Source organism: Temnothorax nylanderi, unplaced genomic scaffold, assembly GCF_030848795.1.
Source record: "Temnothorax nylanderi isolate EJ_2023f unplaced genomic scaffold, tnyl_v1.0 TNYL_tig0606_pilon, whole genome shotgun sequence".
Taxonomy (NCBI): domain Eukaryota; kingdom Metazoa; phylum Arthropoda; class Insecta; order Hymenoptera; family Formicidae; genus Temnothorax; species Temnothorax nylanderi.
The window spans coordinates 713-72,801 of record NW_027249668.1 but is presented as its reverse complement, the minus strand read 5'-3'; the positions used below and the strand labels follow the sequence as shown (position 1 = coordinate 72,801).

At 33.2% G+C, this 72,089-nt stretch overlaps 2 protein-coding genes and 2 long non-coding RNA genes across 6 annotated transcripts; 2 read left to right on the top strand and 2 right to left on the bottom strand.

The window, feature by feature from the left end:
- Positions 1-12,127: 12,127 nt before the first annotated feature.
- LOC139784288 (uncharacterized) lies at positions 12,128-13,051 on the bottom strand. The gene is made up of 3 exons (XR_011721530.1): positions 12,953-13,051; positions 12,484-12,652; positions 12,128-12,368 (listed from the first exon to the last, which is right to left on the bottom strand). It is a non-coding gene; the product is annotated as an uncharacterized lncRNA (long non-coding RNA).
- A 24,251-nt stretch (positions 13,052-37,302) lies between these two features.
- Positions 37,303-45,426, bottom strand: LOC139784286 (uncharacterized). The gene is made up of 4 exons (XR_011721529.1): positions 45,072-45,426; positions 44,859-44,955; positions 38,830-39,047; positions 37,303-37,687 (listed from the first exon to the last, which is right to left on the bottom strand). It is a non-coding gene; the product is annotated as an uncharacterized lncRNA (long non-coding RNA).
- An 11,532-nt stretch (positions 45,427-56,958) lies between these two features.
- On the top strand, positions 56,959-59,035 carry LOC139784285 (maspardin). Its single transcript, XM_071723451.1, has 7 exons — positions 56,959-57,113; positions 57,300-57,434; positions 57,557-57,662; positions 57,740-57,860; positions 57,982-58,090; positions 58,393-58,641; positions 58,714-59,035. The coding sequence occupies exons 1-7, from the start codon at positions 57,015-57,017 to the stop codon at positions 58,771-58,773; spliced, it is 879 nt and encodes a 292-aa protein (XP_071579552.1). The 5' UTR covers positions 56,959-57,014; the 3' UTR covers positions 58,774-59,035.
- Positions 59,036-60,940: 1,905 nt separating this feature from the next.
- LOC139784284 (major facilitator superfamily domain-containing protein 12) lies at positions 60,941-65,717 on the top strand. 3 transcript variants are annotated; one of them, XM_071723449.1, is made up of 7 exons: positions 60,941-61,394; positions 62,516-62,773; positions 62,854-63,136; positions 63,591-63,705; positions 64,452-64,820; positions 65,045-65,298; positions 65,493-65,717. In XM_071723449.1, the coding sequence occupies exons 2-7, from the start codon at positions 62,590-62,592 to the stop codon at positions 65,611-65,613; spliced, it is 1,326 nt and encodes a 441-aa protein (XP_071579550.1). In that variant the 5' UTR covers positions 60,941-61,394; positions 62,516-62,589; the 3' UTR covers positions 65,614-65,717. The 3 variants fall into 3 exon arrangements, with proteins under 3 accessions (XP_071579550.1, XP_071579549.1, XP_071579551.1); XM_071723448.1 differs by having other exon boundaries at positions 60,941-61,400; XM_071723450.1 differs by lacking the exon at positions 60,941-61,394 and adding an exon at positions 61,413-61,707.
- The last annotated feature ends 6,372 nt before the right edge of the window (positions 65,718-72,089 follow it).

The window sequence follows — 72,089 nt, the reverse complement described above, 5'->3', positions numbered from 1 at the left end:
CTTTTATACAAAAAAGCATACCAATGTACGGTATTAGGAAATTGTCCTTCCGAGAAATACGAACAATACGGACGAAATGGAAGCTTCTATTCATGATGAGAATAATGAAGATTAAATTTGGCGGGTGATGGACGAACCCTTGCATCATCCAATCATAGACTCAAGAGACTCTTGACAAGAGTGTCAGAATCAAAATTAAAGAAAATCTTTAATTCTTTCAAATATTTGTTTTTTTTTTAATACGACAAAGTCAATATTGCTGTTATTGTTATTATTGTAATTATTATTGATAAATTTTTTCTATTAAGGAAAATTTTTAACTAAAAAATGTATTTACACGAAGAAATTAAAAATTTTTGGTCCAACTGTCAATGACGTCATTAATTTTTAAACGGAATAATCGTTATTTTTTAAATAATAAAATTTAACATTTTAAAGGCCGTAGCCGGATAAGAAGGGTCAATGTGCCCCCACACGGATCATGCTCATTTTTTTTTGCTTTGATTGCTGTCAGTGTCACTTACAATTTAGTCAAATATTAGCCCTTAATATTGAACCGTTTTGCTGTAAAAAATAAAAATAAAAATTTCGAAAATAATTCATATCTTTTGATCGGCTTAACCGATTTTGATGAAATTTTAATATGTTGTAGATATCATTGAGACACATTTGTGGAAAATTCGGGAAAGGTTTCTGATGACAGAAACATTGATAAAAAAAATAAATAAATGTTCTTGATTTTTTTTAGTCTCGATATCTTTCTTGTACAATTACGAAAAAATTTTTCTAGAATCTTGGAGTAGTTTCCTATCGGACATAATTTTTTGGAAGCGATAAAATGGGTAGGCGGTACTTTTAAAAAATAAAATATTTTTATTTATTTTTTTAAAATATGATATGCTTTTGGTACGATCGCCATATATTTTATGTAGAATTTTGGGATAGTATTCTACAACAAGTAATTTTTTCGAACCAATAAAATAGGTAGGCGGAAGTTAAAAAAAAAAAATATTGTTTTTTATTTTTCTAAATTATGATATGCTCTTCGTACCATTGCCATATTTTTTTTGTTAACTTTTGAGACGGTATTCTATAACAAGTAATTTTTTCGAACCAATAAAATAGGTAGAAGGTACTTTAAAAAGCAAAATATTTTTTTTCAAAATTATTATAGTTTTTTGGTACCATCGCCATATTTTTGTTTAGAATTTGGAATGGAATCCTACAACAAGTAATTTTCCGGAATCAATTAAATAAATAGATGCAGGTACTAAAAAAATAATAAAATAAAGTAAAATGAAATAATTATGAAAGGATAAACTATAATCGTATTAAATCAAATGTTTATTAATGAAGTACACATACACATTCGTTCACATAATCACTCTCATACTATTATTTACACTATTTATAGTTATATTTATATGGATGGACTAATCTTCAGCATTATCTTCATTGATAATAGGCGTGATGCCGTCTGTTTTAAATATATTTAAATATAAAAAAATATTTAAATATATTTAAAACAGACGGCATCACGCTTACTATCAATGAAGATAGTGATGAAGATTAGTCCATCCATATGACTATAAATAGTGTAAATAATAGTATGAGAGTGATTATGTGAACGAATGTGTATGTGTACGTCATTATTTTTAGTGTATGTGTACGTGTATGTGTATGTGTACTTCATTAAAATAAACATTTGATTTAATACGATTATAGTTTATCCTTTCATAATTATTTCAATTTACTTTATTTTATTATTTTTTTAGTACCTGCATCTATTTATTTAATCGATTCCGGAAAATTACTTGTTGTAGGATTCCATTCCAAGATTCTAAACAAAAATATGGCTATGGTACGAAAAAACTATGATAATTTTGAAAAAAAATATTTTGTTTTTTAAAGTACCTTCTACCCATTTTATTAGTTCGAAAAAATTACTTGTTATAAAATACCGTCTCAAAAGTTTACAAAAAAAATATGGCAATGGTACGAAGAGCATATCATAATTTAGAAAATAAAAAACAATATTTTATTTTTTTTAACTTCCGCCTATTTTATTGGTTCGAAAAAATTACTTGTTGTAGAATACTATTCCAAAATTCTACATAAAATATATGACGATCGTACCAAAAGCATATCATATTTAAAAAAAATAAATAAGAATATTTTATTTTTTAAAAGTACCGCCTACCCATTTTATCGCTTCCAAAAAATTATGTCCGATAGGAAACTACTCCAAGATTCTAGAAAAATTTTTTCGTAATTGTACAAGAAAGATATCGGACTAAAAAAATCAAGAACATTTATTTATTTTTTTTTATCAATGTTTCTGTCATCAAAAACCTTTCCCGAATTTTCCACAAATGTGTCTCAATGATATCTACAACATATTAAAATTTTATCAAAATCGGTTAAGCCGATCAAAAGATATGAATTATTTTCGAAATTTTTACTTTTATTTTTTACAGCAAAACGGTTCAATATTAAGGGCTAATATTTGACTAAATTGTAAGTGACACTGATAGCAATCAAAGCAAAAAAAATGAGCATGATCCGTGTGGGGGCACATTGACCCTTCTTATCCGGCTACGGCCTTTAACGTAATTTCTTCGCCTCCATTTTCTCGCCAACATCGCCACTACCACGGTAACAAAGACTTTAGTATTTTCCATGGGCTGCAATTACCTGCAATTTATACTACAAGCAACATGTACACTAAGTGTGCTATCTGTGTATGTGTGTGACGCGCATGCAGATATATAACCGTGTAGAAGAATCGGTTGCAAAATACAAAAGAGAACAAAGAAGTCATACGAGGGAAAAAAACAAAAAAAGCGAGTGGGAAAGTAAAAAATAATGAAACTTGATTTTTCAAGTACAGTGCATGTTTAAGCAAGTTTGAATATCGGTCGCGTGATGATAATTGCGGAATTTAAAAAATTCAATTAATCAATTACATCTAATCAAGATATTATAAATGTATAATTGTGAATATACGCGATATAACGGGTATTGATTAATGATCGAGAAAAATGTAATTAATCTTAATGGAACGATAGAATCGAATTGGTATGCTGCATAAGGAGACTTTTAGTGCCGAGAAGAGCGGGAAAGAGGTAGAAGGATAGTTGAGGAAGGCGAAAAAGAGGAAAACGAGAAGTACGAAACGAAGAGGATGCTATCTCGCGAAACAACTCGAGATGGGCCTTATTACTGGCGGGATCAAACAGCCGTCGGGGTGTTAACTGCCCGCGCAGTCGAGAGGAGAGAAAGAGTTGAAGCGGCGAGAGAAGGAGTTGAAGTTTAAAGCTGTTGGTCGACCGGGTGGGGGAACCGTCTTAGTCTTCCTTTTCTTTTCCTCTTTGTCTTTTTTTCTAGGCGACGTTTCACATCGATTACATCGCAATTATCCCAAAATTTTTCAATTAATTAGAGAAGATGCCATTTTCGGTCGGGCTGGATCTTGGTAATCTAATAATAATATTTCTGTGTAAATTTTGTATCCTTTTTCCAACTCATTGTCAGTAAACGGCCGATTATCTATAGGTCTTTAAACAAAGCTTTTTGTTGAAACAGTAAATCCATATATTTAAATCAATAATCGATTTAACTTTTGATCCTAATAAACATTTTTTTAAATTATTAAGATAAGAAAGAATTTATTGTGCGAAAAATGCCTTAGCCAGAGTTTGAGAACCTTCTCTATTGAGAAGCCAAAGTTTGAGAACCCCTATTCTCTATCCAGGAATTTCTAGTAATTCGACCATTATAAGGCTACAAATTTCCATTATTCCTGGCATTTTTTCCCCCTTTGAGAGAACTAAATATAATCTGGACTGTAGAATACAACGTATTTTTAGGGACTCGTGAGGCTGCAAAAAATCGATATTTAAAACAGGGCCGTGACATAAGTTTCATGCAAAGGGGTTTTTGACACTTCTCTTAATATTATTTATCAATTTTTTTAAATAAAAGAACAACAGAGTAGTTAAGCGGAGTAATCAGAAAGTTTAAAATAATATGAAAGTTTAAAATAATAATACTGAAAGTTTAAAATAATATCTAATTATTTTTCTTACGTACAGTTTTAATAAACAATAATTAAAATTATATCACAAATACATTGATGTAATTAAGAAAATAAATTAAAAACAAATTTAAAAAACGAATAGATCACGAATACAGTCATGTACTTGTTTTTTAAATTTTTCTTTTGAAAACAAAAAGAACACTTGATAATCTTAATCCCGGTAGAGTTTACTGTCAATACCATCGAGTATAAACACTCTACCTTTACAACTTTAAATTTAATTTTGTTATGCAATTAAATTATTGTAATTGTATTATATTTTTATCTTTGATTTTAATTTGTGTTATACTTATTTAAAAACTAAAATGGTAAAGGTGTCCAGACATAGATCTTACAAGGGGAGGGCTAACCTTTCGGGTCACCGATTTTGCCAAACTTTTGCAGAAATGCAGTATAGAAGTAACACAGATGCTATACAGCTATACGGAGACGATGCGACTCTTAAGCGTTTACGAGAAATCGTGGTGTAAATTTTAACAATTTTAAAAAATATGTTGTATATAATGTATAATAATATAGAAAGTACTAAAAAAAAAACAAGAAAAACGATGGGGCGCGATCTTCACATTTGTATTTCGACGCCTAGTCCGCTATACCACGCTTGAACCTTGAAGATGCTTCACTGCAGTAGTATTAAAGGAGCGTGCTAAAAGCTAAACGCTTGAGAGTCGCATCGTCTCCGTATAGCATTTGTTACTTCTATACGAATTCTACATTCCTGCAAAAATTCAACAAAATCGGTGACCTAAGGAGTTAGCCAGCCCTCCCCTTGTTAAGTATTTCGACATTTAAAAGGAAACATAGAAATACCACAGGTATACGTCTATGTTACCCTTACCATATATAGAAAACGGAATTGTAGTCCGCCAGTGTTCTTAACTTGCATACCTGCTTGTGATTCTGTATCATACGAATTGTGGAAACGTTTTATTATTATAATAATAATAAAGTCTGCTCTTTTTAGTTAAATTTTTCTGAACTTTTTAATGTGGAAAGAAAAAAAGAAAAAATGAACAGTGTAAAACAGGTCCGTGACTGCATTTTTCCGCTTCGGAAATATCCCCTCTCTCGTTTCGTAGCATGTAGGCTGCTCACAGAGATTCACTGCGCACTTATAGATCTCCCACTAACAATAAGACTCTCCGAATTCGGAGAAATGGTGTGGATGCTTTGAAACGAGAGAAGATTTATTCTTACAGGAAGTCCAACTTGAAAGTAGAATATAGTTACTAGTTAGATCCTTTTGTCTGCATTGTTCTCTATAATTTTATGATGATGGATTTCGAAACGATTTATCATTCAGCAGCGATAGTCAAATATAATAAACATAATAACATATGATTTTAAATATAAATTTATATCTTATAATTCTTGCAAAGGATAAAATGCGAAGAGTAAAAACCGTTGTGTTTAATGAAAAACTCCACGTAGATTTGCGGCACCGTACGCATAAACACTCGTTAGGAAATGCAGAAAAGAGCCTCCTATATGTCTGTCAATAGCGCGTACGTGTGAATAATCGTCGAACATCCTCTGCTAACAACAGTTTGAAGCCTCCAATCACATGTAATCTCCTACCGTAATTTTATGTCGAAAATATGGAAAATAACGGACATTCAAACATTATTCTTCAAATTTCTATTGTTATCCTTACCGGCATTTGAGTGGAAATACACGGTAGACGTGGGTGCAGGTGAGTAAACATAGAAAATTGTTTACCGGCGATTTTAACTGTGCATCCCAAGGTGCATCCACAAGATAATATAGATACGCTGCGCAATCTTTAAAGATAATTTTACACAGTAAAAAATTTTGTGTCAATGGAAGTCCACTCTCAATTTTGTGTTAAAATAACTCATTCATCGTGTTAGTTTTGACATTTAGAAATGTTATATCGACATTTATAACATTTCTAAATGTCAAAAATAACACGACGTATGAGTTATTTTAACACAAAATTGAGAGTGGACTTCCATTGACACAAAATTTTTTGCTGTGTATGCACGGAATTTTGACGAAAAAAATAGAGAAGGGTTGCCAAAATCATACTATTTAAGGAGGTTCGCCCATTAGTCGAAAGTCAACTTAGAGTCTTAATTTTTTTATATGATTTACACAAACACTTTACACAAATAATCCCAAAAGTTGAGCAATATTGACCGTATAGTTTTTTTGTAATATTATTCAGAAATTGACCACTTTGAGCCTATCGCCTCATGAGGAACGGTCGCTCTGAGGTAAATGATCATTGATTTAGTACACACTTAGCCAACTTAGGACTTTGAAAAACTAGCATTTGACAGATAAAACATCAAGGATTGCATAAAAACTTTAAAAATAGGATTTTACCGTGTGGATTTAAAGCTTTATTGTCACAAAGTTTACTTTTACCTCGTGGATCGAAATACCATTGGCAACGCAACGCTGATGCGAACCCAACTTCACAAACAGTGTTTAACCACTAATCATGTATCCACAACACGCAATCATCAATGTATTAATCATTTTAAGTCTTTAGTATTCTCTGACAATTGTTCATATAGGTTTTTATAAATTATTTGTGATTTTTTCTTTTACTTTATAATGTTAGATAATAAGTACCTGACAACGATTCCCGAGTCGTTGACGCTCTCATTCGGCATATATTTATTAATATTCTATATACTAATAATTTACGAAGAATATAGCACATAACTAGCATCCACAATTCATTATACTAATATTGCATATAATTCGGGATTGCTGTAATGACATTATTATTCAATCGCATTTTTGACTCCAAAGTAGTAGGCGAACCTGTATTGCGCTACTATTTATTACTATTTATTTTTTATTGGCCAATCATTTGAGCGCAGGTAAGAGTCGTCCAGCTCTTGCGTTTCTGGATGGGATCAATCGATTTGTTGGTGTTAAATTATATGATAAAAACTATGCCTTTACTTTTGCTCTATATATGTTCTTTAAGCTGAGATACTTCAGTTCAAAGTACAAAGTCTATGCCGGACCGTATAAATGACATTTTTCTTTTTTTCTCTGTAATTGATTGTATATCATAACGATCGTGTTTCTCTCTCACTTATTATTACATAAATAATTATATTTATTTATGTAGGATGGGGCGTACTTTTAGATGTTCTCTGCAAACGGACACGAGTTTCTCTATCTCCATGTGATGTTATTTAGGGGAGAGTTGGATATTACCGCGCGGTTGACAATTCCGCGCCACTGTTTAACTCAATAACTATTTGTATTACGCGCCTACAATGATCTTAATATCATAGACTAACACGGAATACCCCCCGCGAATGCGCTGTCAGTTCGTTCCGGCCGTCCATGTGAAGACACTGCGCTCTGCAAGATTTTCTGCTTATTCACTGTAATTTTACTGGTAGTTTTGATAAGAGGTGAGTAATATAATATTTACATTACAGAATTAAATTTGACGCATTTGATAGGCTAAAACACTATAAAATTAGGTTGCAAAATGATTTTAGAAACACGCGTTTCTTTTCTATATATTTTAAGGTTGTAAAGTGAAATGATTGAGTTTGATAATTTCGCGCCCAAAGTTGAAATTTTGAGACTGATTGAATTTTGGAGACTGATAAGATTTTAAAGTTGTTTTTGTAATTCATAGACAATAGGTATAACGATAACTGTGTGTTAAAAGTTACCAAGACTGTTTAGTTTACAATGTAAGGTGCTTACAGAAAAGATCGTTGCTTAAGTTTTGATTTGAATTTATAATGATCGTTATTTGTTAACACATTCACTTATTTTTATATGTAGGTACCTACTAGACGATATTAATGCATAAATATAAAAAAAACATTTTGTTATTGTGTTCTACTTCATGTCACTCGCTGAAGCCAGAGTAATTTTTATAGGCACGATATTATCAGACCAGTTCGGTAATACCGCGTTTTCTCATTTTTTGGAAAATTGTTAATATTTTAGTTTGTGTTTAACTTTGAAGATTATTACTATTATATATGGATAGCCAAATAAATTACCTATCTAAAACTGCACATTTTGTTTTTTCGAAACATTTCTAAACTTAGATATACGCTTCAATTCTTAGGGGCTCGGTAATATCCAACTCTCCCCTATAGTGCAATTGTAAAATATTTTCAAATAAGCTTGTATTTACTTGCTATACCATTTATTTGTAACGAAATTGTAACTAATGATTCAGTTCTAGTTCTAGGAAGTGTAAATCTTACACTGGGCACGTTCAGCAGAACAATTCGCTTAGTAGCAATCGAACGTGACTCTTACTTTTAGACTAAATACTAATAAATCAACGTAAAGAGTTGCTAAGACGTATTCTGTTGAATGCGAACAATCGCATAGACGTCGCAACGGGTGGCGCTTCAGCATGGCTCGCCTAATATAAGAGGATATCAAGGCTGCCTTTTGCTGAAAACGCCTATGTATTAGGGCTGCGTTTCCACTGGACGCTTTCGTGCTGAATATTCTATCTTTATTGCACATTATATATGTTAAAGAAAGATAGAATACGCTTTCAGCACGAAAGCGTTCCAAGGGAACGCAGCCCTAATACATTAGACGTCCACCGTCTTCAACAAAAGGCAAGACGGGGAATTTGCCCCCCCCCCCTCCCCTGGAATCAGCAAGAAATTATAAGCATTTGCTCTCTTTTTGAGTAAAGGAAGAGTAAAGTTGTGCCAATCTTGCCGATCTCTACCCTAATCTATAGGAAAATACTTTTTTTTTTCATTTTAATAGAATTTTAGTTTTTCAATGTCTGCCTTGTTCGAATTTAATTCATTTCGACTGCTATTAAAAAAATCAAGTAAGATCTCAGTTTTATTTATTATTTAATCAACGCCTGCGCCTTTGCTTTCTACAAATAAGATTGCAATAAATTGAGCGAATAAAAAAAGTGTTCCAGGGAAGTTGCTGAAACTAAACGTGTCTCCACGACTTACAAAGGAACGTTTGAACTGTCCCTCACCGATTTTGATGGGCTTTGAATATATTGTAGAATAGCGAAAAATAACAGACACGTATTTTTTTTATCGGCTTCGAAACATGTTTAGCGATTGAAACAACCCTTCGAAAGAAATTCTATGTATTTGATTACAAGTGAATATCTCTGAAACCGTGAGGTATATGAAAAAATATTTTAGACAAAAAAATAACGGTATTAAGTGATCTCACAAGGGAACGTTTGGAACAGTTTCTCATCAATTTTCATGGACTTCGGATATGTTTTAGAGCAAAAAATAACAGATACGTATTATTTTAATCGGCTTCGAAGCATGTTTAAGGGTCGCAACAACCTTTCGAAGAAATTCCATATATTTAATTATGAGTGAATATCTCTGAAACCGTGAGGTATATAGAAAAATGTTTTAGACAAAAAGGTTACGGTATTAAGTGATCTCTGTAATCGTGTATTTAGATTTTTTAATGTCATATTTATTAATATACCCCCACTCTTGAATGTTATTTTTGAAAATTAAATGTGACTCATGACTCGCGGCTTATCGTTACCGCACATTGTCAGTAGATGATCGCAAGTTAAAAGACTCGTGCCTTGACTGGATTATACAATGAACCATATCGCGCGTCGTTGGGTCGTCGAATTACGTTTCTTTAGCATTTTTAAAATCTGCCCATTAAAAAAAACATTGCTAAACAAACAGCTATCTTTATTCGCTTTCCTTTTCAAACTGCAGAAAAATCTATACGATTTCTTGCAAGTATTGACGAGTCGGACGGTCTAATGTCGCTGATCCATAGACGCGGCAACGCCGTGCGGCAGAGTGCGTTGACCAATCAGAAGGCTGCCGCAAGTCGCAACGCACTATGCCGCACGGCGTTGCCGCGTCTATGGAGTCTTAGCATAACGGCGCAAATAGATGGCTTGTCGATTCGTTCGGCACTCACATCTTTTTGACTCGCAGCCTCACCGACAATCTTCGAAAACAAAGCTCCATGAGCCGCGAGCAGTACTATAAACCATCCTGGTTCCACGACATGTAAAAGCTCACTAAGCTTGTCACTAAGTCATGACGAATCTTGACGAGTCAAGGCGCGCCACGCGTGAGACCTCAATTTTAAGGGGTTACAGGACCCTGACAAAAGTAAAAATTTGGGGAATTGTAAAAAATTGTAAATTAATAGGAGTATGAATTTTTTTTGTTATGTATGTCTATTAAGTATAGTCAGACAGCAGATTGGCAGTAGAAGTCGCGCAGAGCCTGAACGGTTCCAGCAGGATCTGCTTGATTTCTGCCACCAATCTGTTGTCTGATTATGTTAACGGATTCTATTACACTTCTGTTGGTGTTCTGTCGACATCATGTGATATATCAGAACCGGCATTAAATCTGTAGTCTTTCTGCCGACAAACTTTGTAGCAGATATTGCATCTGCTTTTGACAGACTTGGCTGTCTGGATGGGTAGGGAAATACAAAAGATTTTTCAGCATCTTTCTGGCAAAGCTAATTACTTCTTATGTTCTTAAATATATATGTACACTGTCATATAATAAAAATTTATTTATCTTAAAAGTATTTAAAAAAGGATAAGTAAAATTATTATTAAAACTTGACAACTCTCACGACTCACGCTGTTATTATCAGTAATGATCGCAATAATTTTAAAATCACAATTAAGCTGTAATCAACTTACATACTTTTATATAAGATGTTAATTCATTACCATTCACATTAATAATAAACTGGTATCAATGACATAATTTCTTTAAATGATGAACAAATGTTGAACATGAATGCTCTAACAGTTTTAGCTGCAGATGTTACCTATATTTTATTATGAGCAAATCCCCCTGAGAGAACCATTTTTATATTCTATTTTGTTTTATATAGATTTTATCAATTTGTAGAATTACACCAGAAAACCTGTGTTTTACGCTGCTACTCTTAAAAGTGATATTATAGAACATATGTGTGCAATGTATGGTGGTAATACGTCCTGTCGTCTGCAACGGAGTAAATGTTTATTATTTTCGACAACAATTCGCAAACGAGTGTAATGACAAATCACTTTACGACGTTTCGACCCTCAGATTTGGGTCCTTATCAACTAATCTAATAATTGCTTGTTTATCATGTGAAAGTATCCTTCATGGTTAGGAGACATCATTTTGTAGGTCGATGATGTGTAATAAATAGATATAATTGTTTGTTCCGCCCATATTGATTAACCATATTGTAGAATTACATATAGGTATGTTTCTCTTTCATTCAATTTACTGGCTAAAGATCTTAGAAAATGTTTATTTTTATTAGGTTTGTCAATAACAATTTGCATTTTGAAGAAGACAATTGTTGAAGAGTTCTAGGATGGAGTAACGTAAAAATTGCATTTTATCGTAAAGCAGAATAACAACTACGAGATTGTGTATAGGTACTTTAAGAGATAACACAAAGTCATGTGAATTGAATATTACAGAGCGCGTGTTTTTCCATAAATAATAATTTAAATTGGTCAATAATAATTTACGAACTTTTTTATTATCATTTTCTTCTTCATTATCATTATTGCTAAGAAATGATTGAAGTCTTTGCAAATGAATATTAATAGCAGCTACTAATGAAGATAAATACGCATTATCTATTATTTCTCTCATTTCCATATCTTGACAAAATATTCTCTACTTGTGACCACTTGTTTAATTTTTCACCATTATCCACACAGAATCCAATTCAAATCTTTAGCATCCATAAAACTATCTTTTAAACACTTTAACCGATAAATCATTATTAACTTCAATACATGCTTGAACTTTAGGTAAATCAATGATGAACTCAACCTCATATAATACAATTTTGTGACTATAAATTTTATGCTTTCAGTTTATTTTATTAGTTTTGTTCTTAAATAGTTGTCAAAATATATAAGATTAAAGCTCTCTAAGTATACAAAACAAATCTAATAAAAGGCAAATGATAGCCAGCGCCATATTGGTCAAGCGATGATTACAATGTAACATGTAATGGTCTTAATTATGCATAAGGTAACATATAAATTGATTTTATATAATATGTATATATATTTATTTGCCCAAAGTATAGCATGGTATAATAGTAATTAAGTGTAATAAATAGAACATGAAAACCATTACGATCAATCAACTCGTTGCTTCAAGGTAACGTGGCAGAAATTGATAACAGAGTAATATCTGTAACACTTACTACTCGAAAATTTACTACTCAAATGAACGTGGATTTGTTATGTAGTCATTCTTGATCTGACGGTTCTCCATACGCTTATCTGTAATTGAACAGTTTACATTCAAGCGAATTCGTACTAATATCGGTACATTGATTTTTTAAAGCTGAAGTTACACGACTTTCAAGATAAGCGGTGCATTCTATGAAATATTTACCAGTAGTATTAGTAGGCTCATGTTCTGGAAGTAACGAGTCGATGGTTGTAGGATGCTTGGCGTCAGTTAAGGGCGACTTCGCGGCCACATCATTGTCATGTGCAACGACCTCAGATTTACTCGATTTAGTGCTTGCAGGATCCGATCTTTTCCTTCGGTTGTGTACCATCTGGAGAAATATCATTCTTATGAAATATTCAGTAACTTACATGATCAATTCCTGTACAAAAACACGACAAATATTAGCGTTTGTGTTATATAATTAACTCCAAGAAAAGCTGTTTGTCAATAATACAGTGACGTACATATTTGTCGCATAAGCAAATTGCTAGGTGTTACATACAGGTGTTTTGAATTAAATATTACACTTAAAAATATCAAATTAAATAAAATTTGAACTTTCAATGAAATGATAGTAATATAAATAAAATATTGCGAATGTTAAGTTAATGAAACATTATACTTATACCATTTTCTCAGATCAAGTAATTCCTATTATGTGCATTTCGCAAGAATAGGTCATGGATATGTACGGCCCTCGGTGTATGTCGGCCATTCTCAATCTTTGGTAAGTGCTCATTATCCTTAATGAGCACTTACCAAAGATTGAGAATGGCCGACATACACCGAGGGCCGTACATATCCATGATCCTCCTATTCTTGCGAAATGCACATGGTGTGGCCTCGGTAAATAATGGTAGTACGGTGGACGATGTGGATAGCTTAACACATGCGAACGAGCATCGGCTTGGTTCGATTCATATAGGGATACACCGTCTGAACTTCCGAAAGATATCGCGTCGATTCCTGGTTCGGTAATTGTTCCGCGCGATATTGTTCAGTCGGAGATTGTATCCAGTGCTGCGAAACAGACTAATGTTGCAAATAGCGTGGATTGCTATCGTATTGATGTTCATACCCGGGTTGAACGAGGACGTTGGCAAGTGCGATACTTGCTAACGAGATTGTCACTGCTATAAGAACTGAAAAAGAATGATTAAGGAAATTTTATGCAGATTGTTCTTGAATAGATATTCGATATGGCAGAAATTTGTTCCCTAAATTATTTATTTACTTAATAATTTAAAATTATTGGGAGAGGGATTACATATTTATGGATTTACTATGGAATATTATTTTATTAGTATAAAAATCGAATTAGAGAAAAGTAAAATGTAGAAAAGAAATAAACGTTTTATTACGTATTGATTTTTACAAAATTTCTGTCTAACGGTGATGACATATTACTTTATTATTAAAAAGTTCTAATTCCAGAAGTTAAAAACTCATAAAAATATTAAATAAATGTAAAACATATATCAGAAAGGTTTACTCACTAATCCTCGGTGCGAAAACATCGTGTTGCTCTTGCAGTTTCACTTGATGAGACTAACGCGATTCCTCAGTGTCACTATAAGTAACCCGAAAAATCGCTGACGTTATGTTGAATTTGCGCATTCCATAATTTCTTCAGTTTGCACATTGTGAAATCGTTTCGAGGCAAAAATACGGACGTCATTACATTTTTAAGAAAGTATGTTGTTCATGTACGCATTAACAATCGTTGCTGCAAATTGCTAATTGACTAAAAAACTGGCCTAAACTTTTTAAAATTTTATTCAGTTTATAATTCAAGAATTTTCCAATCTTATAAAATAAATAATTTGCTAAATATGTATTTATATTAATTGGCAGTATGTGAAGTGATAATGTATCATGTTATATATTTTGACAGACAATTAGGTTTCCTCGTTGACTTAATTAATGCTTAATTGTAATGAAATTAATTCACCTGTTACGTGCGTATTCTTGTAGTCGTTATTACAGTAAGCATTATGGAACGACTGGCCAACAATTCGTACTCTCAAAATCTGAATTACTGAATAGTCACTGATATCAGTGTAAAGTATGCCACTTTTCATGAATCGGTGGCATCCTTTACACTGATATCAGTGACTATTCACTGATTCACAGTACTATTCACTGATTCAGATTTAGAGAGTAACTTCCGTTTAATAAACTAGACACCACAGACGCGCGCTTCGCGCGCGCTATTTAGCTTTAACATTATGCTATTACTATTACACTATTAACTCCTTGATACACACAACTGTCAAAATATATGATGACAGCTGCAAATGAAGTAAACGCAGTGAGAGAACCAATCAGCATCGCGGAAAAGCGACAACAATAAACTTCGATAGATTCGAGTATCGAAAAATTTTTTTTCCACCATCACAAAGCTTCCTCTATGAGGAAACCAAATTAATAAATATCTACTAATAATTATACATAAAAAAATGCTTCCTCATAAGAGGAAGCTTTATGACCGAAATAAAATGTTGATTAAGCAACGTGCAAATTTATAATTTGCATACTTGAAAATTGTGAGAAAGTAATGTTCAAATTTATAATTTGTACACTTAAAAATTATAAGGAAGCAATGTGCAAGTTTCTACTTGCACACTTAAAAACTATGAGGAAGCAATGTGCAAGTTTCTACTTGCACACTTTTTTAGATATAATGATATAAAAATAAAAAACTGAGTATTTGAAACATTGGCACATGATTCTATATTCTTTTATGGTTATCTAAAAAAAATAATTAAAAAATATTAATAATAACAGGAGTTATATTGATAATGAAGGGAAGCATTTCAGTAGCTGGTGGTGGACATGAAATTTTGAAAACAGCTTCAAAGATTTCTTTCAAAAATTTTTTATAATTCATTAAAAACTATATGTAAAATGTGTCGAAAACAGAATTTCGAAAAAATAAAAAAATAAAAAATATTTTCGTTGCAAAAAAGTATAAAATTGCATTTTTTAAAATAAAATTAAAAATAAATTTTTTTCAAATTTTACTTTTACATTTTACAAGGGGACACTACGCGCTGCTCTCCGCCGATTTTGATGAAACTTGCAGGAGTTGTAGGAGATACTATGTAGTGAAATACCTGTAAATCCGTTTTTCTGGGCCCTAGGAGCCGAGTTATAAACGATCATAGGCGAATCTTTCCGCTGTGTATCCATATTAAGCCGTTTACCTTCTACCTTCGCTATTGAAATGACACTTTGGGAAATGATTTAGGCATGCTTCAGGATTATTTAAAGCTAGTCAGATTTTTGCTGCAAAATTCCGAGGAGCATCAGAATTCAGAATCATTATTGGTGATTTGGTGGAGTCTGCCGTCTAAACTAATAATTGCATTTGCATGTATTTCTATTAGGTAATGTTTTTGAGTGTTTCCACAAAATTGCACCTGTTTGCAACTAGCAGCGGCTGAGTGCAGTTGTGCTACCTTTTCACTTATTTATTAACTATAAATTAATTTATTCGTAATTTTACTTTATTACTGATTAGATAACAATTATAAATAACAAATTAATTTTTATAAACAATTTATACATAGTTTATATGCAATGTTTCAAGCAAACAGTGCTTAGCTTTAAGTAATTCTGAGGCATGCTTATAAATCATTTTCCAAAGTTTCATTTCAATCGCAATAATAGAAGGATTAAGCTTAATAGAGGCAGCGGAAAGATCCATCTATGATTGTTTATAACTCGGCTCCTAGACCCATTAAAAAAACAGCTTCATAGGTATTTACTGCATAGTATCTCCTACAACTCCTGCAAGTTTCATCAAAATCGGTGAAAAGAATGTCCGTGAACAGAAGAAAATGTTCGTTCAAAGTGTTTTTCGCAAACCACAGCTCGTTTACCTGTTATCCAATTTTCACAAAAAAATATTTTTTAATCAACTTTTTTATAACTTTTCTTTTAGAAACTTAAAAACAGACACATTTTTCTTTTCTAATTCATAATTATTTTTACAGCCTGGAATGCAGTAATTTATCAGGCATATTTTATACCTACACGAAATAACATAAACATATAAAATAATGATTTTTATAGTGTTATTTAAAATTGAGATTAAGACAATCATATAAAAAAATACTCACTTTTCTGATAATCTCTTCTACTTGGAAAATTAGATATATATCACATGATAACTTTCATTAGAACTTTACATCTATAATATATACTTATAATGTATACTCATCATTAATATTATTACTCTTGAGAGAAAGAAACAATAGAATATAAAATGCTTATAAAAAGTAGAATATAAAATACTTATAAAAAGTATTATGCAAATTTGTTCGCACAAATAAGAATAAACACTAATTTAAGAAACTTATTTTAGCAATTTTTATCACACTTCTTGTTACAGTTACACGAACATACTTTTCCCAGCCGGCACACAACATTGTCAAATTTATGTTGCCGTGGTCTGGGAATAAAAATAGCCGATAGATGCTCCAGCGATTTATTTGTTTATTGTAGAAAGTTGTAAATGTGCTCCCGCAGCAATAAGGAATGTGTTTTTCCTTGACGATGTGCGTGCCAAGAATACATATCCAATGTTCGCATCGAGGGTACATTGTTATCAAATTTGCGCAGAACGTGCATAATTTATGCTAATAACGTGCATAATACAAGAACACGCACGTCCACGTGCTTCCTGCTCATCCGCCCGTATGTACCCGGTTACTTGTTCCGATCGAAAAATCGGACACGAAAGTTGCGGCCACCGTGAGGGCGCCGACTTTCAATGTATTATGAAATTCGCACGTTGTCGAATTAATTCGATGGATTTAACGGTGCTTGTATTTAATCGATCGGTGAAATTAAGATTTATATTGCGTTGAATTTCTCTCAATGGCATTCTCTATTATATATGTATTTGTCTACAACTTACAATCCACAATTCTTACTATATTCTTTCAACGAGCGTTACATCCTTAGAAATAAACTTGTAAAAGCTAACGTGATAAAGGTGTCACGATGTACATAGAGAGAGACGTAGCTAATAGTTTGCGGAGTACATCAGCGCGCGAATAACTAAGGATTTATCGAATGTAGATATTCATACGCTCGGCGTACTATGTCCAAACACGTATAATCAGGCATACTCATAATTATACGAGAGTCCGCGCGGCCACATCCAAAGGAAGGATGTTTGAGAAGCCGCGCCTCGAAACGTTCTCTTATTTCTTGGCACCTTCGATTGACAATTCTCAGGCTAACCGCGAGCGAGCGGTACTGGATTATTTGCTCTCTATCTTCGTCGACGAGATCTCTCGTCACCTTCTTTTCGCCGTGGAAACTCTGCGCCACGCGGTTCTCTCCTTCTTCGTCTCTCTCCTTCTCCGTGCCGATGGCACACGCAGCCGCATAAGGATGTACACCGGGAATGTACGTTGACTATTACGGCCCCTCATGCTTTTATAGCCCGTCTGGGTGGCGCACATACCATCGCCATCTTGTTAGCCGCGATTAAATATTGATGCAAGAACCGATATCCAGCCTCAAGTGGTTTTCTCGACGGTCTTCGCGGAACGGCTCGCGAGAATCTAGGGCGGTAATTTCCAATTATACGCGTATCGCTTGCCAACGCTTTTTCTACGCGTTAATCCGCGAGATTCCGTGCATTCGAACGGTACGGACAGGAGAATGATTCACTACCACGGGACAAACCGTTGCGTATAGTATTTATAAATAACACCGTGTCTCTCTCGAAGAGAGACGCTGGTAAACCGCGATTCCTAACGGCCATGGTGTTAATTTGTTCCTCGCCGATGCGTGTCCATTATTGTGCAAATTGTCGACGAGGCAGATTGCGCAAACGCCTGACAATGGGGGATCGCGCGCGAGTCTGCGTGACTGTCCCCGCGGGGTGTGTTAAACTACCCCATCGTTAGTGTGCCGAATCAACCGGAAATTCCAGCTTTCGTCGCTTCCGTATTCACTCGACGCGAGAGATGCGAGATGCGATGAAAAAAAAAGAGAGAAAGAGAACCAAGTCGTTTCCGAAGGAATTAGCCAAGGTGAGATAATGCCGAGCGTGTAGACGTGCCAGGCCCCTCTTGAGTCGGCTCGATTGTCATGAAAATATTTATTATCAGAAAAGAGAGAGAGAAAGAGAGAGAGAGGGAGAGGAAGGGGAGAGAGGGGAGACACGACAGAACGGTAACCACTGTCAGAGCCTACATGTTTTCAGATAATTAGAGATCGACGGCTGTCAAGATTCTATGAAGACGCTGCGACAGCTGAAACCGCTATGCAAATCTTTGAAGGTCTATCTATTCATCTACCGAGCTCTATCGATGCTTCCTACGTCGTTGTCTTATTCTTTCGCAGTAGGCAATTTATGGCGTTGGTTGTAGTTCAGATGGAATAACTATAATAAATTGACTTTTAAAATACGTTTTACGTAAGAATGTAGATACATAGGTGAAAAATTTCTTAATCTTTTAAAATTACTTTTATTAGTAGATCTGGTTGTAGGTATATAAAATAAGATACAGTAATTTAACGTGGCAGAGAAAGAGAGAGAGAGAGTCGAGGGAGAAGAGAGAGAAGAGAGAGAAAAAGAATTAAAAACATGGCCTGCCTTTTCTGTCATCACGGCATTTAAAAAATAGCTTTATAGTATTTTTTCCACACTTTCTTTTCACTTTTCTATTATCTCTGCTACGATATTTGGTGCATTCGTGGCGTATATCGAGGGAAAATGATTATCTAACTCGAAAAAAGAATTGGCTGGAGAAGGAGGTGAAGGCGGAGGTAACGAGACTGGAGCGAGACGGGGAAAGATTACCCCGAGACAACCGTGAGGAGATCGCTTTCGGGATCATTAATTATCCTAGAAAGTGCGAGAACGGGCAAGATATATAGGGGGAGGTTGGTGGTAGCAAGGAGGGAGGGGGAGCTGAACGAGCGACGGATAGAAAAGAGAGCGAAGGAGACGGCAAATGTCGCCACTGCAAACCGAAATTACTGTCGAAGATTAATGGTGCTTTACGCTTTATTACAAGTATTTATAGACCGATCCTCGAAATTTCTCGTAAAGTTAACTTTGCACCGTGCAGTGCGGCAACATCATCAAGATATTCAAGGTCTTTGCCTGAATTATGTCTCGCTTGACTAATACCATCTGGGTAAACAAAAGGTCCGAGAAAATCTTATGATAACAAAGGAATTCATTTTTCAGGATTTCGGTTTTACTTGCAACACTATTTCCTGAATGCCGACTTTTATAAACTACATAAAATTATTTCTAAAGAAAATCGCATTTTCTATTATATCTCGCTTGAGTATATATATACGCATCTACCTGGATAGAGAACAAAAGCCCGAGAAAATCATATAAACACAAAAGAATTTATTCTTCAAGATTTCAGTTTTATTTGTAATACTCTACAATATTTTCTGATTCTTCACGCTTTCGAAAAATCCTCATTTATTTCAAATTTCAGTATTCAAATTCGACATTGAATAGATTTTTGTCTAAATAGCGACTTTTTCTCTCGAAAATCAATTATAAATTGTTTGTATAAAAGACGATATTTGTCTTAATACTACAAATTCCGTTAACTGCATACAATATAGATTTGGAAATACATAAAATATATATTTTAAATACATAGAATATATTTTTTATTTATTTGAATATATTATTTCATTTCATTTTTTTCAACTTATTTTATTATAATTAATAAAGCTAAATTGTTTCTAAGTTAGATTCGATGTTTTTTTCTTTACGGTATTCTATACGAAAAGAGAAATATTCGATCTCGAAGAAATGTGATTTTATTGATTATGATTTGTCGATCAATATACTGAAAGTGTCTGATATTACCTAACATTACGAATTTAAGAAGAAAACAAGACTTGGCGAATATCTCACGATACACTGGGATATTCGTCAGGATCGAAAAATACGCAAAACTACGTACGTCGTACCGATATATTATCGTATCGTACCCGCATACCAATGGTACTCATCGCATTAATTAACTTTGGTCCGAACGTTTGCTCTACGTACGATGAAAAAGACTGGCGGAATGAAAAAAAAAGAACAACGTGCCTTCTTTAAATAAATCGCTGGGAGTGACGGTTGCGGGAAGGAAGATTAACGAGCGCGGTGTGTCGTTCGATTCGATACGTCGAATTAACGCGGGACAGAAACGAAGCTGCGTGTATCGGTTATTAATGACTTACGGGGGTCTGCCAATGTAAATGTTAGCGATGCCGCGCGTACTTGGCGTAATGGTCGCTTTGAATCGCTTAGAGACGAGTCCGACGTGAATACCTCGGCCGACGTGGTGACCGTGAATCGAACGATAATAGGTAGAAGCGACGATTAATTGGCCGTAATTGGGTGTAGCGACGACAATTATGCGTTTAAGCGCGCGTTATTAATTACACGCGCGCGGCTCACAAAAGCTCACCGCCGAAGGAATCGTTCCGCATTTTTGCAACCTCCGCGTAAAATCAGATTCCAGCACGTGGTAAAAAAAAAAAAGAATGAGAGGTCACGTAGTGGGGAATCTCATTTTAAATACATTCAACAATTTACGCAGCGAACTTCGTTTTCAGGAAACTAAATCATTATTGCTCGTCTCTCTGCGGAGGCTAAAACGAATTCCAGTCGTTGCGCGTATACGCGCGTACGTGGGAAGGCGTGTGGGGGACGAAAAAATCAACCACCGCCCTCCGTTCCCTGAGTGGCAGGTTTCGCTAATACATACCCTTGCGTCCCGCCACGTTCCTCTTCTCTCCTGCGAGCAATATCGCCCCGGTTTCGCCGTTGTACCGAGATAGACGAAGACAGAAACGGTAGGGTCGCCGGTTAACGATGATACGGATAACCAGACAGAGGGAAAGAGAAAGAGAGAGGGGAAGGGGAGAGGGAGAGAGAAAGACGGAAAGCGCAAAGCTCATAATGTTGGGGGAGGGTCCGACTATCTCGTGCCAATCTTTCCCCGCGTTTGCTCAGAGGCGCATTCTTTCCCTTCTTTTAAATACATCGAAGCAGAGGGACTTGAATCATCGGCAGGTACTTATATATTAGTCAATAGATCGCAAAAGATACCTACAAAGAACGATCAAACTTTTATGCTAAAAACAGGTATAGGTACAATGAATTTTTACCTGACAAGACATAATATAATATATTGTCATTTTTTATACTAGACTACCGTGACCTTAAGATAACTTGAATAAGAAATCGGTCTTTTGAGGTCGAATTTGAATCTTGGTTTTTTTTGACGTAGTTGACCACAGGGGATCTCTCTAGCGGTTCTTCAAAGGTAAATTTTTGACAAGAGGATTACAAAAATTTTTATAATGACCAAGGGACGGAATAAGTTTTATTTTTGAAAATCATATAAAAATAAAATAGTAAAAAAATTATGCAATTTGCAATATGCAACTACATGTCATTTTAAAAAGCAACTATGTGTTTTCTTTACACCAATTGATTTAACTTATTATTCTGTACATAAAATTGTAAAGGTATACAGTTACAAAAAGAAAACGTTACCCGCTGGCAAGGGTCCGATTCTGTGAATATCCGGGTTCACCAAGAAATTTCAATATACAGAGTGAATCACATAAAGGTTTATTCTGGCAAATTTTAATATTTGATTGAAAAATAAAATATCTTGTAAACTATTAATTTTTTGATAGCTCTACTTTAATACTTTTGTATGCAGAATAACTAGAAGAATCATATTACATAAAAAAATCATACAAGTTTATTTTTAAAAAAATGGCGATGACCTTTATGTGACTAAAAAATTGATTTTTTTCGAAAATTGATTTTACTATTATTTGTCCTCCTTCGGATGGTACAACTTTGGCCTGAAATATTTTTTTCTTAAAATTTTCTTTTCAAGATATTCAAGTGTTTCATTTTAAGGACGTTCTCTTGTCCTTATACTAGAGAAAATCGATTTTCTTTAGATTTTCTTGAAACTGTGAATATACGTTAATTTAGGTGTGCTTTATGCGTGGTATAAATTTCAGTACCTCTTCCGGTATAAAAAATAAAGATACTGAGCCTCAAAGTTTCAACTTTTACTAATGAAAAGGTTTTTCAGGCCAAACGGTAAAAGATACGAGGTTGGCCAAGAGGACCAAAGTTGTTCCTCTCGTCGAGTTCTATAAGGAAAAAATGCCAAAATTAAAAAAAAATAAATTAAAAAATTTTTTTGGGTAAAAATTGAAACTTTGAGGCCAAGTATCTTGATTTTTTATACCGGAAGAGGTACTGAAATTTATACCACGCATAAAGCACACCTAAATTAACGTATATTCACAGTTTCAAGAAAATTTAAAGAAAATCGATTTTCTCTAGTATAAGGACAAGAGAACGTTCTTAAGTGCCTCACCCTGTATAGCGCCGCTTGAAATTTCTTGGTAGGCCGGATAAAAATTCACAGGAACCGGATCCAGCCAGGGGGTCGTAAGTTGAGGATTCCTACACTATAGAGCGAAGAAGGAAAGCCGATGATAAAAGGGTGGAGCGATGGAACGAAGGGATGGAAAAGCAGCGGTCCGATGCCTCGAGATAATAGTGCGAAAGTTCCGACATCGTTAATCTTGCAGTTCGTAGGTCGAAACATATGTACGTGTCGGATACATATACGAGCATGTACTCGTTGTTACGAGTACATCACGAAGCCACACCTCTGGCATGAGATACGACGATGGTTACGATCTCCTTCCCGACAACCGCCGTATTCGCGTAATCTCCCATGCTCGTCGCAAGAATATTCTCGAACAGGAAGAATCAAAATCGGAAAATTTATAGATTTACTAGACATTACAGACGCGCGCGCTTCGCGCGCGCCATTTAGCTTTAACATTATGCTATTACTATTACACTATTAACCCTTGATACACACAACTGTCAAAATATACAATGACAGCTGCAAATAACTCGCACAACGCATCGAGATAACCAATCGGCATCGCGGAAAAGAGGCTTCAATTTTTCGATACAAACGAAATTCACTCAGTTAACACGCCTTTTTTAAAAGTGGACTAGACATTACAGACGCGCGCGCTTCGCGCGCGCCATTTAGCTTTAACATTATGCTATTACTATTACACTATTAACCCTTGATACACACAACTGTCAAAATATACAATGACAGCTGCAAATAACTCGCACAACGCATCGAGATAACCAATCGGCATCGCGGAAAAGAGGCTTCAATTTTTCGATACAAACGAAATTCACTCAGTTAACACGCCTTTTTTAAAAGTGGATAATATATAATAATGACTCGTAGAACCAATACATTTAAATAAAATATCAGAAACAATTTAAAAAAATAATTATACTTTTTAAATTATAAAAATAATATAAAATTGTTTATGTCTTTTTGAGTGTCAAACCACATCGATCACGTCAAGATAAATCGCTTTTAATATTCGCTGGTATTGAAGAAATGTTCCTAAGTTAAACGCTGAGATGCGAAAACAGAGATTGTTGAGCCATCTATCGGTGACATTTATCGTTCGCGTTATCATTCGCGTATAATCACTATTCCTTTTTATTATTCACTTTATTTTCCTAAGGACAAGTAATTTTGAATTAAGAACTTTTGTTTACTTCCCATAACAAATTTTAAAAAAATTATAAATTTTTAGTTTATTAATTTTTAATTTCTTTAAAGACTTATAAATTCATAATTACACACTTTTGCATTTTTAATAATTAACTCAAGATTTTTTAAGATTCTTGTTCATTCACCACTATTATCTTAAATTGTGACATTAGAAGCGAAAAACTTTACAAGAAAAAATCTTGCAAAATGCAATATATATATTAAAATGGAAATATATTTTAATAAAACAACATTTACAATTGATAGAGAAGACTTGTAAAATATACCAAAATATAACGGAAAAACTATCTTTTTGTTTCGGGGAGGAATTAAATCATATTTATTTCTATCCCTTTCTAAAAAAAGGCATTAATCTCGAATGTATCAAAGTCGTAACGATGTGTTTGTTGAAGCCTTTTTTCCACGTTGTTGATTGGTTGTCGCAATGCCGCATCGCGGCACAGTCAAGATCGATTCACATTTTGACAGTTTGCGGTTAAGGTTGATGTAATTTTGAAGACGAGTCCTGTGCTAATTTTATACCAATCACGAGTTCCATTGGGAAAAATGCTTGACCAAGAAAATCTTTGGTAAATATTGAATATAACGCACCCCCCCCCCCCCCGATTCTTTTAAAATTTTCAAATTTTGGATCATAAAAAAGATTCTGAGAAGAAAAATCGTCGCTCCTGTTCTGTTTGTTTATAATTAGATAAAGCAGAGAATACTCCCCGCACAGCATCTTTCATTGCAAAAACGTAACTATATTGCATTTTTATTGCATTTCATTTTATATCAAATATAATGTGTTAAGTACGTATAATTAACGCAATAGGTATGAAATATTTAAGGTCGAAATACGTATATAATACATAGCAAGTATACTGCGTATATTATATAATGTATGAATGTATCAAATATGTAGTTGATACATATTTAACAAAATGTAATAAAATGGCGTACCGTGCTAGCACCACTAATCTCAAGAAATCATTAAACGGACAGTTTTTCGGTCACCGCAGTCTTATTATCTGAGTGTAGGACAATAAACACATTTAAATTATATAGTGAAAAATAATTTAAATTAAATAGTAAGTCACACAGGTAAGTTCTCATTTTGTAATAGATTTGAATTTCCATACGATTGTATATGTAATTGCTATACAATTAATGCATATTTAATCGTGTTATTTTTATAGGTTACGTACATAATAATAATAAATAATTTTTGCAACATCATGGAAAAAAGAAGTAACCGTGATATTTCTTCGAGGCATAAGAGACGATCAGCACAAGAAAAAACGGAATTTAAGATTATTTGTTGCTAGAATTGTCAAGCAGTGGTGTGATTTTGAACCATCGGCCGAACGTATAAAAGAATGCCGAATTGAAAATGAAAATGATCAATCATTAGTTTCAACATCCATCTTCTCTCAATAATGATCAGGGGCTCGATTCTTGAATTCATTCCCAAGAGAAACACGTCTGTTCTTACAGAAACGTTGCAAGTTGATTGGTTAAAAGCTATGCGATAGTTAATCGACTTTTCTGTAAGAACATTTGCGTATACGTTTCTCTTACAAATGAATTCAAGAATCGAGCCCCAGACTCACATCAATCAATTTTTTATACTTATACAGGGTGTTTCCTAAGTAAGTAGACAAACTTGAAGGGGATATTCCTTGGCTTACTTTAAAAAGAAAAGGTCCCATAAACATATTTGTCCTAAACTACTTCGTTTTCAAGATACAAGGTGTCAAAGATGCACGCTCCTGGTGGATCTAAAAATGTTTTATCGGTACTAGAAAATGGTTCTTAATACCGAATACACATGTGCGCATACCGCGCAAGGACTCCGCCATATCCTTATGGAAATTGGGTTTCGGTGAAATTAGCTGAAACTTTGGAAATAAATAGTTTATGTGATGCTGATCAAAAGTAACAATGGGCAAGATTTACAATAATCAACCGTTTAGATGCTATCAGCGTTCAAAAGTCAAAATAAGGTGTTATTTTAGTATACTATTGTCGGACAGTGGATTTTGGTGAAATTGGCTGAAACTTTGGAAATAGATAGTTTATGTGATGCTGATCGAAAAGTATAATGGGCAAGATTTACAATAATCGATCGTTTAAGCGCTATCAGCGGTCAAAAGTTAAAATAAGGCGTTATGTCAGCGCATTTGTGAGACAGTAGACTGCAATGTATTATTCTACAGAATCACACAACTTATTCTTGTTGTTAATACAAAAATATGTATTTATGTGAAGAAGATATGTATACATGCATGTGTATATACATATATACATCCCAGATAGCAACGTGTTTGCATTGTTGCTGTCATGTTGCCGACAACATAGTATGTGTGCTATCAGAATTGTGGTAACTAACATTTGCGTAAAAACATTTTGTATAAAAATGTATATCTTTACATTTGTTTTAAAATAATTTATAAATAAATAAATATTTATAAAAAAATAAAAATATATTAAAAAATACTACCATGTGTTTTATTATATGTACTTTTTCAAACTTTTTACTTTATTTAGTTTCAGAAACAAATAAAATATAAAGTTTACAGTAATACAAATGCTTTATATCCATAATATATTTCTAAATGCTAACACTTTTAACATTTTAAGAATCAAATTAGTATATAAAAACATTTTTATTACTTTAAACTTTATGTATTACTTTAAACTTTTATATACATATGTATATGGAAGGATAAAAGCCTTAGTGGTCAAATTTTTTAAAATATTGACTCGTGTGCATAGATGCAATTTATACAATATATAAATTGCATCTATGTACGCAAGTTAATATTTTAAAAAATTTGACTTACACCACTAAAGCTTTTTATCCCTCCAATGTATGGATATGATCTACACAGTACGTTTTAAACGCGTATTTGCAATATTACAGATACGTATCAAATACATAATTTACGTGTTTAACACGTGTCGAATATATATTGTCATATACGTATCTGATACGTATAACGTAATTACGTATCTAGACGCGGACATTTATCGGTATTAAACATATATCTAGATACATGATTCTTACGTATTGCTACGTATCTGCTATATAGCAACATTTCAAATTTTATGTATCTGCTATCTATATGAAATATAAAATGCTGTGCGGGTCTGTATTTATGCTTTCTACTATTTTCTGCTTTTTTAAACAAAGATTATAATTTTAAACATATATGTATATTTGAATAAAGTTGTAAATAACATAATATGATCTAATTGAGCTAAGAAGCGAAATATATATATCCATAAATTTTGTTTCAATTATCATTTTCTTACTTACCGACATCGTGATATTTTAAGTATTAATTATAGGGATGACGAGTAGCTCAGTGCCTACGCGAATAATTAGTAACATCAAGGTCCGTAGTTCGAATCCGATCCGACCTTTATCTCATATATGCCTCAATAAAAGGTTTTCCCTGCTTAATTGATCCGTAGGGATTAGTGGTCTGCATGATTGGAAATCGGAAAGGATTCACAAAAGCTTAAGATTCGCAAAAGATCAATAAGATTCAGGTATTTTTTGAGTTAAGTGCCGTGCTACAAAAAGACCCTTAGTGGTCTTTTTGTAGGTAGATAAAGATTGACGGCACGTTAAATTATCCCAAAGAAAAAAAAAGTATTAATTATAATAAGCGACAATTTTCCTTCTCAGAATTTATACAAAATTTGAAAATTTTAAATTAATCGGGAAGGGAGGCCGTTATATTCAATACTTACTAAATCTTTAAATAAATAAATCTTTAAATAAAACTTATCATTTCTGAAGTGTGTCTACATCAAACTCCAAGAAAATGGTTTGAATAAGCAAACCGACACAGACCTCCTATCTTTAAGCTATATCCTTATTCTCAATTTACTACAGCATCACTAGACTTAAGAATATCGCCTTTACTCTTCTTTGGCTCCATTTTATTTATTGTTTAGACTCACATTATGTTTATTGATTTGACTCATGTCAGACACATTGACTTTTATTTATAATGTTACTTTTAACAGTGCAAATCATCTTCCTGTGGTCTGCCTATCGTGAACATGCATAATTTGGCTATTAAAGTAAATAATTTTTTCCTACCATAATTTATATGTTTGACTTTCCGACTCATATATACAATAGCTTTAGATTGCATATTTGTCCGACATTTAAAATAATGCTAATTTGTCAGTTTAGCATATCTCTCGACCGTTTCTTATACTATAATATAGACATAAAAAGTCACATAAAGCAGATCCATAAAGACAGCATTACATCTATGCTCTTATAAATTAAGAAACTAGATTTAGCATGCGTATGGCTCGGCGCGAAATAGCATCAAGCCTACAATTTTATATTTTGATATTTTGACCAGACCGACGCGACGGACCCGAGGATGACACGTTAAACAGGGCACCACATCGATATATAGTATGGACTATGCGATCCCTATATGAAAGCCTTCAAAAAGTGAGTTGACCTCTACCTCGTTCCCTCTTTGCCTGTACGCACTGGATAGAAAAAGACAGCTTGACCTCTATCCAGTCGCTATCTCTTTTCTTCCACCGGTGTGAGTCGTCGGTCATATTTTTTTATACCTGTGCGCAGTCCATACTATATGTCGATGGGGCACCACCTCCGGTGACTTCTATTAAGCTGGACCCCCCACCAGCGCAAATCAAGTTCGCACTAGGTCAAAAATTTAGTGCTATTTAGGTGCTAATTAAGTGCCCTAGTCCGAATTTTGGTGCTAGAACCGTTTAGCAGGAAATCGCGTAAAAAATGGGGGGGGTCCAGCTTGCCATTAAGCTGGACCCCCCCATATCAGAAAATGATCCTATATAGAAAACAAGTACACTATAATTTAGTGCTAATTAAGTGCTAATTAAGTGCTCTAAGATAACGATAAAATATTGACAGATTATAACATTTATTTAAATATACCACTATATATTGAACACAGTACCGTCGCGGTCGACACAAACACTTAAAAAATTTGCTGCATGAATATATTCGTTACTAAAATGATCGAAAACATATATTATCAAAATATTCCCAAATCTGAGTTTATTGCTAACAGTAAAACAATTACGATAATTAACTTAGACGAGCCGTTGGCGCTGAGCACTAATTGTTCCGTCACCTGATCGTCTGCGAATTAGTTGCTCGCATGATTATAGTATTAAAATAATTCTCAGACATTGTACTTTAAAAGAATATCACGATTCGAATTTAGTGCTAGCTGCATAGCGTTGAAATTAATTAATTAATTAATCAATGGAGCGCGCGCACAACGCTCTGTAATTCGTTACAGAATCGTCAAAGAATTAGTAGGCCAGTAAAATTAGCTCGAAAAACACCGAATATCTACAAAACGGATTGACAAGCCAAATTTTTGAGGGTGAGTAGAGGGTCATAGGAGATGCCCAAATTCACAAAGTTCAAACAAAATTTCCCTGCGCGTCGGCGGCCATCTTGAAAATAGGGGTGAATATTTAAAGTTTGAATATCTCGGCTCCTATTGGTCGAATTTTTTTCTTTTTTTTAGTTTTGTAGGGAAAAATATTTGCTACAACTTTTGTTTGAAAAAATTTTTAATAGCTGTCAAGGAAAAAAAGTTGCAACCAAAAAAGTGCCGTCAATTAGGGGTTAAACATTTTTATTGACACTTATATCGTCCCCTGTTAGTTTGATCAAAAAAATGTTCAAATAAAACTTGTAGAGGATTCAATTCTCTACAATTTTCGTATATATTTTTTTGCGGTGACTCAAAAAACAACAGAGATAGAGAGCGCCAAAGTTGAGTGTGTCTAGTAAATGCTCTTTTTCCCCACGAAATTTTTCCCCGCGTCGCGGGTTTAATTGTGAATTATCGTATATTATAAAACTCTTTTCTGCACCACCACTGAGGTAGAGTTTCAGGCGCATTTTTTTTACGTGGTATCTCCAGTAGATATAATCCACGGATCCGAGAAAGTGTCTTTTGTTCTATATCTGAGTACCGCAGGAGGCGCTGGATCCTGGGTGGTCATGATTGGTTCTAGTCCTAGTCGAGTTCGTTGCCAGCCCCATTCCTCTAGATCCTGGTAGATGTTAAGCCAGAGGTTTGCACTTGATGGTATGCGCGGAATGTATGCTGCCGTGCAGACGCTGCGGTAGGAGGCAAGGAGGAAAGGTTGAATTTTGTTTTTGTCACTGATTTAACGAATTGCTTATATCGTAGGGAATTAAGCGACACTTCTTCGGTCCCACCAAACAACATACAAAATATTTTTTCTCCTGCTGCTGTCAAGACGTCGATATCGAGTTTCGTTTTCTTAAACATGTAAAGAACTTCTCGGAGTCCATCGTTTTTCTCGAGAATGTTGATTAATTTCGTTTTGCCAATATTGTAAATTGCTGAAGTAGTATCACATTCTGTGAACGCGTGAAGAAGAAAGATGTGATCGATTACAGAAACATGTTTGAAACTTTTCGCCGAGTATAGGGCCTCCCGAGTTCTTCCTTTTCCGGATTTACGGAAAAATACGTTAGGAGTTTCCTGTCCTAGACCAGTGAGCAGAACGAGAAGGTCAATATCTTCACCAATAATTGTGACGGAGTCGTACAAAGATGCATTTTCTATTGCAGTTTTGACAATTAGTGTGTCCGCGTCCTCGAACGCTTGTTCAACGGTAACATCGGATAACTGTAAATATTTCGTGGAATGCCGGTGGATGATTCGAAGATTGCGATGACGACGCGGAGAAGATGGAGGTGATTTTGAGGTCAAAACAGCACAGTTGCTCCGACGACGAATAGCCGCTGCAGCCATTCTCTCGTTGATGTATACTTTTCGACAGTGCACGTGCACTGTGATGTTGTTGACGTCCTCCAGCATGCGCGCATGTTCCTCGTCGCCCCTCTTAATAGCAAACGAATGTAAAGTTTGCACACCTCTTTTTTGAACGACAGTAATTTCGCCGTCGCTCAGCGCTTTCCCACAAATAAAACACTCGCTCATTTTCGTGAAATTTCACTCTGAAACGCTCGAAATACAGTTCACGACTGATCGAAAATAATATACAATAACACACAATAACACACAAACAACACACACACAATAACACACTGTACAGTTCGCGGAACAGAGTTTTATAATATACAACAATTCACAATAAAACCGCGAATTTTCCCCACTAAAAAGAGCATTTACTAGACACACTCAACTTTGGCGCTCTCTATCTCTGGTGTTTTTTGAGTCACCGCAAAAAAATATATACGAAAATTGTAGAGAATTGAATCCTCTACAAGTTTTATTTGAACATTTTTTTGATCAAACTAACAGGGAGCGATATAAGTGTCAATAAAGATGTTCAACCCCTAATTGACGGCACTTTTTTAGTTGTAACTTTTTTTCCTTGACAGCTTTTAAAAATTTTTTCAAACAAAAGTTGTAGCAAATATTTTTCCCTACAAAACTAAAAAAAAAGAAAAAAATTCGACCAATAGGAGCCGAGATATTCAAACTTTAAATATTCACCCCTATTTTCAAGATGGCCGCCGACGCACAGGGAAATTTTGTTTGAACTTTGTGAATTTGGGCATCTCCTATGACCCTCTACTCACCCTCAAAAAATTGGCTTGTCAATCCGTTTTGCCATTTTTAAACCTAATTTTACTGGCCTATAGGTGCTCGCATGTTTTTGGTCCCAAAATAATCCTGAGGCATTGTACTTTAAGAAAATATCACGATTCGAATTTAGTGCTAGCTGCATAGCGTTGAAATTAATTAATTAATCCATGGAGCGCGCGCGCCGCGCTCTAAAGTTCGTTACAGAATCGTCAAAGGATTAGGTGCTTGCGTGTTTTTGGTGCCAAAATAATCCTGAGACATTGTACTTTAAAAGAATACCACGATTTAAATTTAGTGCTAGCTGCATAGGGTTGAAATTAATTAGTTTTTCCGCGAAGCGCGCGCGCCGCGCTCTAAAGTTCGTTACAGAATCGTCAAGAAATTAGGTGCTCGCGTGATTATGGTCCCAAAATAATCGTGAGACATTGTACTAAGAAAATATCACGATTCGAATTTAGTGCTAGCTGCATAGGGTTGAAATTAATTACTTAATTCATGGAGCGCGCACGCCGCGCTCTATATATAGTTCGTTACAAGAAGCGACGCGGTAGCCAATAAACTTTTGGTTCTTATGGAAAAGCGACACGTTGATTGGCTACCGCGTCGCTTTTTGCCGCGCAGGTTGGCGTAGTGTTCCTCTAGTAAGAGTTAGAACACCATCCGCCATTTACAAGGGAGAAGTTAGTGGGAATGAGACAAAGCACATCCCGAAGTACGAGAGTGGGGAGGCTGTCTCTTTCGATGGTACGCATAATTTTCTGTTGCAAGCAAGAGCGGCCTTTTGTGCCTTGTTATCGACTTTTGTGCCATTGATTGAAGATCGCTGGCCGTATCGTACCCTACAGGAAGCGGGTGCCATTAAATTACAAGAAGGCGAAGAAGCAAGCAAGAGCAAGACACGTCGAAGGTGTTCGTTCGCAGTCTTGATAAAGCTAATTGGCTTTATCATGGCCAAGGCCAAGGTTCCGGTTGATTTAATTGATTGGAATGATGATTCCATGATGAATAAAGGTATATATGTTATATTAATAATTATTTGCATCGTTTCAGTATTATATTTTCGACTTTTTTGATGACTGATTATTATAAATAATCATCTTTGTTGTGTATAACATGTTGCTTCGGATTCTTAATGTTATGTTTCTATTGGGTTGTATATTGATCTCATATTAACCCTTAAATGCCACCCGGGGTCCAGTGGACCCCAGACCCTTTAGAATGATATATTTTCAAATGTTCCCGCCAAATATGGAGCTCATATTTATTTATTTATTATTTTTTATTTTTTTGATTTTGGAGCCAACATTTTAACTGTTGGCGATCTTAATTTTTTATACTATGTTGAAATTGAAATTTTAACAATATAAGCATTTTATTCTCTTTTCTAAGCCTTGAACAACATTGAAAATAATTTTCATAACTAAATATCAAAAAATCAATAAGTAAGGAGACATTTTTCATGCTGGGGTCTTTTAGACCCCATGTGTCATTTACGAGATTCTTGAGTGGCATTTAAGGGTTAATTTACTTTTTTTTACGAGAGTTTAACTAATCGATGAAAGTAATGTAATATATTTGGCATGAATTTATATGGCTCTATTAAAGTTGACAAGTTATCAGTGTTAAAATATTAATTTTTTTTTAATATGCAGAAGAGATATTTTCTCTAATTTTTGTACCTTTTGTAATTTTTAGGTCTGTTCTTCAAAGCTGAACTAGTGTAACTTGGTGCAGCCAGTAAAGACTATAAGGTTTCAGTATTACCGGTTTTTTCAGCGTCGGATAACTTTAATTTTAGGTTAAACTTACTTTTTTCTTTCTAAAGGGACAGTTAGAAAGAAACAAAAAGTTTAACCTAAGGTTAAAGTTGTTCAACGCTGACGAAACTGGGCCTTAGTCTCTTTTCCGTTTTGGAAATAAACTATCCAAAATGTTGCCGTCTTAATAGACGGCCATACTAACGCGTGGTCAATTTTGTATGTAACGCCTCGGTTGGCGCGTTCATCTCAAAGTCAAGTCTATTTTTAATATTTTGAACGTTTTTGTTAACAATTCGGTTAACAGTTCCTTGAAAAATATCTCGTTATAAATGTTTACAGTGTAGGTACATACAGTAAAGAATTAATTATTTGATATACGGCAACGTAATTGGCAACGATATATTACACATGTGCTTATTTGGTATGATAAAATTATGCACGTGCGTATGTGATTAAGAGTCGTATTAAATCAATATTGAATTACTAGAAACTTGTATCGCGAGCAGTTCTTATTATTTATGCTCACGTTTGCCACGTCACACACCTTGTTTCAATTTAAATAAAAGCAATAATTTAAAAAAAATGACAAGTCGATGTTTGAATAAACTTGGAATTGAGTCAGTGCGCCAGCCGATCTGATAACATGTAAAGTTGACTACGGGCTAATAAGGCCACTTATTAAGATTGCAAACTTCGGACTATTTATTTCCAAAACGGCTGAAAGAATAAAATACTGATATTCTATATTTTTCATTTATACATTCTAACAATAAGTTTTAATTCAGTATATTATTTATTACAAAATTCAAAATACGAAGAAAAGTCTTTTGGTCGCACTTTTTATATCTATGCAAATTCCTAAAATAAATTACATATTATAGAAGTTTCGTGTACGCTCTACTTAATCAGTTTGCGTTTATTACTTCATTAATCACATTTTTAGACGTTATTTTTGGTTCTTTTTGAGACTTAAAATACGTTATAATTCATGTCCAATATAGGCATAACACTTTTACGGAGACGACCGGGAAAAGCGGCATTACAGCGCTCTCGCGCGAAATGTAAACAGCGCAGAAAAGATCATTTGCTTGCTGTAACAATTACAGAGAATGAGGAGCCTCAACAGCAACAGCAGCAACAGGAACAACAACAGGAGCAACAACAGGATCAACAACAGGCGCAATAACAGGCGCAACAACAGCAGCTGCAGCCGCAACTGCCACAAAATGCGCGGATATTGGAGTTGCGTAAGCAACTGGACAAGATAAGAAAACAAATTCGAGAGGAGTCAGGACGAGGCCGATATATCTATGGTGATCGCGGTCGCGGACGCGATCGTTGTCGTGGTCGTGGTCGCGGCCGCGGTTGCGGCCGTGGTAGCGGTCGTGGTCGTAGCCGTGGCCGTGGCCATGGCTATGGCGACCAGATAATTATCTACCTAAAACCTGCAAATTTCTATTTATAAATATCTGTTTTTATACTGCATAATATTTTATAGATTTTATATTTTTATATACAGGGTGTCCCATTTTAACTTGGACAGCAAAATATCTCAAAAACTAAGCTCCACATACAAAAATGTTTCAGACAAAAGTTGTATGGTTTCAAGGGGGACATAAGATGGTACCATTGGTTTGACCTTGGATGGTCGTTTAAAGCTCACGTAAACGACACCTTTAATTTCTTAAATGGAAACCCCTATTTTTCAATGCATATTCTTGTAGCTAATCTCGAGAGCTTTTCAAAACACTATAATAAAGTATTTTTTCATTAAGAACTTTTGGAATTATGAGGCTTGAAAGTTCTAGTATTTTGACATAAAATACAAAATATCTTGTAAAACATTAAGTTTTCGGTAATGTTACCTTAATACTTTTATGCACAGAATAATGAGACGAATCAATTGGTATGAAAAAAGGCACAGTTCCTTTAAGAAAAAATATGTAATTTGCAACACGCATCTGCATACTTTTTCTTAAAAGCAACTATGTCTTTTTTTCATACCAATTGATTCGTCTCATTATTCTGTGCATAAAAGTATTAAGGTAACATTACCGAAAACTTAATGTTTTACAAGATATTTTGTAATTTATGTCAAAATACTAGAACTTTCAAGCCTCATAATTCCAAAAGTTCTTAACGAAAAAATACTTTATTATAGTGTTTTGAAAAGCTCTCGAGATTAGCTACAAGAATATGCATTGAAAAATAGGGGTTTCCATTTAAGAAATTAAAGGTGTCGTTTATGTGAGCTTTAAACGACCATCCAAGGTCAAACCAATGGTACCATCTTATGTCCCCCTTGAAACCATACAACTTTTGTCTGAAACATTTTTGTATGTGGAGCTTAGTTTTTGAGATATTTTGCTGTCCAAGTTAAAATGGGACACCCTGTATACTGCATAACTTCAAATAAATTAATAAAATGTTATTGTGTGCATTTATTACATAAATATTTTATACAGTATTTTATAAATACAATTAGGAAAAAAGTAATTCCTCGAAAAAATATCTCGCAAGAATGATTCCTTTAGTTTTTCTAAAACTAAATATATAATAATAAAAATATCTTGCTCTTGCACGGTCCGCACGGTTTTTTATAATTTTAAGGTTTTTATATTTTCTCATGATTGTTATTTTAGTTATACTTAATGTCAATTAATTTATTAACTCATTACTATTTTTTTCAATATGTTAAAATCACTTTTATATTTGTTAACTGATAGCCTATTTAGACTCTATTTTACAGATGTAATAAAAATTTCATGATTAAATTATGATTATTTTATGATTTTAAATAAGAAAATGAATACATGAATACAGTATATCTAAGTAGAAAAAGAAAAACAGTTAATCTGTATTCTTTAAATAAATAATAATTACATTTGCAAAAATTATAGTTTAACAAGTAGTCATATAAGTATTAAGGAAGTTATTTTGATATGTCGTTTAATAATTAATAGAAAGGATAAAGGCAAAGGATATAAATTAAGATACAAATAAAAAGGTAAACATTTCATTTATCTGTACTTTATTTTCTTCTTATACATTATATACAGAATAAGCAAGTAAATATTGCAGTTCACGCTCTTGTACAGTCATTGCGCGAACGCTTTATCCATTATGTACAGAATAAGCAAGTATATAAATATTGCAGTTCACGCTCCTGTGTAGTTATTTCGCGAACGCTTAAGTATATATAAAAAGTATCTGTGGAAGATTGCTGATTACTTTGCATATTACATAAGCAATACCTACATTATTTAAATAACATCAAATAAAAAAATTATATATTTATATAAATTTATATAATTATTTAACTAATTACTTATACAGTTTATAAATGTTGTTATACACAAAAAGTTTAAATAAATATAAATATTAAATAAAAGATTAAGATATTATATAAATAGAACATAATTGTATAAATAAAAGTAAAAAATATGATTTAATAAATATAAATTTAATAAATATGTTAAGATATTTAAAAAACAGTAATTCAGCGCTCTTCATTGACACTATTAATTATGAATTTTACTACTGTTTTATCTTATGATTATTTAGTCTCAATTGCAGTTCATGATATGAATTTCACTTGTAAATATTACGGGAACGCTAATTTAACCAAAAGTTTCTGAATAATAAATACATAAAAAAAGATTATATAATAAAAAATGCAGTTTACGAGTTTACAAGATCATTCCACGAACGCATTTTACTTGCTGTATATGATTGATCGTTCACGCTTTCATATGATCATTGCGCGAACGCAATATATTAATGTTTAATAATTCCTTTAGAGCTTTTAATATAATTTTTTAGAAGTAATATATACAATGATAATTTTTTAAATTACTTATGTTAACAGTATACATATATGTTAGAATATTCTATATATATATATATATATATATATATATATATATTGTTAACATAAGTAATTTGTAAAATTTTCATGTTATATATTACTTCTAAAAAATTATATCAAAAGTTCCAAAGAAATTATTAAACATATTAATGTACTTTTCTATAAAATTACTATGCAATATACAAAATAACATGTGGACTAGCAATATAATTCTCATTTAAAACTTTTTCTGCATCTTTGCAGTTGTCATACTGTATCCATTTATTACGTCGATAACTAATAGGGGTGTAGTGTCCAATATCTTGATCCATTGAATGACTGATTTGCTTTGCAGGTGCTCTAAAATTGACCATTCCAGTGAGACTATATTCATCCGTCATGAAAGAAAATTTGACTTTCTTTGGTATATTTCTCAGTTGTACAGCATACTGTTCTCCCGCATCAGAAGTAGAATATGTCTCCATTAAGATAAATTGTCTTGAAAATTAAAGTAAATTTAATTTTTTAAATAAATTTTATTAATATCAATCTTAAGTTTGAATTTGTATCTGTTCTTCTTTTCTATTGTTTAATCTTATTGTATTTTTTAATTATATTCTGTATTGTTGTTTTCACATTAAAGAACTTAAATTAATAATCGAAATTTAAAACAGTAATTTTATTTTTTTATTAAATTTTATTAATTTAAAGACCACATTTATTTTAAACTTAATTTGAAGAAAAGATTAGGATGCAAATTGAAACTTTGTATCGTGTACATGTATTTATTTTTAAAACATTCTTGTTAAGTAATAATAAATTCCAAATGTAATAAAAAATGTTTCTCAGATATCATTGAATAATTTGAAAATTTGTATTTTATACAGGGTGAGGCATCTAAAACAGGTTACCTGAATAACTCGCCTACTTTTGGTGATAGAAAAAATTGTATCAGACTAATTTTGCTTTCAAGGGAGACATAATCTGAGGTAAATAGTTTTTTGTAGGTAGAGTTGTGGAGAAGATGCAAAGATCAACTTCGTTTTTTTAATAGAATTGTATTATTTTTTTTACATAATATGATTCTTCTAGTTATTCTATATATAAAAGTATTAAGGTAGTTATCAAAAAATTAATAGTTTACGAGATATTTTAAATTTTATTCTAACACATTTTGATGTAAAATATAAAATATCTCATAAATTATTTATTTTTTGGTAACTGTACCTTAACACTTTTATGTTCAGAATAATAAGATAAATCAATTGGTGTAAAGAATACATTGTTGCTTTGCAAAAAAGATATGTAGTTGCATATTACAAATTGCATAATTTTCTTTTGTAAAGCAACAATGTGTTTTCTTTACACCAATTGATTTATCTTATTATTATGTACATAAAAGTGTTAAGGTACAGTTTCCGAAAAATGAATAGTTTACGAGATATTTTATATTTCATATTAAAATATACCAGAATAAACTATTGACCTCAGATTATGTCCCTCTTGAAACCAAGCAAAATTAGTCTGATGCATTTATTTCTATTTCACCAAAAGCAGGCAAGTTATTCAGATAGCCTGTTTTAAATGTCTCATCCTATATTTTATTCTAATAATTTTACATAATAAACATAAATACATACCTATTTCGGATATTGTGGTGCTTTCCAATCCATCACAATTCGGTTGAATACATAAACGAAATCCTTGAATTGTAATATCCTCTCCGATTTGATCGATATTATTTTCTAATAATGTTTTCAGTTTAACCTACACCAGTGGTAATGTTTTTACTCTCTGAGGACAACCTTTTTCACATTTGGATATTTCCTTGAATGATGCATAGTTCTGAAACAAATTTCTATACAAATAGCCAATTGTTACTTTACAATTAATAAGGATACAATTATTTGGTAATATTTTGCTTGAAAATATTTCTTTTAAAATCATTGCACGAAGTCTATACGATGATCTTTTTATACCGTGTAATACCATTTCATTAATTAATTCGAAAAATTTAAAATCTGTTTCATTATATACAAGATCTTTTATTGTCTCTGTATCAAAAAAATATGCAAATAGAAACTTGTATATTGCTTCCTCATAGTTTTTAAGTGTGCAAGTGGAAACTTGTACATTGCTTTCTCATAGTTTTTAAGTGTGCAAGTATAAACTTGTTTAAGTGAGCAAGTAGAAACCTGTACATTGCTTCCTCTATGAGGAAGCCTGTTTTTTTATGCATAATTATTAGTAGATATTTATTAATTTGGCTTCCTCATAGAGGAAGCAATATACAGGTTTCTACTTGCACACTTAAAAACTATAAGGAAGCAATGTGCAAGTTTCTACTTGCTCACTTAAACAAGTTTCTACTTGCACACTTAAAAACTATAAGAAAGCAATGTACAAGTTTCCACTTGCACACTTAAAAACTATGAGGAAGCAATGTACAAGTTTCTACTTGCACATTTAAAAACTATGAGGAAGCAATGTGCAAGTTTCTACTTGCACACTTAAAAACTATGAGGAAGCAATGTGCAAGTTTCTACTTGCACACTTTTTTTTTATGGATAGAGTATCATTAAAGATAGATTGGTGTTGAATTTGGCAGTGATCGGTGAAGGAGTTATCAATTTTTGCCTAAAAAGTGTACAAGTCATACATGTAATCTTATATATAAGGTATCATTAAAGGGAGATTGTTTTGACCCTTATTTACCCTTATTTCATATATAATTCTTTAAGATTTGGTTGATTACTTTTTGAGTTAAAGGCATTTAAAATTTTAAAAAATTCAATATAAAGAAAGAACCTTTTTACCGATTAACGCCAAATTCAATACCAACCTTTTTTTAATGATACTCTATATAAAATTACATGTATAAGGTAAAAGTACCAATAACTGGCCACTTAAGGATACGAAGAAAATAAATCTTAAATCTAATACATAAAATTAATTTTATGCTACAAAAAACTTTTTTATTTAGGAAGTTATAACTATTTTCTGCTTAAACGAATAAAAAAGTGATATTTTTGGCGGTATTTTATTTAAATTAAATAAAAATATAGTAGACATTGATGTACCAATACATGACCAGCCAAAATGCGATTGTCCCAGCGTCCAAATTATGAGGTCCTAGTAACTGACCATGACTTTTTAAGTGTATTAAAATAATTTTAATGAAAGGAATTTTATTTTGCAGAGCAAAAGCAAGAAGAAAATAATATATAAGTTAATAAAAAAACATTAGAAAAGTTAAAAATATAAAAATATTAGATAAAGAAATGCTTAAGAGGTTAGAAAATATAAAGTCTTAAAAAAAGTTTTTACAGTCTAATAAATAATTTATTTTTATTATTAATGTTTTAAATAAATAAATTTACTTATTATTAATTAAAAAATGGTTTTACAATCTAATAAATAATTTATTTTTACTACTAATTTAATAATTAGATTTAACTCACTTAAAACTTTAAAAGTTTAATACAACATATTTTAACAGACTATTTGTAATAGTTGCTGATGTCCTTTTATCAGAAAAGGATCATAATTATAGTGGTAACATAGGTGGTAATATAGTACCTTTAGCATTTACTGTAAACAAAATAGTTATGCTTTCTTTCTCATCATCATGTACCTATAATTTTATAAAGACTTTGATCCTTTATAAGTCAATACACTGTCTGCCTTTGAAACTAAGAAAAAAGAAATTTCATCTAACAAATACTTTTGATAGATGGATGTCCAGTAGGTTTAACTTTTGTAAATGTTTTTTCACTTCTCTGAATTAATTCTTTAAAATATCTTCTGTTGCTGATGCTCAATTCATTGTCAAATTTTTAGCGATTCTTGGAGTCACATCTGGATGTCTCCTTTATTATCCTTTAAAGAAGACTCAGTGATAAGTTTCTGCACACACTGAAGAAGTTGACTGGATTTTCTATTGCAGCCAAAGAGGTTTCCCTGTAACAAAATCTCAACATCTTCAGTGTGTGCAGAAACTTAATTATCACTGCGTCTCCTTTCAAGGATAACAAACCAGGCAGACACTGGTAGGGAAAGTTTTTGTCGTAGACATACAGATATGTCTCCAAGAATCGCTCAAAATTTGACAATAAATTGAGCATCGGCAACAGAATTAAGATGTTTTAAAGAATTAGTTCAGAGAAGTGAAAGAACATTTACAAAAGTTAAACCTACTAGACATCCATCTGTCAAGAGTATTTGTCAGATGAAAGTTATTTTTTCTTGGTTCCAAAGGCAGACAGGCAAATAACTTACAATTTGAGGTTATGTATACTACAAGTCAATAAAAATGAACAAAAGAAATGCATAAAACAGAAAAAATATACAATTTAGTATACTATCATTATAAGTAATGTTCACAAATAAATATACTTATTACAAATTTCGTACAGAAAACTTAAAAACAAAGCACAAAAACTCAAGCGCGTGTTGCGGCTAGGTACTAGGACACACAAGTAAGCACTTGAGATGACAGTTCACCCAATAACTGGACAGCCGGCTAGTTTTCGGGCAGGCAAGATTATCACGTTACCGATTCATAGCCATGTAAATTTTTATTGAAAAAACAATTTAAATGAGCAATTTTTTATTTTTTATTTATTATAAATATTCTTAAGATTATATAGAAACTTTATTTATGCAGAAATATCTAATATTATGATTATTATCATCTTAACAAGTATCACACATTCCTTAGCCATATCTTAAGGAATCTATGAAGACTCACGGTGCATTTGACTATAATATTTCAAACAATTTGTTAAATATTTTAAACAAAATGTTTAGTGGCACAATTTTTTATATAAGACACTGAATAACCAAATAACATAAATCAGTAAAAATATTTCTCTTTCTTTATGTATATAGCTTAATAAAAAATAAAATGTCCGTCAATGGCCAGGTAAAGGGACATGGTCCGTCATTGGTACTTTTACCTTAACTTATACACTTTTTAGGCAAAAATCGGTAATTCTTTCACCGATCCTCGCCAAATTCAATACCTTTCTTAAATAATACTTTATCCATCAAATAACTTACACATTTTTTAAGCAGAAATCGTTACACATTTTTTGAACAGAAATCGGTAACCCTTTCACCTCGCAAAATTCAAAACAACCTTCTTTTAATAATACTCTATATAAAATTACATGTACATCTTATACACTTTTTAAGCAGAAATCGGTAATCCCTTTACCGATTATCGCCAAATTCAATACCAACCTTTCTTAAATGATACTCTATCGATTAAAAAAAAATTCAACCCAATATCTCAATATTTGCGGAAATTAGAGCAACCACGGACATTTCTAAAAAAAATTCAAAATTTTTTTTAAAAAGAACCCCTTTACCGATTATCGCCAAATTCAATACCAACCTTCCTTAAATGATACTCTATCAATTAAAAAAAAATTTAGCCCAATATCTCAATATTTGCAAAAGTTAGAGCAACCACCGACATTTCTAAAAAACTTGGCTGTTTTTTTAACAGAAATCGGTAACCCCTTTATTATTAACAATTTTTATTAATTCTATTATATTCTTCAGTCTTTTCTACCCCTATTTCATATATAATTCATTAAGATTTGGTTGATTAGTTCTGGAATTATAGAAATTTCTGTAAATTTGGCACATACATACACACATACATACAGACATTTTTTTTAATGCAATATTTCGACGTTTTAAAACACTCTGAACATATTGACATCAAAAACTAAAACAAGTAGAAACTTGCACATTGCTTCCTCATAGTTCTTAAGTGTGCAAGTAGAAACTTGCACATTGCTTCCTCATAGTTCTTAAGTGTGCAAGTAGAAACTTGCACATTGCTTCTTCATAGTTTTTAAGTGTGCAAGTAGAAACTTGCACATTGCTTCCTCATAGTTTTTAAGTGTGCAAGTAAAAACTTGCACATTGCTTTCTCATAGTTTTTAAGTGTGCAAGTAGAAACCTGCACATTGCTTCCTTATAGTTTTTAAGTGTGCAAGTAGAAACCTTCGCTCACAAAGCTCCTCTATGAGGAAGCTTGTATTTTATTGTATGTATAATTATTAGTATTTATTTGTTTTGGCTTCCTCATAGAGGAGCTTTGTGAGTGAAGGTTTCTACTTGCACACTTAAAAACTATAAGGAAGCAATGTACAGGTTTCTACTTGCACACTTAAAAACTATGAGAAAGCAATGTGCAAGTTTTTACTTGCACACTTTTTTTTCTATTTACATTGTATTCTTAGGTCTTTTCTACCCCTATTTCATGTATAATTCTTTAAGATTTGATTGATTAAATTCATTTTTATACACGATCAAAGGTCTATAATTTTTTTATATGTGAAATATGTGTGGCAAATTTTGAAATATCGGGCTATTTATAGTTTTATGCTATATTCTTGACAACTTTTCTAATTCTATTATATTCTTCAGTCTTTTCTACCCCTATTTTATATATAATTATTTAAGATTTTGTTGATTAGACCCAGCTTTATAAAGTTTCTATGTATGTACGAATTCTCCGAAATTTCAAATGTGTGTAACACGAGAACTGATGAATAAAATTTTAAAGAATTATATATAAAATAGGGGTAGTGTTTAAAGTGCACTAGCTCGCGCAGAAGCCAGGTCTTATGATTTAATGAAGGAAGCTAGAAACAATACAAAATTGGACGGTTCAGAGATTGTGCATTCGTTTAGGTATTTCAAAGGAACATATATATATATCGCATAAATAGATATCACAAAATGAAAGCAATCTGTATAAATACAATGTGAAGAACAAAATGATTATTCATAAAGATCCCTTCTTTGACATTTGTAACGTCTCTATTTGAAAGTAATAACCATCTACATGAAATGAATCTAGGATAGCAGATCAACACTCATATGAAAGGGATACGTATCTTAAGATGTTTAAATTTTCATTATCCAGTCGTATTGTTTACTATCAAAAAAAGGACCTCGTTTTCCAAACACAAATCAGTATATAAGATATGAAATATTACATGAAAGATATGTCTGAGTACATAATAAATAATACTTAGAATCAATGTATCAAGTTAACTGTTCAGAAATGGATATACACAAGCAAATAGCATTCATCAATTATACATGAAAGATATATCTGATTACATAAGAAATAATACTTAGAATCAATGTGTCAAGTTAACTGTTCAGAAATGGATATACACAAGCAAATAGCATTCATCAATTTCAAGGATTGATTTAACTAGCAACGAAAGAGAAGTGAAATCAGATTAGTAATCAGTAATCTCGATGCATCATTAACACATCAGATGAATAATCCTTGATTATAAATAATGACACACTAATTCTAGTTGAAGAAATACATACATCGCTCGCAATAATGTCTCTCAGATTATTTCGTATATTAAATGAAAAGAAATCGCACGTAGGATTACTTATTACAACGTAAAGCCAAGAAAGACTTTATAATCGAATCGCTTTGAATAATAGTGAATGGAATATGTAATATATGAAACGCTTAACTTAATTGTACTTTGAATCACAAGAAATCTGATTGTTATTACTAATAGTGTACAGTCTAGACGTATACTGAATTTAATATAAAATAAACGAACTTTAATAACGGTTGCAACCTTCCGCAAATTACGTATTATATGAATTGACTGACCTCAGTTTTCTCAACAATGAATAACTAAACTCGAAGAGTTATCTCGTGATTCTCAAAGATGAAGAATCCTCTCTTTTAATTAGTGCTCTCGTATTATCTGTAATCAATGATCGGGGAGTTGAATAGACCATGCGGTCATCACAACGTTAGACGTAAATCTACCACCGTCCCCGTTATGATCACTGATTAAAAGAAATAAAAGTAATTTGTTACCTTAACACTGTCGTTAATCGTAACTACTTCCTCTCATGATTAGTCGGATTGACCAAGCTCAAAAGAGCGCTCTCTCATTTGTAGAAAATGATATCTTCCATCATAATCGAGAGGACATTCCAGAACGTTTCGTTGGCGTCGTAGTTTTCCGTCTCTCTCTCTCTCTCTCTCTGAAGTTCGGTATAATCGTAGATTCTCGATGATCAATGTGATACAGCTGTTCGCTGGTTTGTTATTATAGCCCGATAGAAATTAATTATCGGTTAATCTACAACTCGTTAATACAGTACGTATTACACGGATAAACTGTAATAAACTCTAACGATACAATGAACTTAACGATCCGTTGTAGAGGACGTTCGGAACGAGAATGGCTGCTCGCTGTGCTGCCCGCACGACCACGTCCGTTCCCGCATGCGCATTGATACATGCCCGACCGTAAGCGGTCCCCGGGCCGCCACGCGGTCTTCGTCGCGCGCGCATTGATACATTATGACGCGTAAAGCGGTAGCTATAGCTATCACTGTAGCCATCTATGAAAGCTCTTCCTTATTAAATATAAGTCCGATTCTATAAATACACAATCCCTGTTTAAACCTTACTTTATCTTCAAACAGGTAGAAAAGACTAAAAAATATAATAAAATTAGAAATAGCCCAATATTTCAAAATTTAAAAAAGTTAGAACAATCACAAGCATTTCTAAAAAAATTCAAAAATTTTTTTAAAAAGAACCCCTTTACCGATCATCGCCAAATTCAATACCAACCTTCCTTGAATGATACTCTATCGATTAAAAAAAAAAACAGCCCAATATCTAATATTTGCGGAAGTTAGAGCAACCACAACATCAAATCTGCACATACACACATACACACATACGGACATGCGATTTTAATGCGATACTTCGACGTTTCAGAACACTCTAAACATATTAACATCAAAAACTCAAAAAACAATATTTTCTTTGGTTTCTTCTACCCCTATTTCATATATAATTCATTTAAATTTGATTGACTAGACCCAACTTCATACGAAATCAAAGGTTCATATACGAAATTCACGAAAACAAAGCTTCCTCTATGAGGAAGCAAAAACAATCTTTTCTTTGGTTTCTTCTACCTCTATTTTATATATAATTCTTTTAAATTTGGTTGATTAGAACCAACTTTATACACAATCAAAAGTTCATATACAAATTTACGAAAACAAAGCTTCCTCTATGAGGAAGCAAAAGCAGCAATAAATAATTGTAATATGCTATCAAATGAACAAGTATTTCTTAAGGAATAATTGTTCTTTCCAATTTTAATTGATTTCAAAGATATATTAGTCCCATTTTTAATTATTGGTATCTTACGTATATTAGTATCTAATAATAATTCATGTTGTATACTATCCTTTTTCCTTAGTAAATATTTTCCTTTAGATTTTGTGCCCGCTGTAGCCAAACCTCTCCAATCTTCAACTTCTTTTGTTGCAATTATATCTTGAAGATTGTTTATGTTGTGTCCATACATATTCGCTGCTGTCCATATCCTTCTTCTCCAATTGGCATAGAACATCCATCCAGGGCATGTACACATTTTTTGCATACATAACATGTATGTCCACCGGTCGGTTCATGTCCATTTTCACAAGCTGGACATTTTTTCTTGTTTCTTATATTATCTTCCCTGACAATTTCATTATTATCTTGATTTGGATTAATATTTTCTTCTACTCTTATATCTCTTGGACTTGGAATATTTTCTTCTACTCTTATATCTCTTAAATCAGAATTTTTAGTATTTGCATGTGCTATTTTTAATCGACCGCTTATGAAATCCATATGCTTTGTCACAAATTCATCTGCACGCATAGGTGTCTGCTCTGTCTTTAACATAATATTTTTTATTATATTAAAATCACTTTCTACGGAAGCACTGGCAGGTATTCTACCATAGCCAAAGTTATCTCGATATATGCAAGACCATAAAGGTAGCAATTTGACATCTTTCATAATATAATCAGCTAATTTTGGTAAATAATGAGCATTTTCTCTGTCTCTCTCATTATCAGCCAATAAAATTTTAACTTTATCATTTATATTTTGTATCCAATGACTCCACTTATTAAAACTGTTTTCTTCTTCGTCTTCTACATCATTATATTTTTCTATATTATCAGTGGTAACATCTTCTGAATATTGGATAAAAAGATTTTTTATTTTTATTTTATATTCTTCACACATTGTTTTTTCATTTCTTGTGTTACCTTCTGTTTCACTTTGAGTAATAATTAGAATTCCTTTTAATATTTCAGCTGCAGCCTCAATATCTTGACATAAAATTAATTTCCCTATTATATGTAAATAAAATTGTTTTATGCATGGACGTGAATCTTTTAAGAAGTTTGAATATTTTTTTATAAAGTGCGCTACATCAATACGTATGTAGCAGGCAGGTAAATTACCTTCTTTACAAGCGTCTGCATATTCGTCAAGCGTAGAGTAATTGGTAAAACTTTGTATAGCTGCAGTTAATAATGCACGTGAAAAATCACATACAACTTCACGTAGTCGTGGTGCACCGGATCGTATCCATTCCATCAGCCAATAATGAATGGAATTTGTGTTATGTCTTTCAGACAACATCTGTGTTACTGGAAAAAGTCCACTTTTTTCAGAATTAATTACACAGTTGTATAAAAATATACTTCCAGTCTTTTTGATTTATCAGGCCTTTTAATTTCTTTTATAATACTTCCAGTTGCATCAAGGTAAATACAAGCTGTCTCATCTAATGTGTATGTTCTATATACGTCCAATTGATAATTTGACCAATAATGTACAAAAAATGGATTTAAACCAATATTATGAATAATATTCTTGAATGGACCTAACTGCATAATTTCCAAAGCCTTTATTGAATTTTTATCAAAATAACTTTTTTCTTTAATGTTTTGTTTAGCAACTCGTAAAACATTTGCGTCAAATAAATGCGGAGGTTCAATATCATCATGACTTTGCATTAATTTTTCTGCCATTTCGACTCTATATTTCATTACACTTTTCTCTTGTAATTCGTTCACAACAGCTTGTCTAACAGGATTTCTTAAATATCGTTTTCCACAGCGTCCTTCTTTTTCTCCTTCAATAAACTTACCTGTGTGAAGTTAGCACCCCATTTTTGAAATTTTGAAATTTTAAAAGTTGTTCCGGATTGTTCTAGACTTGTTCTAAATTGTTCCAGAAGATCAAATTTTTAAAATAAAAATATTCGCGGAAAATTAATAAAAACGATTTTTTGACCTGGCACCCCATTTTTCGAAAATCGAACTTTTCAAGGTTGTTCCAGGTTGTTCTAAACATTGTTCCAGAATATTAGTTTGATTAGTTAAAAACTTTAAGAGATATTGAAAAAAGAAAAATTTAGGAATTAACAGTTTTTGGCCATTTATTCGTAAACAAAATGACTTACAAAACTGTCGATTTAGAACATATTTCTAACAGCGTAGAACAACTCAGAACAAAATTTTTAAGACCAGAACAAGATCCTAAAGGGTACTTTACTCTTTATCGAAAAATTTTTTTTTCGATTTTCTCGGTTAAAAATCTTGTTCCAGGCTTCTTGTTTTAAAACTATCGTGTTCTCGGTCTAACCAACAAAACTTATATGACTTTTTTGTAGAACTTAGGGAACGCTACGCAGAACTCTTATCAGATCGGCTAGAACGTGTAAAAAAATTTCTCTCAAATGAAAATTTCTTATGTGTTAAATATGGTTTTTATTTTTAAAATAATTGCATTACTGGAAAGTGATTAAAATTTCTTGCAAAACTACGTGGAAAAGACGCAAAAATACGATCCGGTCGGAACTGTTATCTTTCTTAGATAGGTGTTACAGTTTGGGCACTGGATATTCAGAAATCGATTTTTTGCTTCTAATTGCTAGAACTATTGATATATTTGATACAGAACTGTAGAACTATTGTAAAACAAACTAGAACTCCAAAGAAATAATTGATTTTCATGATTTGGTGCGCTGCGTGAACTTAGCGCACCATATTTTTACATTCGATTTTTTTGTATTTAATCATCGGAACTATTTAAAATGCTTATCTAGAACTCTAGAACTATTCAAAAGAAAGTCAGAACTCTAAAAAAACTTTTAGATTTTTAGGTATGGTGTGCCAAGTTCACAGGACCCTACATTAAAGGAAGGTTGTTTTAAATTTGACGAGGATCGGTAAAAAAGTTCTTTCTTTATAAAATTTTGAATTATTTGAGAAATGGCCGTGGTTGCTCTAACTTCCGTCAATTTTGAGATATCAGGCTATAATTATATTATATTCTTCAGTATTTTCTACCTCTATTTCATATATAAATCTTTAAGATTTGGTTGATTAGACCCAGCTTTATACGCGATCAAAGTTCATATATGGACCATGTAGCCTAAACTCCCAAAGTCAACATCGATTTGACATTGCGTCGATGTAAAATTCCACTTGTGCTACTAAACTAACCCTCTATTAATTCATAAAAAAATTAAATTTAAAATTAAAAAATGTGCAAATTAGAAACTTGCACATTTTACTTCCTCATCATTACAGATCGCTGCGATCATTACAGATTGTTAAATAAGCAATGACCGCCGATTAAGTTATGAGGAAATGTTACACGTCCTTGACAACATATGTCAAGGTCATTGAAATCGGTGAGTTGCCCTCTTTCTGTATAATTACCATATTTACATTTGGATGTTTTAAAAATGTCCATCTTACATAATCACAGACGGTCTAACAATAAGTAAATAGAAATGGCAGATAAAAAAGTTGCAAATAAATATTTGCTTTTTAACAACAAACGTGATATTAATAAAGTATTTAATATAAGTAAAGAAATGTATCAATTATATAAATTTTCTAAAAAATTTCTTAACTTTATACTTTTAATTTTATTTTATTCTTTTGTGCAATACTAGAATCCCCCCCCCCCCCATTATAGTATATATATCTGAATATTAATTATATTTTTAGAATTTTTAAGAATTCTATTCATAACTATTCATAACTTTCTTTATGCATTATTAAAAGCGTATTATTGCTCATCATATGTACCTACACTAAATTAAACTATTAAAATTGCTCCAATTTGCATAAAAAATGAATAACACTAATTGTATATATAGGGGAGACCGGGGCTAAACAGTCCGTTTTTTTTCGGTGCCGATTTTTAACAACAAAATAAATAATTGTAGTTAAATGTGGTATACCACTGTAAAGAGTGAACCTTTAGCTACAAAATTTATATAGGAAATTTTTGTCTACGTCGCTTTGTTTAACCGGTATAGAGCAAAAACGACAACGGTGGAAAAATTGAAATCTCAAAAATGCCGGGGTATAACAGTCTGCACTGCATTTTCAATACATATACGTACATCTAATCCTAAAAAATAATAGGATACATGCAATAATTGTTTTTTAAGAGAAAAATATAAAAATTTATTTAAAATTTTTATGCGAAACATTATTAAAAAATAGTTACGAGGGTTCCTCTTTCCGCAGAAGTCACTCGCCCGACTTGTTTCACTCCTCGACGTCCGATGACTCTATTCGGTGTCTGAACGGTTGTAATTCCCGTCTCATCCATATTCCATATGCAGTAAGCCCGAAAATGCCTTGGAAATGCACCCGGACTGCTTACTGACCGATTAGCCCCAAACACAAGTTTCAGGTTTGATCGCCCACGAAATATTAGACATCAACGATAATGAAAAAACTACACTGGATTCGTGTTCAGCATGCATTATTCTTTATAATCACGTATCTCGAGATTTGGAGAGCAAATATTATTGCAGATATTACAAAATTTCCACGCGCACAAAATGTAACTTTCACCTTTCGAAAACACGTTTGCCCTCGTAAAAATCATAACACAGCAGGTAACCTGCCGAAACTCCGTTGGTCACATGGGTACTATAAGCAGCGTTTACAATGTTAATAGCAAGTTCGCACAATATACAGGTTCCGAGATATTTGATTAGACGTATTTACCCCGTAGATGTTTTAGCCCCGGTCTCCCCTACTTACCTACTTATACAAAAGCAGGTAAAACAACTATCCTATACTCATCAGGCAGGCAATTGAATGTAATTAATTGAATCTCAAAAAATGAGAACCAAAGTCACACATTTAATTGTTTGGCGAACAGACTATATTTGCTTTGTCTGCTTGAATTCGCAATGTTTTAAATAGGTCCATTTTTGGTCCATTGTATTCTTAAAATGGATGTCTTTGGGAAGTCCAAAAGAGTAACACTGTACGTCTTTATCCTAAAGATGTTCAAAACTTTAATCCGAATGTTTAAAATACATAAAAAACGTCCAATATATACATTTTTAATACATTTCTAAAACATCACTGTGCTGTCTGGGTACTATTGACACCTAAAATGGTTAAAAAAAAGCGGACTACGCGATCGCCTAATCCAGAAATGAAGTAAGACGAGACTAATATTAATTTGCACGCGAAAAAGATTTATTAAAAAATAGAAAATTATAACGTTAGCAAAACGACTAAAGATATTTTTTATTAGGCCGGGATTCTTGCTCTTTATATGTATGCTCGCGGACAGAAAGGTTGTCCGAAAGGTTGTCCGACTTTGAGCCGTTTTCATAGTATGAATACGGGTGTATAAGTCGGACAACCTTTCTGTCCGCGAGTGTACATACATTGCAACCAACGATACTGCCCAGTAAACAATCTTCCCGCAGTATGACAATAGCTTGGCAGCAGATTTCGCTTAGATATTGCAACAGATCTGATATAATTCTGAATTAAACTCGTGTTTTGCCGATAGAGCTTGCCGATATAATCTGACAGCAGATTGTCGGCAGAAACCGAGCAGAATCTGTCTCATTTCGAAAACAAAAACATATTTTATAAATGGAATACATATGGCAAATTTTGCTCAGTTTCTGCAATCAATCTGTCATTATATTCTGTTAGCAGAATCTATTATATTTCTGCTGGCATTCTATCGACATAGTAAACATTTTCAAAATCTGTTCTCGACAGATTTGACTACGTGAGTACGTAATTACGTCGGCGATGTCATGTCGAGACATATATAATAGGGGAGACCGGGGCTATGTGTCCACACTTTACGCTTTTTTCAAGTTTACTAAAAAACTAATAAAGATATTTGGCTAAAATTTTAATGGTATAACCTTACAACCTTGCTATTAAAAAAAAAGCATAATTAGAATTCAATCGAAGAAAAATGGAGCGTTGAGCCGTAACAAGGTGTTGGTGTTCGTATATTCTATACTTAAGTAAAGAAGTAACGAATTATAATGTACATACTGTACATATACAATATACATATATTCCAACTTAATAGACTGCGCGCCGCAAATTTGTCGGACTTGAAACACAGCTATCTTGGAACATTAATACCCTTCCCTCCCCGGAATTAAATCGACACGATTTAATTATTTAAAAAACTGTAAAGAATTTATTGCGAAAAATATTACCTCAGCCAGGATTTTTCGCAATAATATTTTTCGCAATAAATTCTTTATATATGTACTTTATATATATATGTACAGTACGTACATTATAATTCGTTACTTCTTTACTTAAGTATAGAATATACGAACACCAACACCTTGTTACGGCTCAACGCTCCATTTTTCTTCGATTGATTTGTAATCTTGTGAGCCTTACTATTATAATTAGAATTGTTGATCTTTTAACATTTTAAAGAGGCGAATTTTTTAAGTGAACAAGTCAAGCGTAGACAGATAGCCCCATATGCGGGGCTATCTGTCCACATAATAAAAAACACATTATTTATATTAATTTTTATATTTATTTATAATAGGTATTATTTATTATTAATATACATGAAAAAACTGCCTAGTCGTTGGAGTCAGAAAAGTAGTAGGCACTTTGTGTAGATTTTTTTGACAAGTTTCCTGCGTAGAGCTGACTTTTCTTTATATACGATGGCATCAAACTGATTTTGAGTCCGTTGCAAAATCAATGTGATGAGTTTCTTTTGTCCCCTCAATTCTTTAATCTTTTTTTTTTATTTGGGGCCTTTACTTTATCCTCGACAGCGTTTGAAATAGAAAATACTCAATAATTTAAGACAAACTCATATATTTAACTTGACGTGTATTTTTAAAATAAAAATTTGGTGACAATTCTTGAATCGCAGGATCAAGTAGTTGCTCGTAGATCACTTTTTTACAGTAGCGAGTGAGAGCCCGAACATTTATTCCAAAGTCTAACGCTGTTTTTGCGAAAGATTCTCGCTCGATTTTTATTCTTTTAATCGCTCTAAATATAATTTTATTGGATATGTCTACCTTATCCGTCTTAAGGAAAGTCTTTCTTTTGTAGTTACGCACCATTATCTATTTATAAAAGAATAATTCGTCATTGAAGTGTGGACACATTGCCCCATCAAAAATAGGACAGATAGCCCCGACCACGTTTTTCAATCTTTAACATGTTGCCAATTTTAGATAATGCGGAATTAAGATTTGACGCTTCTCACACCTGATAACTATATATTAATTGATAATATTATGAATTGCTTACTTTAATTCGAGTTAAACTACTGTCGCACAGCAAATTTTTCGACCGTCGAAAAATGTGAATAATTGTTTTCGCTTTTCTCTTAACGTATATAGCGTCTGCGAGAGGCATTGCAAGAAAACAAACAACATTTAAATATCTTACGTAGGGCATTTTTCAACTACTTGTTACAATGGTAAAGACATCTGTCTCTTAAAACTTGAGATAGCAGTACTGTGGACACATAGCCCCCGTAGACAGATAGCCCCGGTCTCCCCTACTCTGTATTTTTATTCTCTCTAACAAGTAAACCTCGTGGAACATGAGATGCAGATTTTTCTCAATTTTTTTACAATTATTTCTCATATCAAAAATTAAAAAATCTGTCATTACTTTTCAGCTCAAATAGATTTTTTTATTTTTTATAATTTTTAAAATTTTACACATTTATATGATTTTACACGTGTTTAAATCAGTATTTTTTACGAATAAATATACCCGAATTTTTGTAACTCGGCACACATATAAAACACTAAAAATAATAGTTTAAGGGCTCATACACAATAGACCGGGAGCCCGCGATAAAATTTGTGTTAGATCTTATTCACCGCCATATTAATAGAATTAGTTGTTTTAATCGAGTAAGAAAGGTACATAATATTGCTGAGGTCGGTCGGCGGGACATAGATGCAGAAAATTATAACGAACATGTAATTTTCGAAAGTGTCCTTGTCAAATCTTATTCACCTTGAAACTTGTTTGCTAGTTAGTTTTTAATAGATAATTTATGAAAAAACGTTTCTTACACCTGGCAAGCGGGACAAAATTGTTCTTACAGGTTGTAAACAATGTAATATTTCACGAGGGTGATGTCAAATATTATTCACTTTGAAATTTATATGAGAGGTAAGTTTGAACTATAAATAATACGAAAAAAAAATTCTTACGGCTTGAACGCGGACCAAACGAGTTCTTACACTGCTTTGAAACTAAAAATTAAGAGCGCCCACGACGCTCTTTTGCTGCAGTGCGCACACGGTAATTTTCCTTTAATGTAGTATGTTAGTATAAAATCGGGTTTGTCACTTACGAACATGCAAAATAGATGGACAATAAAATGTGGAATAATTTTTCATTGTATATTATTCATTCTTTTTATTAAAGTAATACGTATAATGTATAAAATCAAATATTCTGAATCTCATCGTCACTGTCTGAATCCTCAGAGGAGGAGTTCAAATTTATATCTGAATAATTTAATTCTAAGTCGTCCATAGAATGACCGATTTCATCGTCATCCATTTCCTCTGATTGATCTGAAATTACATAATTCATGAATATTTGCTAAGAATTGTAGAGGAATCAATTTTAAATAACAATACAATACCTTCATTTTCTTCATTCGGACTCTGCCGTGAGAGCACGCGTTCGAAGATCGACGGTCTATCTATATAAGTCTATGGTCGAAACCCTTTTTATTGTGTGTTGATAAAGTCCGGTGCTAGAATAAAATTTTTCTCAATTTTCTCAAGTTTCTATATAACAAGTTACAATTACCGTGTGCGCACTGCAGCAAAAGAGCGTCGTGGGCGCTCTTAATTTTTAGTTTCAGAGCAGTGTAAGAACTCGTTTGGTCCGCGTTCAAGCCGTAAGAATTTTTTTTCGTATTATTTATAGTTCAAACTTACCTCTCATATAAATTTCAAAGTGAATAATATTTGACATCACCCTCGTGAAATATTACAACCTGTAAGAACAATTTTGTCCCGCTTGCCAGGTGTAAGAAACGTTTTTTCATAAATTATTTATTAAAAACTAACTAGCAAATAAGTTTCAAGGTGAATAAAATTTGACACACCCTCTGCTTTTTTTCCACTCCCCCGCAGGGGTTGTCCCACCCTCCAGGTGTAAGAAATGACTTTTCAATATTAGAAGGATGTACTCTATCGAATATATAGGGTTTCCCGGTGAATAAGATTTGACACAAATTTTGTGTTACGGGCTCCCGGTCTACAATGAGAGGAATAAGGAACAAGAAATTAAACATAGAGAGAATTCATATATAGTCGCATCTTATTTCAAGACGTGGAAAAAAATAATTAAACTATATATTATTTTAATGTTCTATATGTGTGCCGAGTTACAAAATTTCGGGTACATTTATTCTTAAAAAATATTGCATTAAACACGTGTAAAGTCGTGTACTTGTATAAAATTAAAAAAATTAAAAAATAAATTTGAGCTGAAAGTAATGATAGATTTTTGTTATATTTTGATATAAGAAATAACTGTAAAAAATTTGAAAAAAATTGAAACTTTCTCTGAGGTTTACTTGTAAGAAGAAATCGAATATTTTTATAGAGAAAAAAATTCTGACGCCAATAAACAATTTCAGACAACAATAAAATGTATGAAATGTTCAGGATGAATTGTACTTTCCAGCTGATTTTCCCTCCATTCAAAAATATTTTTTTGCCTTAATTATTCCAAAGATGCTCTGCTGTTAAGGTAGTGCGTAAGGTTGTTAAAGAAACTGGTTGGTAGGTATGTCTCGATCTATTAGAAAAAGGAATCGCATCCCAAAGGAGGGGCGGGATCAATAGTGTTTGGGATGACCGCTGACTAGGGATGCGGTCCACTTGGTGCTCAAAACGCTCTTGGAAACATTTCATCCTGTTATTTATCAAATGTTAAACAAAAACAAAATGATACTATGTAGAGACCCTAATTATGGCCAATCTCTTATTATAGGGTCTCTAATATACTCTGAAGTGTTTGAAGCGGTCTAGTCTATAAGTGGATCGCACCCCAAGTCGATATTCGGAGGATTGTTACTTTGTCACAAATAAGGGATTTTCTAAAAATTCGACGGTGTTGAATGGTAAAAAGTATAAGTTCGGCTAACGGTCAGCTAACTTTTGACAGAAGAGATTACGATCTCGGATTTGTGAGAAATCACACAAAATTGCTCGTTAACGTCGTTTTAACAATTAAGGGCCGGTTGTTCCAACCTGTTGGTAAACTTATAATTAATAATTAAATCATATGTCTATCTTTGCCTAATTTGAAGGAAAAACAAAGACATAATATGATTTAACTAATTAGTTAGTTTACCAACAAGTTGGAAAAACCGGCCTTAAAAATTGTTAAAAATCGCCCAGATGGCCATTGGCCGCGAATATATTTTGGCAACGCACGTTATGCAAGTTACATTATCATTATCGCAATTAATGTACAATCCCTCTTCCAATGTCGAGAAGAACGCGACTGTCATCGAGTGACGATAACGCGATGCAACGTACCGACCACGACATAATCGTGGACATCATGGTACCGACTGGCGTCGTGAGTCGTGAGTCGTGAGCGAAAACAAAATATGTCGTACTCGAGCGAGCTGTCACGCTCTCAGGAATATCTGAGCTTTCGCAGCTCTGTACCGCTTAGGAAAATCGTTGTCGACGCCGACGGCACTAAGGTACTGTTTCCTATCATTATCGGTTTCTAATCGTTCGATCTCTAGCTGTTTTCCGCCTTTCCTCTTTTTATCACCTTTTACCATCGATTTACGCCAAGTGGCGGGTGGTCTCATCTGTCTGATAAGTATTTATAAGCATAGAAGTAAACAAAAGAACATCTTGATATGTTTCTGCAATTGTTTTAGGGATGGAAGGTGTACGATTCTAATCCAAAAACTATCAAGTGCCCACTCATATGTCTTCCACCCGTCTGTGGTACAGCTGATATTTTTTTTAGGCAAATATTGGGTCTGGCTGCCAAAGGTTACAGAGTTATCTCGGTAAGTTAGATATATGTAGATTCGATGAGCATTCTGAAACATTTGAACATATATGTAAAATAGTATAGATTTAATTCAAATCGTGTTAATATAAGCGGTAAATGAGAACTTAATTTTCACAGGCTGAGGCACCGGTATATTGGAGTATAAAGGAATGGTGCGACGGATTCAGGAAACTGTTAGATTACCTGGAACTTGACAAAGTCCATCTTTTTGGCGCTTCCCTAGGTCAGAACACGTCGGCAAGATATTTACTTTTGAATGACAATCTAATAAAAGAAATTAAAAATTTTATATATTTGCAGGTGGCTTTCTGGCACAGAAATTTACAGAGATAAATGCACACTGTCCCAGAGTGGTATCTCTGGTTTTGTGCAATACTTTTACAGACACGTCTGTATTTAGTTACAATGATTCCGCAGCAGTGTAAGTAGAGGATTTTAAACCGTAACTTTTAATATGAGGCTGATACACGCATGAATCTATGTGCGACAAAACTTGGAATTTGCTGCTTTATTACATTTTTGTATTTTCTTTATGTTCACAGCTTTTGGATCTTACCTTCGTTGGTACTGAAGAAAATGGTAATGGGAAATTTTGCAACGGAGCAAGTTGACGGAGAGATTATAGAGGCAATTGATTTTATGGTAGAACGGGTATGTGTCTTAGTTTTCTATAACGAATTTAATTGGATGCACTAGTGCGCGCTGACTTAATCTCTAAAGTAAAATGCAGATATCTCGACTGATAAAAAAGGTAATTAAGGATTTCATGATTTTATCCGTTTATATTAAACATACACTTTATGTTGATTTGTGTACGACAGCTTTAATATGCACCAGTGCGCACTAGTGCGTCCAACCGAATTCGCTATTAGTTTTCTTCAAACTGATGAAAGAAGGCAGAAAGGAAAAAGATGTTTAGAAATGTTATATGTACGCATATACTTTAATTATAGCTGGAAAGTTTAACGCAACCCGAATTAGCGTCCCGTTTAACAATGAATTGCATAAATTGTTATGTACAACCTCAGAAAATATGCCATTTACCTGTGACAATAATAGATGTTTTCGACGAATATGCGTTATCAAATGCAGTTAGAGAAGAAATGTATAAATGTTATCCAAATGCAAAACTAGCACACTTGAAAAGCGGTGGAAATTTTCCATATTTAAGTCGATCCGCCGAAGTTAATTTACATTTGCAGGTAAATTAATAACGTATAATTATGATAAAATCAATTGTCGATGACATGAAATATCAAAGCATTTGTTTTCAGATTCACTTAAGACAGTTTGAAGGTACGGAGTATACGGCTTTAGAGAAGATTAAGATATAGCGTAATGTATTTAGGAAAAATACTTTACGTTAGGAAAAATGTAATAAAATCCAGAAACTGTATATAAATGTTGATTAAACAGAGATTCTCCTTTGTTCATGTATGGATATTAAGACATATACCGATATTAAGACAACCTATACGCTTTTTGTATTAAGTCAAACGTATTATTTCTTAATACGATTCTCAGTGAAAGAATATTTGTTATATAATTCATAAGTACTTTAGGATATAATTATATGATACTATTAAGAATTCTAAATATTGTTACTTAATTTGTTACCTACTATTTCGGTTTTTAAATATAAAATGCATTTATATTTTGTAACAGCTTAATCTTCTTTTAGCTGTAAAAAGAAAAGTCTTATAAATTATTTGTTACCGCAAGTAACTAAAACTCTTTAATAATTTATAATACGTCGCTATTAATATTGATAGAAATAAGATATATACTTTTCTAATTCTTTTAGTATGTAGATTTTATACAAAATATTTTTAATTACATCTCTATGAATTTAATAATAAAATATTCTCAAAAATTATATTTTATGTATCATTTCGTACTGGAATTTAATATATATTTTCGTAAAAACTTAATGTATAATCTGTTATTTTTGTACTTTGGATTGCTACTTCTGTTTATTATGGTGTGCGAAGTTAGAAGTAACCATAGTTTGCTAGGTCGCCTGACCGGGAGACCGTATAAGAACTTGCTTTGGTATCGATTCCTTCGAGTCTGCCTCTCTCGCGTTTCTCTTTTGCAATCTCAGATTACAGGGCCTGTTTTACCCAGTATACGTATGACATCATCGTCCATGTCAGTTGCTTTTGAATTTTTCTCTCTCCCCATTTCTTTGTAATAAAATTTCAAATGGCCGCAATTACACATTTAAAAGATTTTGCTGTATGAAAGATTTTATTGCTTCCTCATAGAGGAAGCTTTGTTTTCGTAAAAAAAAATTTTTTTTTAGTTGCCGCTGCCAATGTGTTCAGAATGTTCTAAAACGTCGAAAAATTGCATTAAAAAAAATGTCCGTTATGTGTGTGTGTATGTATGTATGTGTGTGTGTATGTGCGGATTTGATGGCCGTAGTTGCTCTAACTTCCGCAAATATTGAGATATCAGGCTTAATTTTTTTTTAATCGATAGAGTATCATTTAAAGAAGGTTGGTATTGAATTTAGCGATAATCGGTAAAGGGCTTCTTTCATTATAAAATTTTGAATTTTTTTTAGAAATGCCCGTGGTTGCTCTAACTTTTGTAAATTTTGAAATATTGGGCTATTTCTAATTTTATTATATTCTTCAGTCATTTCTACCCCTATTTCATATATAGTTCTTTAAGATTTGGTTGATCAGTTCTTGAGTTATATATAAACGAAAAAAAATGATGAAGAAGCAACGTGCAAGTTTCTAATTTACACACTTTTTTTATTATATTGGCAATTTTTTTCTAATTCTAGTATATTCTTCAGTCTTTTCTACCCCTATTTCATATATATTTTATTAACATCTAATATTGTTCGGAATATCGGCCGTAATATTACTTAGCTTGTGCTACTAAGCTAACTCTTTTTTAATTCATAAAAAGATTAAATTTAAAATTAAAAAAAGTGTGCAAATTAGAAACTTGCACATTGCTTCCTCATCATTACAGATCGCTACCATTGCTCCTATTTTATTTCGCTCATAAAGCTTCCTCTATGAGGAAGCCAAACTAATAAATACTAATAATTATGCATCAAATAAAATACAAGCTTCCTCATAGAGGAGTTTTGTGAGCAAAATAAAATAGGAGCAATGGTAGCAATCAGTAATGATGAGGAAGCAATGTGCAAGTTTCTAATTTGCACACTTTTTCTCTTGGTTTATATTTTTGATTATATCCTTTTCTGAAAATATACTGCCAAGGAACTTAATTTTGCAGTTTTATTAAAATATTCTCGCTAATGCCAAAAAGAATTCGCATGTTAAATATCGTTAATTCAGATTCGTATAAACGTGACAAACGTCATTTGAGCTTACGTGCAAAAAATTGGAAAAGGGTGTTCATTAAAATAATTAATGAAGGTTTTGACTTGTGCGACGCGCAAGTAGGTATCGATACATTGATAAGATTACGGTTATCACTGGCTCTACTGCGTGTTATACCATAATCCGTCTGATAGTTTGACGTTATCTTTTGTAAAGAACGACGTGCATAATGTACGTTTCAGAGCTCAGTCTGCTCAGTCTCTCACCTGCACGTGACGGGAACAGACAGCCGGTGTCCGATATCGCGATATCCGCCGTCATATGTGGCGATAGCGTTAATTTTAATCATTTTTATGGCACGTTTAAAAGATCGATATCATTTGGACAGATACGTCACGCAAATTTCAATCCTATCATTTCTTCGACAACGTTCACGAAATTTCTCTTCAGTCATGAAATAGAGCACGTGTTAACGCAAGCATTCGGCGGTATATCGTTCGAGTATTCGTGCTATTTTATATATTATTTAATTTTGTTAAATTTAAGAAAAGATACAAAATTGTGTCACGTTCATAAAAAAATCAATCGCCATTCAATCTTCGTGCTATAAAACACAAGTTCTTATTTACGGATTTACATGTGTATGTGTATGTGTGAGTTAATTTTTTTAAATATCTAACAGTTTGTTCAAAATCTTCTTTAGCTATGTTAGCTTTAATGAAATATAATTTGGTTTGAACTATTGAATCTAAATAATCGGATTATCGCAATAAGGTGTTATGTTATTATATCAATGATCTATACCTAATCCCTCGCGTGATGAAATGTTGATGACGTACGTGTTTTTAGACTTATTTATAATTTATTGCAATCATCACGTAACTGTTTCAACAAGAAACTATCCTAAAGGAAAATAGCTTGAAGCAAAATTCAATCAAGTGAAAGGAACGCTGACCACAGGTTTGCTTCAGAAAGAAATAACATCGTCACAAACATTTCATCTTTGTTATTGTACATTATAAATCGTGGATAACTTATGCTATTTAAACAATAATAATAAGTAAAACAGAATTGATATATAATATTATCTATATATAATCAATATGATATATATAATCAATTATATAAAAAAATACCTTTTATGAACCCTGGCTGAGGTGATATTTTTTACAGTAAATTCTTTACAATGATTTAATAAAGATACTTATTAGCATCAAAATTTAAATCGATTATCGATTTAAGTACGTAAATTTTCTGCTTTAACAAAGAGCTGTGTTTTAAAAACTGACAAAAAATCGGCGCATAGTTCATTGAGTTGGAAAAAGTATATAAAATTTACACAATATCTTTAGGGTTTTAACTTTCAAATTCCTATTCCTAAATATTCATGCAATCAAAAAAAAGTTTCTTCTTCCTGCATTTTGCAAAACCTCAGTAATTGATTATTATATTATTCGTTCGTATATCCTTGTTAAAGTTGCATTTCCTGCACTGAGAAAAAAAAGCTGTTGCTTCAATTAAAGTGCTATCACGGGGTGCCCAAAACATAAATAGTTTATTCAATTGTATTATTATTAGACCCAATATCTGGATTATTAAACCAATAATTTAATTAATTATTGATTTAATAATCCAGATATTGGGTCTAATAATAATACAATTAAATAAACTACTTATGTTTTTGGCACCCCGTGATAGCATTTTAATTGAAGCAACAGCTTTTTTTTCTCAGTGTGCGGATATGCATAAGAGTGCGGAATTTTTGCAGAACACTATCGTAATGGATTCACCAGAATTGTGAAAGTTTTTACCCAATATCTCGAGAAAGACGCTCGTTAAAAAATGGATAACGAGCAAAGGCCTCTCGTGGACGTCGGGAGAATAGCAACGTCCACGAAACTCGCTTACGCGCTTGGACACATTTTCAACGATCTAGCGGCTGCTATGTGGTTCTCCTACACTTTAATCTACCTCCAACGAGTCGCACTGTTAAAACCTATCGTCGCCGGTGCGCTTTTACTCTTAGGTATGCGTCAATTTACTCACGCACGGACGATGCTACGTTAGTCACGCTATTGATTAATGATCGAACGATTTTCATTCAAGGACAAATCGTCGACGCCGTTATGACACCTGTATTCGGTTTTCTGGTCGATCGCTATTGCAAGAAGAAAATTTGGCACGTCGTCGGTTCCGTCATGGTTACTCTGTCCTTCCCTGTAATATTCGGCGGTTTTGTCAATTCATCTACCACGATCGCCATGCTCTTATATGTAACGAGCATTACGATATTTCAAACGGGTTGGGCGGCCGTACAAATCTCCCATCTGTCAATGATTCCCTCGTTAACTAATTCCGTCCTAGCTCGAGCTGACTTGACCGCAATAAGGTATGCGATTTGCGTAATATATCTTGAAAACGTGAGACTCTTTAGGAAGCAGCTGACAAAGGAACAGTACGAAAATGTCAATTTAGTTCAAAGGGCGGGCCAAAACTATTAAATAAAAGGGATAGTAAAGAATAAATAATTATTTCTAGAATAGTATTATAGGTGCGAAGATTAGACGGGATATACGGCTCAAAATGAAAGGTAAAAATTCCGGAAGTCACAACTTTAATGCAGACTTATTGTAATTCTATATCTTTTTTGTTGTGCACTGCACTGTGAAAAGTATTTTTGCATAAACCACACTCTAATTCAGAAATTGCACATAAATTGTATTCAATAAGTCTGCATTAAAGTTGTGACTTCCGGAATTGGGAATAAATTGACACTTTTGTACCGTTCCCTTGTGAGTAGCGAGGTCCAAAACATTATTATTTCAAGACAAACTTAATCATAGATATTCCGCTCAAGTCGGCGCGGCCGTAATAGCTTTTGTCGTAACATGGATCATTCTACCAACTGATGGCGAATCGATGGTTCAATTGGATCAGCAGGATGACTATAAATTTAGAGTACGTATGAGGAAAAAAGCTCTCAGATAGTACAGCTAATCGTTATGAGCTCAAAAAGGACCTTTTCAAATTTTTTATAGATTCGCGTAATTTGTTCGAAAAAAAAAAGAATTCCTTTTTGATATTTCAAAAAGACCGTAAGCGTTAGTAACACGCGCTGCCGCGAAGCGGCTACCATGCGCCAGTACTTTCTCGTAAGCAAAAACTCACGCGCTAGGATAAAAGGCGAGCCTGTGAGACACTTGACCTTAATCGCTGCGGATCAGTTTAAATAATACCTCCAGTATCACACAGTGCAGAGATGACAAAATGAACCAGTACATTTTATGTTCTTTCTGATACAAAAATTGTTTTTGGATAAATCATGTAAAGGATTCTTTCTTATTCTTCTTCAGATACAAAAGAAACTCTTTTTTCTAGTCCATAAGAAATCACAATGAATTCGAAATAGTGTTTAGATAAAGCTCCATTGGCTTATTTAATTGTAAGCATAACTTCGAATTTATTACGAATTATTATAGAGTAGAAAAAGAATTCTTTTTGTATCTGAAGAAGGACTCAAAATTGATGACATAAAAATTAATTCCTTTTAAACTTTTAAGAGTCCTTTTAAAGCAGAAATAATATGGAAAAAGAATTCGATTATTTCATAATTCGAGAATTCAAAAAGAATTTTTTTTCAATTCTCTTTGCTATCTGGGATGATTAAAAAAAAAGAAAGATGTGCATGTGATTCTAATTTGCAGAACATCGCTCTGATCCTCACAACTTTCGGCTTGATCGCAACCGTCTTCTTTCACATTTTCCTGAAAGCGAATCTCTTGGAACAACCAAAATCCTCAAAACCAAACGTCGAAGAGCCGGCCAAACTAACGGACGTTTCATTGAATCGCCGGATATCGTGGGCCGGCATCACGATTTTATTAAGGGTCGCGATGCTATACGTGGCGAGCAGATTATTTATCACTCTCGCTACGGTATATTTACCGCTGTATATAGAAGAAACCAAAGTCGATGGTAAGCAAGCGTTGGCCAGTGTGCCGTTGGTTTCGTACGTATCCTCATTTATAGCCGCCTTGCTGCTCAAATACATCAACAGGATTTGCGGTACCAAGGTAATATCTCGATAATAAGAAACCTAGCAAAGACCAAGTAACATGCAACTTACATACATGCAAGATAGAATTTCCTACTTAACAATGTAAATACAATATAACACATGTGTTGAGTAGGAAATTCTAACTTGCATATAAGTTGTATGTTATTTTTGGTGTTTGTTGGGAAAGGAAGAAGAGAGAGGCAAGGATGCTAGGTGTATTTTTGTTTCGTTGGATCGTAGGCTTGCTACTTTCTCGGCGCTATAATTGGGATAGCCGCCGCCGCCGTCACGGAATTCGTCGGGAGTAACACGACGATCGTATACGTCATCGCCGTGTTAATTGGCGCGGGAAGTTCCATCACGATGGTCACCGCATTGAGCGTCACCGCCGAATTGATCGGCTCTCGAACGGAACGTAGCGCATTCGTGTACTCGATCGTGACTTTCCTCGATAAAATCATCACTGGTCTCGTGGTGATATTCATCGAAAAATGGTGAGTACAATAACCGTCAAATAATCGTGCAAATTTTATTTGATGAATTGCAGTCGCGATATATTGATTTAAAAATTGTCGTAAATAAACCTAACTTACTGTAAGAAATTTTTACTTTACGATTCGTAAATTAACCACGCAAATTTGCTTAGTTACTTTACTGTCTTTAAAAAAACCGTTTTCGTCTTTTTTAGGAGATGCAACGACAAGGAACTTTGTCCTACATATAATCGAGACACATTGTCCATCGTTTGTGCTTCCTCAATGATATTGGGACTTGTAACTTTGCTATCTGTATCACGTTGTCTAACTTGAAAAATTAATAAGTCAATATTTTTTTTATATTACGTGTTATTTGTAAACCATATAACTTATTTTTTCAACATTGCTGACGAACAATAAAAATATTTCATATTGTATTCCTAATATCATTATTATTGCATTGTTTTTTATATTCGTAATCAATGGCGAATTTACCATAGTGATAATAGTATTAATTATAGCGAGTTTACTTAGGATTTGTGATCGTCATTTGATCGATTATATTCGCAAAACACATTCGAAAAACGTGAGAGAAGGAGGAAGCATCGGACATAAATTGTTTTCTTAGGAGGCGTTTATTTAATTTTCTTTAATTTTTGGTATCTTATAGGAATTATTAAACTATTTCCGGGCGTTGGAATGTAACAGAATTGCAGATGTGTAAAGTATTATCCATTGGAAAATATTCTTGGATATGGTTCAGTATATATGAATATAGGAGGCGCTAGTAGATAGAGCCCACATAAAATGCGGTGATAGTGGAATATATAGGGAGCTGGAAGCAAGGAATAAAATTTCTGGATTCCAGGCCATTCAGGTATAGAAGGTAACAAAAGGGCGGATGTTGCAGCAAAAAATGACAATTTGAATGGGAATTGATTTCCAAATAACGGTTTCCTTTAAGAAGGTCAACAACTATTGGAAGGAGGAATTTCACGCCGATTTTGCAGTGGTTCTCCGGTTCGGATATATATAGGGTCCCTTTTTTTATTTTAATCCTAGAACTCCACACTTCCAAAAAGTCCCGATTCCACCACACTAGGTGCACGATACCCAGTGTACTTTCAATTATCAATAACTTTTGGAAAAGTCGAGATTTTTAAACATGTTTTTTTTAAATTTAAACGCCAGAATGTTAGAAGCGCGCCTGTGTTATTGTAATTACGATTAACATTTAAAGACAAAAGGTAATTTCGGAAAAAGTCCGAGTGGAAATTTCCTGACTCACAAAAAAGCGCTTTTTACTTTCAAAAATTACTTTTTTTAACGTCGTATTTTATAAAAAGACTATAGTTATTTGTTGAATGTAAAGGATGTAACTTTTCAGAAAGACATAAGAAATAATGATTTCTTTAAAAAATATATTGTTTTGACGTGACAAAGGTTGATTATGATAGCAATTAATGGCGTGCCATACATCTACTAAACGGCGAATGAGGCTGCGCAGCATGAGAGGTCGTAGAGGGGGAACCACGAGTTTATTTACCTAGTAAGGTAAAATTGGTTAATTGATTCGCATAATCTGAGTAGAAGGGCTGTTTGCTCAATATAGATTGAGTGGTCGTTCTTCTCTTAAGAGCAGTCTTTTTAGGATTTTTAGATTTGGCATTGTGAATTCTCTGGACTGTTTACTTTGCCTAATGGAGGAGACTATGGATGTCTTTAGCTAGAGTATGCTCCAAATTCTCCGATCAAAGAAATATCTTGATTCGAGGCATCCTCCGGTGAAAAAATTTCTTATATTTTCTCAGAAATGTCCTAAGAATTTTTCATATTTTACATTTATAAAAAATTCTGAAAAAATATGTCAAATTTCTTAAATACTTTCAGAAACAATTAGACGAGAATTTACCGAATAATTCAGTATCTGTATGTATGAAAATTTCTGATAAATTGCGCGGATTTTCTCATATTTATTCAGATTTCTACAAAGATGTGTTGGCGGGAAAAATCTAAAATATTTTATTATTATTTTGTCTGAGTTTATCTGAAAAATGTTTCAATGCGTATCAAAAATCTGAGAAAATTTTAAAGATTTTCTGAGACATTTTTCCGCCAGGACCGTGAAATCGAAAGGATTCCTCTCTCACCCCTTCGAATACCTACTGTGGGTACGTTAGATTGTAAGACCCTTTCTTACATAAGTAATTTCCTAAGCAGAATAGAGTTATTTATTTGACACTTTTGCGGACGGCTGAATTTGGATTTAGTTTTTGTTTTAGTTCTTAAACTTTAGGTTTAGTTTTATTTTCTAGTTTAGGTCCTTTTTTAAATCGTTTTAATTTTAATTTTCGTCTTAGTTCTAGTTTAAACTTTAAGTTTTAGTTTAAACCTTAAGTGTTAGTTTAAGGGGGATGGTAAGGTTTAAAATTTAAAAAAATTCGATTTTTGGTTTTTTACATATTCTAGTAGTGGTGATCCTTTAAGAATACTTCCCAGTTTGATTTTTTGAGAAATTCGCAAAATTGAGCTCAGGAAAGTTAAAAATGTGAGTGCTGCAGCCGGCAAAGAGTCCGCGTGCAGGTTTCGCCTTGTGCTACACTTTTTCCTCTAAAATCTGTGATGTTCTGTAATTACTGCTGCAATGGAAGCTGACCTGGAGACGTCATTTTATAACGCGGATAACTTTTGAGCTTCGTACGTATCAATTTTCTAGCTAAAACTAGTACTCTAAACTTTAACCGTGTTTTTCTCGAAATGGCATTTTTCGCCAGTTTTGCCACGATAACTCACGAACGGCTGCAGATATCGACTTGATTTTTTTTAAAATAAAGATAACGATTTTTTTTCGTAAACTAAACCTATTTTAGCGCAAATTAATTTTTTGTAACTGTTTTAACAACAAATAACTTAAATTTTTGAAATTTTTTCTTTTTTGGCTGCCATTGTTGTAATCTTGACATACTTTTTTAGACTTTAGGCTCAGTCTATAGAGAGGGATCTCACCAACAAAATGGCACCAAAAAAATTGAAAATTCCAGTTCGTTCACCAGGAATCGTGGTAAGAACAGAGCAGTGCGCAAATCGTGCGGTCACCTTCAATTATCAATATCACCCTTAATTATTTATATTCTTGGGACTTTTACGTCTCGTTTAATTCGTTAAGAATTAAAGCACTAATAACATGCTTCAAGAGAAAATTTATGTATGTTTATTTGTTTGTCCACAAACGACATTTAAATTTTACCCAATTTTCAGCTGTTTAAACCTTCTAAGTTTAAACAGCTGAAAATTGGGTAAAAATTCCCCTTAAGGTGATTGGGCTAAGTACCGTATGAGTCGATATAAGCCTAGGTCTAAATTTTTTTTAAGAAAAATTTTTATGCATATATTCTAAACACTTGTATAATTACTAGTTTTATAATGTAACTTTTCATTCGATCATGTATCAATTCATCTATAATACTGATAAATGTAAACAGTTCAAGATTTGACTTCAGTTGACATTCGTACAAGAGAAATGTCGCGACATTGCATCTCTTCGCTGTAGGCAGTTATCATGCCAGTGCCATGTGTTTGAGTGATGTTATGTACTGTGTTTACGTTGAAAAATAATGGAAGGTAACAAATAATTTCGATAATGGAAGATTTGCTTGCAAAAGAACAGTGCTGTGGAAAGAAAACACTACACGGCGCGGCGTTGCCACATGTTCACGTCGCGCACAGCTGATCAAAAGGCTGACAAGAAACGCGACAATTCATCAAGTTTTGATTAAATGTTTGGACTTATTATACGTCAACGTCGTTTTGTCTTATACTTAACAAGTGCTAGAAGAATTAAACAATGTTATTTTCAGTTTTTTGAACTTGTTTCTTTACAGATAGTGAGTGAAATTCTCGAAAAATGTATGTTTTCGGTACAATTTCCCATAAAACCTATAAAAATGCCAACTTTGAGATTTAATATCTCAAAAACTAGACGTCAGATCTTTTCAAAATTGAAAATTTAAGTGTATTTAGGTTTTCTTTCTAACATATTTTTTATCAGAATTTTTTCTTTGACATGCTCTGATGGCCGAACCACCAAATTTTTGTTTTTTATTTCATATGAGAGGTACCGCGAACGCCGTTATTACAAACACCGTTCGGGAAAATAGCTGACAGAACCTTAATTTTTTATATCTTTTATTGAAATTTTCGGGAGTTATTCTTAAAAAAATACTACTCTACAAGATATGTATTTTTATATTTTAATAAAACATAATTTTACTCACCGTTAAAAGTCGTTAATTTTGACCTAGTTTTAAGGCCTGTCAAAGGTATGTAATCCCTTAAGTTTTGGAATTAGTTTTAGTTCTAATTTAAATTTTAGTTTAAGTTTTAGAATTAATTTTAGTCTTAATTTTGTTATTATTAAGTTATGCGGTCAATGTCTGCAGATTCTTTTCATATACCTACACTGAGAAAAAAAAATCGTTGATTCAAAGAAATATTATTTGATTCAACTAAATGCAGCGGTCACGGGCTGTCAAGCTAACATTTGTTAATTCAAAAAATATTATATAAAATAAAATAAAATATTTCTTGATATTACTCACGTATATTTGATTTAAATATATTAATATTTACATTAAACAAATCACTACAACTAAACGAGTTTAGTCAAATTAACAACATTTTTTTCTCAGTGTAGGTACAGTTGTTCGATTACTAATTTCACTTAATTAATTATAATTATCATTGCATAGCAATAATTTCTCTTGATTGTGCCCATGCAATACTGCATTAATTTCTTAATTTTTGAGTTTATCCTGTTTAAATATAACACTTAAGAGTTGAGTTTCAATTGTATCTATTCTTTAGAGAGCTGTACAAGTGTGTGGTATCTCATGAAGGTATCTCAACCAATAAGTTGCGTTCCTAAGGTTAATTGGATGTATATTCCTCTCTTTGGTCCAATAAAAAAAATGCGGGCATTCTTATTTTCACACAGAAAAAAAGAAGTGTCAAATCAACACTGATATACTTTTGTATAGGATATATAATCTTGAAATGAGATTATATTGCGTTAAACGAAGAAAACTTAAATTGCTTGAATGAAGTCATTTATATAGTTAAACGAAGTTTTATATAGTTCAATTAAGAAAAAAAAGTTAAAATAAAAAGTTGAAATTCTTATAAGATTATATATTCTTACGTATATACAAGTATATATCAGTGTTGATTTGATACTTCTTTCTTTTCCTGTGCAGGACGCGTATTGTGAAACTTTTTCCAGGGAGATCGGAATGGATTTCGATTGGAATAGTATAGTTATTTCCTAAGTCGGTATTCATAGTCTGATCTCAAGATCATTTTAAGTGCTATCTCGAGACGCTATACGGTCATTTCATTGACTGGATAGAGTCTTAAGACTGCCTTTGACCAGACTTAAGACGATCTTAAATATGAAGTCTGACTATGGCCGGTATATTCATAGTCGGATCTTATATCCTAAGTACGATCTTAAGATGTTATGAACCTATTACAGAGCCGTATTAGCATCTTAAGACATTATTTAAGACGGTTTTGAAATAAGATCCGACTGTGAATATCGGCCTATATATATGAATACCGCCCTTGGTTTCTATTATATTTTCTAGAGAAAACTCAGAAAACAGAATAATTCCAATCGGATCTAATTCAAAAAGTTCCATAATACGTGCCCAGATTTCTCTTTGGTGTTATTAAATCTTCGGACAGAGCGGAGCTGACCACCGCATGCACAGCGGATTCGGATCAAACGTTACCTGCTAAAAGGAGCATCAAAAGGCGGAAAAACAATTGTGAAGGTCTACTCACAAAATAAGTATATTGTTGGGTTTCGAACCCTGCTACCGGCAGAAAGTTAAAAACTAAATGTACGGCACAGTCTTAAATTATAATGTTAATACGTTAGTTCGAACATTGATAAACAGTTATTTCAAAATTTTTTTAAGGGATAACAATTAAGCGATAATGATCTATTTTCAAGTTTATACTATAGTATATCTCATGAATTACAAATCACGTATATAGACGGCATTATCTATAATATATATATTATAAAAGCGATTTCGGCCAAACTGCCGGTTAATTTAATCGGCGGTTAATCAATAGAATTGCTAAAAAATTAATAAGTCCATCCACGTTAATAAAACAATACAGATGTCGCTTTAATTAAGTTAACCGGAAATAACTCGAAATTTTTCATTAGACGTATGTACATACTTGGAGACGCGCGTTTATCGTCGCCGACCGGGCGGTTTATCGTTCGGGTAGGATTTATCATCCGCGCCGGTTTACCGTCCGCGCAGGTATCCCTCCGAGGCTTCGATTCAGATGTCACGACGTTTACGATGCGCGGTAAACGGCCGCCGGCCGCGGTCGTGATCGCTTCGCATTCTTCGCAAACGGACGGAAGGCGGGTTCGGCGGGTTGCAGGTTTATAGCTTCCTAGCTTCATAGGCGCCAGGCGGCCAGGCGGGTAGCGTCGCTCGGCTAGCGGTGGCGCGAGAGTACGATGACCCGACCCGTCTCCGTTGGCGCGTTACACGCTGGCTCGTCGCTCGTCGCGCGTTTGCGTCGTAGTACGTCAAGGCAGATATTCCCTTTATCGCTCGTAGAAAGCGCGGCTCGGGAAGAAGACGAAGAAGGGAGGAGGAGAGCGTAGACGGGCGGCAGGCGCAGGCAGGCGGTGGGCCACTGCCAGAGCGGAGCGGCGGCCACTGCGCAGACGCCTATTTTGCTCGGTGGCATCACGCGGGGCAGGCGGGGTGGCGACGGACGCA

What these genes read in the sequence shown, in the direction of transcription:
- LOC139784284 (XM_071723449.1), top strand. Translation starts at nt 62,590, where the DNA reads ATGGATAACGAGCAAAGGCCTCTCGTGGACGTCGGGAGAATAGCAACG. An exon ending in GCTGACTTGACCGCAATAAG is followed by an intron (nt 63,137 to 63,590) that starts GTATGCGATTTG and finishes ACTTAATCATAG; the next exon opens with ATATTCCGCTCAAGTCGGCG. An exon ending in AGGATGACTATAAATTTAGA is followed by an intron (nt 63,706 to 64,451) that starts GTACGTATGAGG and finishes TCTAATTTGCAG; the next exon opens with AACATCGCTCTGATCCTCAC.
- LOC139784285 (XM_071723451.1), top strand. Translation starts at nt 57,015, where the DNA reads ATGTCGTACTCGAGCGAGCTGTCACGCTCTCAGGAATATCTGAGCTTT. An exon ending in AAGGTTACAGAGTTATCTCG is followed by an intron (nt 57,435 to 57,556) that starts GTAAGTTAGATA and finishes TAATTTTCACAG; the next exon opens with GCTGAGGCACCGGTATATTG. An exon ending in TACAATGATTCCGCAGCAGT is followed by an intron (nt 57,861 to 57,981) that starts GTAAGTAGAGGA and finishes TTATGTTCACAG; the next exon opens with CTTTTGGATCTTACCTTCGT.